The 72,089-nt window shown below is 31.9% G+C and overlaps 2 protein-coding genes and 1 long non-coding RNA gene across 3 annotated transcripts; 1 reads left to right on the forward strand and 2 right to left on the reverse strand.

The window, feature by feature from the left end:
* The first annotated feature begins 2,905 nt into the window (after positions 1–2,905).
* Positions 2,906–36,663, forward strand: LOC134707054 (bifunctional purine biosynthesis protein ATIC-like). The gene is made up of 18 exons (XM_063566538.1): positions 2,906–3,029; positions 16,119–16,245; positions 17,855–17,931; positions 18,239–18,305; positions 19,649–19,737; positions 20,440–20,518; positions 21,006–21,078; positions 21,524–21,680; positions 22,125–22,250; positions 22,953–23,060; positions 23,428–23,513; positions 24,218–24,307; positions 24,714–24,842; positions 27,227–27,393; positions 28,034–28,142; positions 28,834–28,893; positions 29,465–29,560; positions 36,262–36,663. Exons 1-18 carry the CDS (start codon positions 3,008–3,010, stop codon positions 36,379–36,381), a joined length of 1,782 nt encoding a protein of 593 aa, XP_063422608.1. The 5' UTR covers positions 2,906–3,007; the 3' UTR covers positions 36,382–36,663.
* LOC134705056 (uncharacterized) lies at positions 30,858–34,534 on the reverse strand. Its single transcript, XR_010105468.1, has 3 exons — positions 33,851–34,534; positions 32,147–32,186; positions 30,858–30,964 (listed from the first exon to the last, which is right to left on the reverse strand). It is a non-coding gene; the product is annotated as an uncharacterized LOC134705056 (long non-coding RNA).
* Positions 36,664–42,028: 5,365 nt separating the features above from the next.
* On the reverse strand, positions 42,029–52,492 carry LOC134707056 (uncharacterized). The gene is made up of 6 exons (XM_063566540.1): positions 52,372–52,492; positions 49,173–49,289; positions 47,638–48,756; positions 46,917–47,003; positions 46,051–46,145; positions 42,029–43,758 (listed from the first exon to the last, which is right to left on the reverse strand). Exons 1-6 carry the CDS (start codon positions 52,397–52,399, stop codon positions 43,462–43,464), a joined length of 1,743 nt encoding a protein of 580 aa, XP_063422610.1. The 5' UTR covers positions 52,400–52,492; the 3' UTR covers positions 42,029–43,461.
* Between the last annotated feature and the right edge of the window lie 19,597 nt (positions 52,493–72,089).

A 72,089-nucleotide genomic window follows, 5' to 3' on the forward strand; every position in this document is an offset into this window, starting at 1 on the left:
CAATATTTAAATCCTGGCACTATTGAGTTTATTTACTTTACATTAAGAAAAAGGCTTTGATTTATTGATTTCACTGTATATGTTCATCTCTGCTGCGCACCATAATTGATACGGAACTCTGTTTACAGTCTGAAAATTATCGGAAAAATACCTTTGCAGTGACTTTAATTGTGAACAATGAACCGAGGTTACGGTACGTATTGGCAAGGATTTGGCAAATGAGATCTCCAAAACTCCTTGGTATGCATGGGGAACTCGTCATAAACTGAGCTTTTTTATATAAATAAGGCCGTTAGTTTTCGCGTTTTACATTGTCATATCGGGACCTTTTATATCTGACTATGCGGTATGGGCTTTGCTCATTGTTGAAGGCCGTACGATGACCTATGGTTGTTAATGTCTGTGTCATTTTGGTCTCTTGTGGATAGTTTTCTCATTGGCAATCATACCATATCTTCTTTTTTATATTGTATATCTTACGTTGAGTACAATTAAAAAAAAGTATTAACAAACATGCCAAGCTCCAAAATAAATACGAAATTAAGAAGTCCATAACACAAGACAAAATCAAATGTTTAACTATGTCAACTAACGGAACGAATGAAATCAACTGTCATACTCGTTACTTGGCACAGGCTTGTTGTTTTTAAGTGTGGTGGATTAAAACTTCTACATGGCAGTTGTATAATTCTGTGATAATGACAAAATACAAACAATATAAAGTAAGCAACGCAAAGAGACGTAATTGGTTAACGTATGTGTTGCTTTGTCTCGCTGAGTATTACCATCAGCCCACCTTATATATTTGTGCTTGGGGAATCTGTGACATTCATAGTAAAGTATAATAGTCCCGGGAGATTTTCCTTTTTGGTAGTAGCTATTTTTTTAGAAACTTGATATGCTATGTTGCCGGCATTATTGACATATCTTAATTCAAGCCTCCAGAATAACATATTTCAATAGCAATGTATATTTTACGGGCACCGGCACTTCAGTGAATGTGTTAACAGCCTCTGGAAAAAAGAAAATATAACATTTATTTCAAAAGCAAATCTAATTTAAGCATTCAGTTTTTAATTTTTGAAGCTTTATGTGATAGATTTTGTTATATTGGATAACTATTTTATCCAATTCATGATGCAATGAGAGTTTTTTTTATTAACAAACAGTTAAAAATTTGAGATTTCAATCTCATGCACACATGCATGTAGCATTATACCTCGACTAATTTAAGACATATCTCATTGATACATGTATGATTGCAACAGCATAGCATCAAATGAATCATCGATCAATATCTTAATTTCTTGTTATAAATTCTTATTTGCACTTTGACTGATAAACGTTTTTAAACTATGAAGGTTTTAAGGGTGTGTTTCGCCATCATGGGTTGTAGATAGAAACAGAACAGAAAACATAACGGGTCTAGATTTTCAATCAAATTAGCAAAATTTGATGATGAATGACGTGTAGATTACTAATCTGAATTTTCATTATAAACAATACATTCATAGGATTTTTACTTATAAATATTAATATTTTTACAAGCGTAGATTATTTTTGCTTGAATTTTTATTGTTTTTTATTTAGCATTTTTAGGGGAGATAGCTCCGAAATAGTGCATTTCTGAAGGAATTTACATGAAATTCTGCTAAGTTATATTTTAGCCGGAAAAAAACGTACGGTGACCATTCTTTTCTTTTGATATTATTAAAGCATTTACTTCAGGCTATCTTTATTTAAACAATTAGTTAAGCTACTAATCACATAATTCTGTTTTCCTGAATAATCCATTCAAATAAGTATGAACAAATTTTATCATTTGTAATTTTAAGGGCATACGATACAGTTACAGGGAAGGTAATGACGTTGCTAACGTAATTTGTTATTTTCGCGACGTTAAACTGTGACATATCGGGAAATGATGCATTTTTCGACTGATTTTTATCATTCAAACTGATTTAATTTGAAAACGAGTTCATGGACCCCTATTTATCAAAACGGCATTTTATTTCATTTTGCAGGGAGATTATATGACCCAAATTATATAAAACTGTAAATAGAGGATTTTTTAAAATTTTGAAAAACCGTTGCAGTAAAAAATGACGTTTTTTCCTCAATTCATGAACATTTGATAAATATGAGTTATTTCTGAATAAAAAATTGCATATTTTTAAGGATAATTATAAAATACAGAAATTACCGATTATTTAACAAAAAACAATTTGTGTTTATCTTTTATAACAAAAAAGTTATGTCTTTCTTTCGAAAAAGAAATTACGGCAACAAATCTGAATTTTTAGCAAATATACATATTTCGACCTCATTTTACTCAAAAAGTAGCACATGGAGGTATATTTTTCATTACATATTTGATTTAATCAGGTAAAAAATAGCCTACATGCAAATTTTCATGAACTTGTAAATACATGATCAAAACTGTATCGTATGCCCTTAATGCCAGTAAAACTGATGTTGTCTAAAAAAATATGATATTGCTGGTATTTAATCAGGGACGTATATAGAAGTCTATATAAGTCCTTGTTTTAATTAAGATTTTTTAATCCGCAGAGCCGATAACTTTGAACAGCATATTTTCTGTTTGGCCGGCTGTTTTTTTTTTTTTTTTTAATTTTTGCCATTCCCCTTTTTTCCAAAATCCATAATACTTTTCTTTTTATTCTACATGTGTAAATAAATATAGTCTATAAACAACGTTCGTATCTACGAGTTTATTATCCCCCTTTTTTGTGGGAAAAAATGTTGCTTGTATAGGGAACCACTGAAGCATGACTGGAACAGCCCCTTGTGTTAGTTATAACATGGAAGTAATATTCAATATTACTTTCATGGTTATAACTATAAAAACCCAATGACATGTTCGAATTTACAAAGATCCAATATTAAAAAGTACTTCCCTATCCTATTTACAGTTTTGTGGTATTAGGATATACCACAATATTTCCCTCCATAAATAGAACTACACGTGGTGCTGAAGAAAGAAATTATGGCAACAACAGGACAACTTGGTATAATTTATAAATATATTTGAAAGTAGGAAATAACACACACACACATTTCTTTCTAAAACAAACCTCCATTGCCTTAGACTATTTGAAAGAAGGCGGGTCTAAAAGGTGAAAAAAAAAAATATTTTCATCTATAAAATTTATAAACATTGTTGATTATTGGGATTAAAGAATTTCCAAAAATTATAAAAATTCTGTGAACTCCAAATCCCAATAATTAAATATGTGTGTCATAAAATTTTGGGCCAACCAACCATTAATGTATGCTACGAAATTCTATCCGGAAGTGAGAAACGAACAATTAAATATAACGATGAAGTAGAGCAGAATATATTGGTACAACAGTGCCAGCGTTCTGAAGATCCATAGGTATCCATAGGTAAGTCATAAAAGCCAACAGCAGCACAGATAAAGTTGGGGACATTGACCCCCCCTTTGCATATAAAGCCATTAAATGTAAATTCTCAAATTAAAGTGTTGAAACATAGGCAAAACGGTCTCATAAACCTATTCTCATATCTAGCTGATAACCTTTTCCAAAAAACCCTTATTTAAAAAGAAATACAGAAAATGTACAAAAATATACCTGTTTGACACAACATTTGAGCCCACAGAAGAGCTTGCATTTATCATGTATATTATATGAATCATGTCTTTTAGAAACAATTGTTTTTATTGCCATTTTTTTTTTTTTTTTTTAATCTTCTTTGAACATGTTGAAGATTCATGTTTTATCTATCTGGCGTTTTGCATTTGCGCCGATCTGCATTTCATCTGCACTGATTTTTTCTTTCATTTGTGGCGATATATTTTCTTCATTTGCGCTGAATTTTTTTACAGGTAAATTACAGGTGAATAGATATAAGAAGCAGTGGACTGTGGTATGCAGAGCTCCAGATAAGAATTCACAAATTGGGGTTTTTACCCCTTCATTTTTTATTTAAATGAGTGAAATACATGAAATAGTTTTTTAAGTGCATTATTAATTCCAGTTCACCTCTAAAGAATATAACAAATTGGGTTTTTCACCACCAAGCTCCTTAATCTAATTGGCTCACCTGACTCGAAGGGCCAAGTGAGCTTCAGGGCTCACGCTACCAGGCGAAGTGGGCGAAGAAGTCGCTTTCCCGACCGTCACTTCGCTTTCTCTGACCCCCAAAAGCGAAAAGAAGTTGCCCTGTTCTTGACGATACTCGCTTTCAGTCGCTTCCGTCATTGGACATTTTCAATTTTTACCAAGTTGATGAAACATCAATTTTTTATTGATATTAAAGAAATTTAGACATAAACGATTCATTATCTTAAGAAAAGAAGTTGAAGCATTGTCTTTGAAGTCTGTAGCAGGTTATTTGATAAAAATACAACTTGTTATCACTTCATGTATTTCCGCTTGTTCCGGTGCTTGTTACTCGAAAACGTACATCAACCTATATTTCGGCGGCAAAATAAGTTTGTTTCTTCATTTAAAGGTGATACAAGTTGCCTCCAGTAAGTGTTTAATCCATTTATTGCATTGAAAACGTAATGTTCCCTTCCAAATAACTTGTCAAACATCGTTTATTTTTGTAAATTTTCTTGCATTCGTCCGCCATTGACTAATTTCTAAACTACGGATCTCAACCGGACCAGCTATGAACAAAATCCGTACTTTTACAATAATTACTACGGACGCACGGATGGAACAGCTGACAGAAGAATATTGATCCCAAAGGGGAAAATTACGTATTCCACACGAATTTAAAGACTTTTGGTTACATCTAATTGATTGGTGTATATAATTCTCTATATTTTTTATGGATTGTTTCAAACTATTGATTAAAGTTGTTTAACTCTTAGACTATCATGACTATTATACTATTATCAATATACTATGGCCAAGCTTAATAACTTTTATTTTTTTTAATGAAAAACACAAGATAGGTTTGAATTAAATTGTAATTGATATATTATAATTTCTTTACCTTTTTAAGAAAAAAAATATTTTTTTTAGTGCTAGATACTAAATATTTAATTGGTAGTTTCTCACAAGAACCTGAGTAAAACTTAACAACTTTTAATTTGAAATGTTGCTTTAATTGTATACTCAGATATGAATTGAACATTATAAAAAGAACATTATTTACATATGACCCTTTATACTATATGCTATAGTATAATCCAAACAATGTAGCGCACCGCGCGAAAGAGCACTTCTCTTTCAAATCTCACTACTTCTCCCTATCAGTTTCAAAAAGAGAAGTCACTTCTCCCTATAATTTTGAAGTAGTGTGAGCCCTGAGCTTATGCCATCACTTGGTGTCTGTCTTCTTAAACTATTTCAAGAATCTTCTCCTCTGAAACTACTAAGCCAAATACTTCCAAACTTTAACTGAATGTTCCTTAGGGTATGTAGTTTATAAATTGTATCCGAAGTTTTGATCTATCAACAAACATGGTCGCCATTGCTAAAAATAGAACATAGGGGTCAAATGCAGTTTTTGGCTTATATCTCAAAAACAAAAGCATTTAGAGCAAATCTGACATTGGATAAAAATGTTCATTCATCTATCAGCCCTGAAATTTTCAGATGAATCAAACAACCCATTGTTGGGTTGCTGCCACTTTATTGGTAATTTTAATGAAATTTTGCAGCTTTTGGTCATTATCTTGAATATTATTATTATCAAATTGGGTAACTGGTTTTTCAGGTATACATGTAATGCCCCTGAATTGATGATTTTAAGAAATTTTGCAGTTTTTAGCTCACCTGGCCTAAAAGGCCATGTGAGCTTTTCTCATCACTTGGCGTCCATCGTCGTCGTCGTTGTTAACAATTTTTCAAACATCTTCTCCTCTGAAACTACTGAATGGATTTGAATGAAACTTAGCATGATTGTTCCTTAGAGTATCCTGCTCTAAGTGTGTGCTTTGATTTTTGATCTGTCAAAAAACATGGCCGCCGTTACTTAAAATAGAACATAGGGGTCAAATACAGTTTTTGGCTTATATCTCAAAAACGAAAGCATTTAGAGCAAATCTGACATGGGTTAAAAATGTTCATTAGGTTAAGATCTATCAGCCCTGAAATTTTCAGATGAATCAAACAAACTATTGTTGGGTTGCTGCCACTTAATTGGTAATTTTAAGGAAATTTTGCAGTTTTTGGTCATTATCTTGAATATTATTATAGATAAAGATAAACTGTAAACAGCAAAAATGATCAGCAAAGTAAGATCTACAAATAAGTTGATATGACCAAAATTGTCAATTGACCCCTTAAGGGGTTATTGTCCTTTAATGACAATTTTTCACAATTTGTTCATCATATTTGCTAACTTTTAAAAATCTTCTCCTCTGAAACTACTGAATGGATTTGGATGAAACTTAGCATGATTGTTCCTTAGATTATCCTGCACTAAGTGTGTGCTTCGATTTTTGATCCGTCAAAAAACATGGCCGCCGTTACTTAAAATAGAACATAGGGGTCAAATGCAGTTTTTGGCTTAGGGTGCTATAAACAGTTTCGTATAAAAAACTAGGGGTTATTCCCCAACTAAAAATAGACTTGGAGGGAAGTCCCTTTTTATCAACATAATTGGTAAAAAAGTATCATGTTTTTTATATTTGATCGTAAAAATTAGTTAATTAGCTTCAATTAAAACAGGTTGAATGATCAAAATAATTTTTAAAAATTAGATTAAATACACATGTTTTAAGGGGAGACAAACTGTAAACATCCTGTTTTTTTGGCAGTGAAAAGTGCAAAACTTATTTGCACCCAATGTAGCTCTTTTCGGAGCAGGAGAACGTAGCCTGAAGCATAAATTTTTAGAAAGACCAGGTAAAAACCTATGAAATTCATACAGTTTTGAATATGAAAAATGTGCATGTATCATGTCTGCATGGGTGTGCACATGGCCTGATTTCATGTTTTTTATGCATAGATTAGGCAATGTTTTCCCATTTTCTCTGGATAAAACTTTTTGGTACTGTTAACCCTTAGACTGCTGCATTGATTTCTATTGTACTTTTGTGTAATGCTGAGTAAAATTTTAATCACTGATGAAATAAACATGTTCACTTACAATTGCTGTATCTTGTAAATATTGAATATTCATCAATAAAAGTTATATAAAAAAGTATTGTTAGATTCTGTATTTTTAATTTATTTTATTTTTGTGTGAGTCTCTGGTCATTTTTTACCTGTACAGGTGCGAAAATAGGTAAACAAAGGTAAACTTATTTTTTCATGTTTTATTAAACGAATCCATCAATGTAAAAGTATCCATGACTTCAGAATTGAACCATTATAGTTTAAAATCTCTTTTAAGAACTAAGTTCCATTGTGATTATCAAAAAATAAAAGTTTCTTCTCAGACCAACGGCCTTTTTTATGCAAATATTTTCCGGTATTTTCCTCCAACTTTCACTGCGCCGACTTTTACTTCCATGTACAAATATATTTACACGACAAGTTCATTGTTAAAGCTTTCATCAATATAATCTTGACAAACTTAAGTTCGGGTCTATCGATGTCAGTCAATATTGATTCACAGTTGAAAGGCGAAATGATAAACATCACAAATCCTGTTCCATCATCATCCATTTTGAACAATGTCTGGGAATCCCCGTAATTCTCGCTTTAAAAGTCTTCTGTTTGCAGTTTTGATAGGATACTTCAATTTCTGTCTATTATAGCTTCGGTTCTCGTCCAAATCCTTTTAATCGTCCGCCGCTGTTAAATTGTTATCATTGAAATACTTCTGAACGTGTTGGCCATTTCTCCAAACAATGTCCGCCATTTTGTCACTTTTTTCATCAAAAATTTTCACTTTCGGTTTATCGCTTATACCTGATTAAAAGTCAAGAGACACTCAAAGAGCGCAGATTTTAAGCCAATCAGAATCCATACAAGTCGAAACTGCTGCAATCTCATGAACTTTGACTCCGCCCATTCCATGGTAACTGTAAACAAACGAGTACGGAAAACGACTATAGTGGCGAGTAGCAGTAGCGGACTGTCTTATCGGAACGACAATAGTTGCGCGTAGCAGTCTAAGGGTTAAAAGTACAATTTATTTTTATTTCATTATAAACTAGAGAAAATTCTGATTCTAATGATATATAGTTTTATACAAGTATCTTCATTAACATTAACACCACTAAGGGTCAATTATAGATGGTCCCTCAAAATATGACGTCATAGAAAAAAACTGTTGATTGCACCCTTATATCTCAAAAACGAAAGCATTTACAGCAAATCTGACATGGGGTAAAAATGTTCATTATGTGAAGATCTATCAGACCTGAAATTTTGAGATGAATCAAACAAATTATTGTTGGGTTGCTGCCACTTAATTGGTAATTTTAAGGAAATTTTGCAGTTTTTGGTCATTATCTTGAATATTATTATAGATAAAGATAAACTGTAAACAGCAAAAATGATCAGCAAAGTAAGATCTACAAATAAGTTGATATGACCAAAATTGTCAATTGACCCCTTAAGGGGTTATTGTCCTTTAATGACAATTTTTCACAATTTGTTCATCATATTTGCTAACTTTAAAAATCTTCTCCTCTGAAACTACTGAATGGATTTGGATGAAACTTAGCATGATTGTTCCTTAGATTATCCTGCACAAAGTGTGTGCTTTGATTTTTGATCCGTCAAAAAACATGGCCGCCGTTACTTAAAATAGAACATAGGGGTCAAATGCAGTTTTTGGCTTATATCTCAAAAACGAAAGCATTTAGAGCAAATCTGACATGGGGTAAAAATGGTCATTAGGTCAAGATCTATCAGCTTTAAATTTTCAGATGAATCAAACAAACCATTGTTGGGTTGCTGCCACTTAATTGGTAATTTGAAGGAAATTTTGCAGTTTTTGGTCATTATCTTGAATATTATTATAGATACAGATAAACTGTTAATAGCAAAAATGTTAAGCAAAGTAAGATCTACAATTAAGTCAATTTGACCAAAATTGTCAATTGACCTCTTAAGGAGTTATTGCCCTTTAAAGACTTTTTTCACAATTTGTTCCTCATGTTGACTAACTTTAAAAAATCTTCTCCTTTGAAACTGCTGTATCAATTTCAGCCAAACTTAGGCTAAATGAGTTTTAGAGTTTCAGAGTATTTAGTATAAATTTTATATTTCATTTCCTTGTATGTCAAGAAACATAGCTCCTATGGCTAAAATAGAACATAGGAGAAAATGATTTTTTTTTTGGCTTTTGAAGAAAATAGGACAATTCAAAGAACATTTAAATAAATTGAAAAGCCCAAATAATCATTGATGAGAGATTAAACCAAAAAAAATCAGATTAGCAATTCAGGCCCCGTATTTACAAAACTATCGTAACTCTACGACTGTCGTAAGGTAAGGTTTACGATATAGTAAGTTGTAACTTGTATTCATGAAAGAAACTTACGATACGAGATGTTGTAAATATTGTTATAGACTTACGACTGCTCGAGGCCTGTCGTAAGTTGCAAAGTTACTATCGCAAATATGGCGGCAGCGCTAATATTGAGAGAAAATGATAGATTTTTTAGACGGGAACGAGTTTTTCTAGATAGATCTAACCCCCTAGATAGGCCTGATGACTTTTATTGAGGGCATACAGATTTCCGAGGCATAAAATAATTGAGCCGCCACTGTTCATATGAAAAAAAGGGATATGGATATGCGTCAATGAGGCAGCAATCCAACGACAAAGATAACCGTGCATCACTGGCGTCTTACAGTTGGTAACAAAAGACAGCTATCTATACTGTACAATATATAGTGCATAAATGAGTTGTACAGAACGCATTTACAGACGTGCACATTGCTGCATCACTCGTTTATGATGGCTGTTTTGTGTGGTTTCACCAAAATGCGTCTGACTAGATCATGCTTAGAAAACAACATACGGGATTTGTAGAAACTGTCATAGTAAATTAAAAAAAGAATGTATGCAATATTGTAAGCTTAAATAAAAATTTTCAAGTTTTATTTTAATGCATATTATTAGTCCCAGCGTACTTCGAAGATCTTCGAAATCACGGCATAAATGTAACTAACAATAACGCAATGTAACCGTATAGACAAAAACAAATAGTTCTTAATAGATTATGTGAAACACTTAGATTTTGTTAGAGATCTTTCATTGTAAGAATAATATGTTTAATATAGATTTAAGTAGGTTAATGAATTGGTTTTTTTAGATGTAAAACCTTACTGATACCTACACGGCCGACACTCGGCTAACCGAGAGATTGGTCGGTTAATCTATATTGAGTATGCGGCTATATCGGCGGTTGGTCTGTTTATTGGGTTGGCTAAAGTCTGTTAATCAGGCGTTATCGAGAAAATCATTGAAAGTTCAGTATGTTTCATTGTATAACTTTTTAAATATATTTTTATCATAACAATAATTCATGTCTAACAAAAAAATTCAACGTACTGAATCCAGTGGTGTAATTATTATGTTTCTAGCTTCGATGTACGATCTATAAAATGAAAAGGCGGGTTACTCATCAATAAATTTATACACATTTTACACACACAAAATGTACACAAAATGACACGTTGGTTGAATTAACTTGCATGCAATATTTTGAACATCGAACAAAGACAGGCATTATGCTTGTTAACCATATTGATATCAGTGTGTGAAAAATCTACACGAAAATCTGTATTTTGGTGACATAAATCAGTGTTTATTTAAAACCTGGTCTGTTAATGAGTCGGATGTATAAAACCCGGTCTGTTAATTGGTCTGATAGAGTTATGAATGGCAATAAAAGAATAATTTTACTGCTATCGGATCAAATGAGTATAGGCTCAAGACGAGCGGCTAAAATATACGGAAACAACACACGAGCAATGAAAGATAAAATATACGGAAACAACACACGAGCAATGAAAGATAAAATATACGGAAACAACACATGCATGAACAATGGACTATTTAGACAATGGAAATTGAAAATTATTGACAAAACTTGTTTCAAAAAGTGTATTATTAAATAAAAGTAATATTAATTCTACCAAGAATGGTCGCAGATATCATGTGGATTCTGTTTAATTGTCATGAATGACACCATCTTCATTGGTTACCAGTATATAAATCAGAATACACGTCGTAAAATTTGGATGCTAAAATATTAAGAATACAGAGAGAATAATGAGTAAGATAAATTAAAATGTAGAGAAAAGTGACATAACCATCTAAAGAATGCAAGAATAAACAACACCCCAAATCTGGACCCTCGTGGTATACCGTGACGTGATCTGGCTGGAGACGCAGAATATAGAATAATAGATAAAGACAGTAGAGAGTGATGCATTGCTAAAAAAGAGAGGGAAAAAATAATGTTTAAGAATACAGACATGAAACACCCCTAGGTGTTGAAACAGTAACGGATTGTGGTATACTCATATTGGTGACAAATGCTAGAAGTTTACATGCGGACAACTGCAGTTTTCCTCTGCACTTATGTAGAAAGGAAATAAAAGGAATACAATGAATTAAAACTTTAGATAACCAAATGTAGCTGCATTCGCTCCTTTCCATTTAGTTCTTTGGAATGATATGTAAACAACATATGATTAAGTAATAGAAGAAAAGAACCAATTGGATGATGCTGACGAAAAAGGGTTTAACGTCCAGTGACAAATATCATGTGCATATGAACACGCCAACATGTTATGTGTACCCTGTGTTGTATTATAAAGACACTCTTAGTAGGATTTGAGAACGTGCTACTTTGGACAGACACAAAAATTAAGGCTGATTGAAAACTTGAATAAAAAATTCATGCGTATTCCAGCGGTCAATCCATTTCACGCTATATTGAAGTGACACATCCTTCAATAAAATGCAGAGAAAGTCAAAATTATAATGCTCTTACTAGAAGGATACTGTTGCACCGTATGTATTGTCATTTTTTACTCAAGAACATCGCATTCTTAAATTTTTCAATGGGAAAATATAAAGGTAGCAAAACTATTGTCGTAGCTAAATAACTCTTAACTGAAACAATTTTAATTGCCTAACCCATTAACAGACTTTATTCCCATAATTTTCACTAAAACTTGGTATTATTCACGTTATACTACAATTATGAAATATTTACTAATGTCAATTTATTTTTTAGAACCAAAGTTCTATTTTGTGTCCTTTAAATGATATCTAAAATTGTTTGTTTCGCCTTTTATTGAAAAAATTGCTATGCGTATAAGCATAAATACTACATACTTGCGCGACGCCTTTTAGTTTTACCGAAAACTGCGCAGACTATGAAATGTTTTTACAGGGGGAAATGTTCTATGATAGATATCATTTTGTCAGACACTTTTCTTTTTTTTTATTTGGTTCTTATAATATGCCAAAAATCGGTATATTTAATAGAGTTTAACATTAAATTGCGTGTTTTACTCTTAACAGACATATAACCAACACGATTAACAGACCAATCGCCTATATAGCCGCATACTCAATATAGATTAACCGATCACTCTCTCGGTTAGCCGAGTGTCGGCCGTGACCTTATGTGATGTCCTATTTGTTTAAAGAAAAAGAATTTTTCCAAATATTTTTTTTTCAATTTAAAAATTGTTCTTTTTGTTCTTACTGAAGAAGAGTCATAATCAAAGTGTTCCTTTTTTATAAATAAAGTATTCAGCTTTTCAGATATATTAACTATTCTAATCATTTTTTCTCCGCTTTAATCCCCGTCTGCATTTGATTTTATATACTACATTGATTAGAAATGTTCATTTTGTTTTGTTTCGATTCGTGATATTTCGTTTTGTTTGTTTTGTTTTGTTTTCGTTTCAAGGTAGGCATATTTCGTATGGTACTATTTTGTTTTGTTTTGTTTTTGTTTTGTTTCGTTTATGGTCTTTCCGTTTTATTCCGTTTCGCACTTTTCATGCAGGTACCTCAAACGCGATATTGATACACATTTTCTCTTCTTGTCTGTTTCCTATTCTTAACATTTAAATGTAAAATTGAAGATTTTCAACCTTTAAAAAAAATATGATCAAAACTGATCGTCAAGTTTAATATTTTCAAAGTTTGGTTAAACATCTACTAAACTTGTTAATTTTGAATCGAATTTTTGAATTTTTACAAGTATTTGATGAAATATTCGAAAACTTAAAAAAAAAATCAAAAACTAAGAATACTTATATTTCAATAATTAAAATATAAAAAAAAATCCCGGTCAAAACATTTTTTATTTTGAATTGTTAAGTGTAATACGGATCGTTCGAGTGCATTTAATATGACATCATATATTGAAAGTATTTGAATTAAAATCAAAATTTGATTTCAAATCGGGCACTTGCTGAACAAAATCCTCCTCTGTTACGTAAAATGATTGTTCTGTTGATTTACGACATTAGCAACTGCGAGAAACTTACAACAGTACTAAGACAACGTTGGAGAATACAAATTACGACATATCGTATGCATGTCGTATATTTACGATAAATAATTACGATACGACATGTTGTATCGTATCTTTAGTGAATACGGGGCCAGGCTCTTGAGAGTGTCTTGTTGGTTATTAACTTGAATATTATAATAGATACAGATAAACTGTTAATAGCAAAAATTTAAGCAAAGTAAGATCTACAAATAAGTCAATTTGACCAAAATTGTCAATTGACCCCTTAAGGAGTTATTGCCCTTTAAAGACTTTTTTCACAATTTGTTCCTCATGTTGACTTACTTTAAAAAATCTTCTCCTTTGAAACTGCTGTATCAATTTCAGCCAAACTTAGGCTAAATGAGTTTTAGAGTTTCAGAGTATCTAGTATAAATTTTATATTTCATTTCCTTGTATGTCAAGAAACATAGCTCCTATGGCTAAAATAGAACATAGGAGAAAATGATTTTTTTTTGGCTTTTGAAGAAAATAGGACGATTCAAAGAACATTTAAATAAATTGAAAAGCCAAAATAATCATTGATGAGAGATCTAACCAAAAATATTAAGGTGAGCAATTCCGGCTCTTAAGAGCCTCTGTTTTTTTTTTATTAACACAATATTGAATGTGTGTGTTGCACGACCCTGTACGTTCAAGCGACGCTTCCTGACAACACTAGTTAAGTCTTGTTATTATAATAATCCTCTCAAAAAGAAACTCAAACATGCTTCTATTCAATATTTTTACCGGGAATTTACTTTCGCTTTAATTCATTGCTTAGAGTTATGATCAATCCTGAGAAGTACGAAAAGAATTATGAATCCATGGCTAACGCTAATTGGATAAAGACCGAGTAGATCGAAATGTTGTCATCACCACGGAAAGTTTTAACAGGGACCTTTCAACCCTCTATTTTTAGAATGTAAGGACATTTCCGATTTTCAATATTACATAAATACATTTACGCGACGACTTTGTAATAGATAATGGTAAATAAGGCACAGGATAGCAACTCAAAGCATTAACAACTTATGGTTTTGACAAATTATTGGGTTTTCAATTCTTTGAATTGCGTGATCACACAAATACGCAGCTTATCTGGAGCTCTTGGTATGAGTGCCAATGAAAGGACTCTCCATCCAAGGCCTAAAATAAAATATTGTTTGTTTCCCCAATCCAGACTGACCCTGCAAAAACGGTCCTACTCATAAATTTTATTGTCCAAACTTTATAGTCAAATATTATTTTATTCATTTCCTATTTTCATGGTTACCAGATCAACCGTCATTGTTCCAGCTTTTAGGAAAAAATAAAATTATTTACCTACCTACCTACCCACACCTGGCTTGGCAGGGTCAGTATTGGGTAAACAAACAATACATGTATATTAATTTAGGCCCAAGTCATGTTATTTTTCATTTAACATTATAGATCTCTTCTGTTAGTCACTTATACAAATTTAATGAATTACCAATCATAACATGTATATAACTGATGTCCCCTACTCACCAGGGAGAGGTGGAAGAAAACCTACAAGATACATCTCCAGACTTTTTCCTTGACCGTACCCGTAGTTCTTTAGCCTCTGTCTTTCAGACATCTGCCACATGGTTATGCTCCTGTGTTTTGACAATAGAATATGTGGTGACTCTGGCTTTACATGATTTTATGGTACATCAGTTAGATATGTTGTTATGTTTCAAGACACTGACCTTGCGATATGTATGGCCCTCAATGATTAAAGAATTGACTCCTCGGCTCTAATCAGTGTGCAATATGTCCATCATGTTAAGACGAAGTTCCAAAACAATATGAATAAAAATTAACATAAATAAACAACCTTTATAACCAGGTTTTACCAATGGTATAATACGGTACATGTACACAAGTATTAACTTACCTGTAAATCTAATAAGGAGCAAATATAAAATCAGCGCAAATGAAAGAATGAATATTTTCAAAATCAGTGCAAAAGTCATATCTAACATCAGTTTGGGAACAATCCCCCAAATGTCAGAGGGATGGATATCATTTTATCAAGGGACTGTACCTAAGACTAGGGATTATTTTGCTGTTGTAGAAAAGAATAAGTTAGCATTTTTATTGTAAAAAGGGGAAATTTCATTATGTTTGGAAAAATATTGTAAGAGGGGTAGGGTCCTCTTAATTTAAAAAAAAAAGAACATTGAAGTCCATGAATATTCCAATATTAGATAATCATTCCAGTCTTATTTTCTTTATTGAAGTCTGTGCAGGACGCATTGATTTCAATCTCTAATAATTTTGCCAAAATTTTCATGTCCAAGAAAGCATGCCATATTCATGATATTGTACAGGCATTCTTGTAAATTGTTGCAGCCATGTTTTGAACTCTTGATGTCTTTTTGGTTTTGTTTCTGTAGGTAACTTTCTATTTGATGTATAACCCTTCTTTTAATATCTTGAATAAACATCTAACTTGCATTCTGCTGTTGTAAAATACTGTTGGTAGGAGTGACCATTAAAATAAGATTATCTACATGTATGTAGCATTTAATAAACCTTTACTTAATGCATTTAGAATTGGCGCATACAAATCTAAAATAAAATTAAATAATCATGTTGATAATGCAAATGGGGAATATATCACAAAGGCAACACTGTAAACTCGTGTCATATAATGTTAAATGAAAATTAATATTGCAGCTTTGTTGAGTGTGTCAGATAAAACAGGCTTGGTAGATTTTGCCAAGAAGCTAACTTCCCTTGGATTAGAACTGATTGCCTCAGGTGGAACTTCTAAGGCCATAAGAGATGCTGGAATTCCTGTTAAGTAAGTACAGTACCTGTGTCAAGACTCATTTGCAGAGATTGGTGATATTTAGTGATGATCCAGGATGATTCTAGTTTGCCTTAAGACCAGCTTACATGTAGCTCATTACTCAAGTGTCATAAAAACAAAAATGTGTGATCTCTTATGAGTTGCATCAAGAATCAAAATTAAAACATGTTTAAATATTTTTTTTTGTCTCCACCAACATTCTGATCCGTGAATATGGTATCCACAATTTTTTTTCTATTTTAACTGCCAAGTACATTCCTCAGTCTAGTCTTTCCCTGTTACAGTTAACATGTGCAATGTTTTTGTGAAGTGCTAAGGGTCTGAAATAACCCATTACAGTTACATGTACCATGTGCAATGTTTCTGTGAAGTGCTAAGGGTCTGAAATAACCCGTTACAGTTACATGTACCACGTGCAATGTTTCTGTGAAGTGCTAAGGGTCTGAAATAACCCGTTACAGTTACATGTACCATGTGCAATGTTTGTGTGAAGTGCTAAGGGTCTGAAATAACCCGTTACAGTTACATGTACCATGTGCAATGTTTGTGTGAAGTGCTAAGGGTCTGAAATAACCCGTTACAGTTACATGTACCATGTGCAATGTTTCTGTGAAGTGCTAAGGGTCTGAAATAACCCGTTACAGTTACATGTACCATGTGCAATGTTTCTGTGAAGTGCTAAGGGTCTGAAATAACCCGTTACAGTTACATGTACCATGTGCAATGTTTCTGTGAAGTGCTAAGGGTCTGAAATAACCCGTTACAGTTACATGTACCATGTGCAATGTTTCTGTGAAGTGCTAAGAGTCTGAAATAACCCATTACAGTTACATGTTCCATGTGCAATGTTTCTGTGAAGTGCTAAGGGTCTGAAATAAAATATAAAGGAGTTGATTTCACAAAATCACCTCCCAAAAACCTCTTTGTTTTATGATTATAAAATGTAACTTGAAATATTTGATATGTACTTATATGTCCAATATAAAACTAAGAGATGTGGTATGATTGTCAATGGTAAGGTGCAAAAAATTTTACACCCTGTCATAGCATTGGGCATTAAGTTTTACCCTGATCCATCTGTATGTCCCAAAATTGGTTTCCTCCGTAATGATGCCGTTTGACATGACCCCCTTTACACCATAATGACGCCTGTATAGAGCCTCAGTTGAAATGTCCTACCTACAAAATATCTGTATCAGACATAATCAAATCTGTGTTTAATATAAAAAGGATATTCATGAGTATATCTGACTGGAATTTCATTGATGAAATATTTGTTTTTTCGCAATGCATTTTTACTTTAATCCATATATTTTTTTTTTAATTGAAAAAATCCTATGCGAATGAAGTATGTAAAAAAAAATCCATGGAGTAAAGGGTTATTTTAAGTTTGACTTGCCCAAATGATATGAAACATGTTTATACACAATGCTTATTACCACAAACACAGTTCAATATAAAATTTTAGTGTCATCACTTTTACCTTCCTAGAGTTATGCCCCTTAATAAATGAAAAGAATGCTGGATTCTGTTTCCATTTTCTAAGTTTGACACATTCCCCATTTATTTAATGTTAATTTTCTTCATTCAAATTTTCCAGGGATGTATCAGAAATTACAGGAGCTCCAGAAATGTTGGGTGGACGTGTCAAAACTCTTCATCCAGCTGTACATGCTGGTGAGTAGAAACAGACTGCTTAGGTCATCAGAATTCAACAATCAGGTTTGCCTATAAGTGTCATATTTTAATGTCATTGTTTTAACATGTATTTACCAGCATTATTTTAACATACATGTACCAACAGAAATTTTACCAACAATTTTTAATAGCAAAGATGAGATGAAATGAAGACTATTGTCTGCTAGCAATGGCTAACAGAAAAGTGGAATTTCAAAGCTTGGTATTGACAGTTGATTGCATTTTTTCTTTTTAAATGACACTAAACACATAAATTTTTGTTTATTGCCATTTCCTATTCTTACAGGAATATTGTCAAGAATAACAGATTCTGATCAGGAGGATATGAAAAAACAGAATTATAAAATGATCAGGTAATGGCTTCTATCAGGTCTATTGAATATTTTGTTGGAAGGCTATAATTATAATAAAGATAACCTTATATTTTAAACTTGTGATCTGAGACAGTCATTTAGTTCACATAAACCACCCCTGGACTAGCTGTACTGTACATATGGACAAAAAGTTGTTTCTGCTCTATAAACTATAATATGATGCAATAGAATGTGTGAGACAGCAACATCTTATGTCTGTACTTCAGTCAACTAAGTAAGCAATTAGGATGTACTTAGGTGATCTAAGATCAAATTAGATAAATCAAGAATTCAAAATCGATACTTTAAGCTGGAAGAGTATTAATTAAGGATCAGTGAAAATAAGCTTAAAATATTGATAGGTCATGGAGCTCCTTTTCGAGATAATTGATTTATAAAATATGGCGGGAAAAGGCTGACTCGGACTTTTACCCTATATTTGCAGTGGTATTATTTTGGTCTCAAATCAAAAGAAACAAAATCAAGAATCTGCTTAAATTTTGTTGAATGACCTTTTATAAGCTATTAAGTCTTATGTTGAAAGATAAATAGGTGTTATGGGGGAAAATATTTTACCTTGTATCATATTGAAAAACACCAAGGAGTCCGACCATTTGACATTTATTCCAAAACCTCACCTAAGTACATCCTTAAATGCAAAAACTAAAGTTTCTTTGTATTATTGTGATTCTAAAAATGATGACAATCTAAGATTGATTTATGAACAAATTCCTAATCAGCAGTCATTCAGGGGTACTACTTGTACAAGTGTATTTTATTTACTTGAAGAAGGCCTTCAAAAATTGCTCCTTTGGGACTTGTAAATGAGCAGTGTTATGAAGATAACAGACATATGGGACTTTCATTGTCCATGAAATTGCACTGAAATGATTTTGAAAGACATCTGTAAAGGGTACACAATTTAAAATTCTATTAGAGCCAAGAAATCTTAAGAATTCAAGAAAAGAAGAAAGGATGAATTTTTTACTTATACAAGTAAAAAAATCTGAATGCCTAAGGGACATAACTAAGCCAATTTTTTGTTTTACCTATACAAGTAAATAAAATTCACTTGTATAAGTATCCTACAAATTTACTCATATGTGTATATATTTTTTTCTTCTTCAAGTAAACAAAATACACTTGTACAAGTAGTACCCCTGACTGGCAGTAGAATATGCTGGTTATGGTCATTGGCCATTCTATCATTATTTGAATTAAAAATTAAAGAAAAAATTCTGAATCAAAAGTATATTGTATTGTGAATGAAAACACTTCTCTTTTTTTTATCTATCATGAAAGTATCAAATGGCTTTTATTATATTTTTTTTTATATTTTTCAGGATAGTGGTCAATAATTTATATCCCTTTGTGAAAACTGTAGCTGATCCAAGTGTACTTGTAGAAAAAGCTGTGGAACAAATTGACATTGGTATGTATCTATTATAATATTAGTAGTTATCGTTAATGATTCTTAGGAGTGATTTGGATTCTTATATTAAAAGATTATTATAATGAATTGTCATTTCTATGTCAGAGAAGTGTACAGGCTATTGTGCTTACGCACAATGAATATATGGAATAAATATCATGTCATAGACTTTGAATGACGTGTTTGGTTATTACTTTCATACAAAGAATGTTAATTTTTTTTTCTTTCTATTAATTCTATCTGATTAAAAACAAACTTTGAAACTTAAACAAACAAATGGATTAAATAATTGATAAAAGGAAACAAGGAATATTATTAGAATAAAAGTTTGAACAAATTAAGATCATGTGTACAATGTATCCATACCAGTATTTTTGATTGAATTTAGGGGTATCCTATACAAGAGGTAGATTAGTTGTAATGTGTATGTACTTTAGGATCTGTTGGATTCCTGTTTGCAAACAATTTGATTTTTTTCAATACTTCAAATGATTTTGTTTCACTTCTCTCAATGACATTGGAACAGGATGACATTATTTTTTTCAGCAGGTTGACATTTCAGACACCTACTTCCTATGTTTGAGATATTGTTTGCAAAGGATATCTTCTCAGAAGTCAACTTCTGATCCTTTCACAAAGGTCAGCATGAATACACCATATCTTTTATGTTTGTTTTTAAGTAATTAAATGTTTCACTTAAAGGTGGTGTAACACTATTGAGAGCAGCTGCTAAGAACCATGCTAGAGTGACTGTAGTTTGTGATCCTGAAGATTACAATAGGTAAGGTTATTGTGACTAGTTCTTATTCCTACTCTTTATGATCCTGACACAGCAAAGGGGTAAGTGTTATCCTTGTCTACATTCCAAAATTAGTTTCTGTTCTGTAACTTGATATAAAAAAGAAGGTGTGGTATGATTGCAAATGAGACAACTCTTCACAAGAGACCAAATGACACAGAAATTAACAACTATAGGTCACCAAGTTTCATATGAATTGGTTTTGTAGTATTGTCTAATTGGTTTCAGAGACTCATGTCTTTTCATAAAACATATATCAAAACAAATGGAAAGTTTTTAACGACCTTGAAGGACTGTATAGCCAGTTAAAGTTGTTAAAAACTTTTTGTTGTGATATATGTTTTATGAAAAAGACATGAGTCTCTGAAACCAATATGTTTTTTACTATATTTTAAGCCGACAGTATGTTTGAAGAGATAATATAATATTGAATGATAATCAATTCATTGTTATTTCTATTCTCTTCAAGGGTAATTGATGAAATGACGAGTTCTAGTGACAAGGACACATCTTTGGAGTTGAGGAGAAAGTTGGCTGTGAAGGTATATTATGTAGATTGATGAGGTCTGGTCAATTTTGAGCTGCTATGCTTCATTATAATTTTTATTATAATGATTTAAACAAACCTGGTGTGCTTATTATAAAATCTCCCTTCTTTTAAATTTGAAAACTGGTGATGTCTATAAAGTGCCAGAAAGATTGGGGAGTTGCAATATAATTTATAACAGCATACATAGGATATTATATTCCTACACAGTTAATTTAATGAATTTAAAACCAGGCTATAGAGCTTTTGCTTTTAAAATTAAAATCTCTTTTAGTCCAGATACTGGTATATAATTGATGCTATTCTTGTCTACATTATTTAAATTGGAGAAGTGGTGACATCTCTCTCCTAAGGAAACATGTATTTATTTTGATTCTTAAAAATAAACATATAATTAGTATGCCTACCTGTAATTGTAAAATATATATATAATTTATAAGGCATTCAACCACACAGCAGAGTACGACAGAGCTATATCAGATTACTTCAGAAGACAATATAGTGCAGGTGACTCTCAGCTTACATTAAGATATGGTATGAACCCTCACCAGAAACCTGCTCAGTTGTTCACTAATATGGCACAGCTACCTATGAAAGGTAAGTAAACCTTAATTTATCACAGTAGTATTCTATCTGTTAAATCATTTATAACTGAGTAAATTGTGTTTTTGTCTTTTTTAATTGTGTTCTTTTAACAATCAGGTTTCATAGATTTTGATTTAAATTTAGCAAATGTTAGGTCAAGTTAAGTTGACTTGCCTCCACAAAATTCAATGTACTTGCAGTACTTTCAATTCATAATTTTTGCCATCTTTTACTATATTAAACAAGATCTTTTTGACCTATATATTATCTGTATATCTACTTTATCCATAACAATTCAATAATTGTTGTATTTTCTTAATCTTCAACTTAATCAATTAAAATATTCTGTACAGAAAGATAGAACTTTTTAATTGTAATGTGTATATGCTTTATTTTCGTAAATATGTTTATCACATATTGAGCATGTTTATTCAAACATATTTTTCTTAAATTTAGTTGTAAATGGATCTCCAGGATTTGTTAACCTATGTGATGCCCTGAATGGTTGGCAGCTGGTGAAAGAATTACGAAAAGCCTGTAACAGACCTGCAGCTACATCATTTAAACATGTCAGTCCAGCAGGTAAGGTTAACAGACTGGCTTTTATATAGATTACACTGTTGGTTTTCCCGTTTGAATGGTTTTACACTAGTCAATTTTGGGGCCCTTTATAGCTTGCTGTGTCGTGTCAGCCAAGGTTCCGTGTTGAAGGCCATACCTTGACCTATAATGGTTTACTTTTATAAACTGTGACTTGGATGGAGAGCAAATGGAACCAAAATTAATTTCTCTTCTTAAATTTTATTAAATTTTGCCTCAACCAAATGTTATGAAACTTATACAAGACACATAAATTACCACCAAACATTGTTACTCTGACTAAATTGGAATTTTAGGTGTTTTTCACTTTTATTTTTCTCAAAGATATATTCTTTTATTAATTGAAAAATTGCTTAATTTTCTGTATCCTCACACAATACCTTACTTTGCCTCAACTAGCTATTATGCCTATTATAACCAAAATGAATCATGATTAAAATTTTGGTAATGTTACTTACTGTCATTATTTTCCATTTATGTTCCTTTATAAATGGAAAAATTTCTGTATTTGCCTTATATTTACTAGCCTTGGCATCTGCCTCCATTGGACACATTTTCTTTTAATTGTGTTTTTTGTTATTATCTTGAAAACTATGAAAGAAAGATAGAAATTTAAAAAGCAGAATCTTGATCAACAGGATAAAATCTACTAATAAATCAAAATGGCTGATATCAATTTTACAGGTGCTGCTGTAGGAGGTCAGGGACTATCAGAGGCCGACAGGAAAGTCTGTATGGTAGAGGACATGGACAATTTGTCTCCCCTGGCAGAGGCCTATGCAAGAGCCAGAGGTAAACAAATATTGCATGTTATGTTGCATGTTTAGATGTGAAAATTGCCACTGTTAAGTGACAATTTTTATGCACAAGACATGATTTAGTATGGTACTACAAGAGTATTGAATTAATGGTATAAGGGTTGTAAGGCAGAAATATCCATGTTCAATCAGTAATTGGCTATGTATCCAATATTTGTATGTTATTTCTCCAGTTTTCTATATTCCATCTTTATTAAATGGGAATTTTTAAAGGAATTTACAGAACTGGTTTATTTGTATAATACAGAGTATAAAATTTGAGCTTGAAATTGAATATTGGCCTAATGAATATTGTGAAATTGTACAGATGTGTTGATACATATCTCTGTTTATATTAATAGGAGCAGATAGAATGTCATCATTTGGAGATTTTATAGCCTTGTCTGATACGTGTGATGTTCAAACAGCTAAAATTATATCCAGAGAGGTAACATTTTCAAGCTATTTTTTTATGAAGTAAGAAATTGATAATTTAATGTTTTCTGATTAGTAGGCAAAAGGATATAGTCTTTGATTAGTAGGCAAAAGGATATAGTCTCTGTTTAGTAGGCAAAAGAATATATTATAAGTATTTCTGTAGATCTAAATTGATTATAAATCAATCTGGCAAATGATAATTTATAAAAAAAGTTTCAGAGACTTGAGGTGTTAAATGCTTTTCTGTTCAGATGCTAGTATATATAATGCACAGCACAGAGGTAATGATAGCCATTATTTCACTTCCAACATTATGCTGAGTTTTTTTACTAAAATAGATAGGATGTCAGGTATATTCTTGAAACTTAAGTATAGTTTTATTGTAACTGTGAAGTAGGAAACATGTTGAAATTGGCATATTTGACCAAATATAGTTTAAACTTGCTGCCCTGACCTATACATGGTATATGAAAGGCATACTTAAAAAGTTATTGAACTCGCATTGTCTGCGATGACGATATGTGTGTGAAGAAAGTCAACAGTAACATGTGTGGTTTCCTTCATTAGTTTACTGAAAATTTTCAACAGTTGTGAAAGTGAGGGTTTCCTTAAACTAAAAGGTATTGGCAATCATACCACATCTTCTTTTTATATAAAAGAAGTGTAACTTTTCAGTGAAACAGAATGAAAATAACAACTTCTATTACATTGTAGGTATCTGATGGGATTATAGCTCCAGGATATCTACCAGAAGCTCTAGATATCCTCAAGAAAAAGAAAGGAGGGAACTATTGTGTTCTACAGGTAACATCACAGTACAAAAATTGCACCTATTTAAAAACAAATTAACTCAGTTTTTAAAGGGTACACAATAATTTCATTTGTGAATTTTTAGAAAGACTAGGAATACCAAATAATCAGATATAGGATAAATAAAAAAGTAAATTAGTAAAAAACTTGACCTAAAGTTAATAAAAAAAAAAGGAGGCTGGAAAACTTTGATTAAACAAATGTCCTTATAGTCCAAATTTTGTACAAATCTTAGTTTGTACTAAGGTATGAATAGGGGTTAAACTTGTACTCCAGCTCATAAATTATATAAGGAAGTTAATTTTAATGTGATCTTTCTCTCTTTTTTGGAGGATATAAAAAAAAAAAAACTTATAGTAGATATTCTAAAATAGAGAATATTATTTTATTTGATTTACAGATGGACAGTGAATATGAACCTTCTGAAATGGAGACTAGGACACTATTTGGTTTACAAATGGAACAGAAGAGAAATGATGCAGTAATCAACTCAGATCTCATGAAGAATGTTGTCTCTAACAGAAAGGAGGTTAGTGGCTTGTATTCTTTTAAATCATGTTTTCTTATTAAGACCATGAAGTTTTAAGAATAAGTTGGTAGACAATATTTGATCATATCCAGCTCCTAACAAGGCATGCTGTAAACTCCTGTAATTGTTATTCTTTTGAAGACATAGTTGGGACAACATCCCTAATGCGCCTCGAAATGAGGAACTCAAAAGTCATGTGTAAAGAAAAAATCTCTGTGTAGTGATATTGGACGTGTTCTATTTTTAGCTCACCTGGCCTAAAAGGCCAAGTGAGCTTTTCCCATCACTTGGCGTCCGTCGTCTGGCGTCCGTCGTCCTGCGTCCGTCGTCGTTAACTTTTACAAAAATCTTCTCCTCTGAAACTAACGGGCCAAATTATTCCAAACTTGGCCACAATCATTATTGATATATCTAGTTTAAAGTTTGTGTTTTATTACCCGACCAACCATCCAAGATGGCCACCATGGCTAAAAATAGAACATAGGGGTAAAATGCAGTTTTTGGCTTATAACTCAAAAACAAAAGCATTTAGAGCAAATCTGACATGGGGTAAAATTGTTTATAAGGTCAAGATCTATCTGCCCTGAAATTTTCAGATAAATCAGACAACCCATTGTTGGGTTGCTGCCCCTAAATTGGTAATTTTAAGGAAATTTTACTGTTTTTGGTTATTATCTTGAATATTATTATAGATGGAGATAAACTGTAAACAGCAATAATGTTCAGCAAAGTAAGATTTACAAATAAGTCAACATGACCAAAATGGTCAGTTGACCCCTTTAGGAGTTATTGCTCTTTATAGTCAATTTTTAACCATTTTTCGTAAATATCCATGATCTTTTACAAAAATCTTCTCCTCTGAAACTACCGGGCCAAATTAATCCAAACTTGGCCACAATCATCATTGATGTATCTAGTTTAAAAATTGTGTTTTTTGGCCCAGCAAACCATCCAAGATGGCCGCCATGGCTTAAAATAGAACATAGGGGTAAAATGCAGTTTTTGGCTTATTACTCAAAAACCAAAGCATTTAGAGCAAATCCGACAAAGGGTAATATTGTTTATCTGGTCAAGATCTATCTGCCCTGAAATTTTAAGAAATGGGACTACCCGTTGTTAGGGTGCTGCGCCTAAATTGGTAATTTTAAGGAAATTTTGCTGTTTTGGGTTATTATCTTGAATATTATTATAGATAGAGATAAACTGTAAACAGCAATAATGTACAGCAATACTCAAAAATAAGTCAAAATGACTAAAATGGTCAATTGACCCCCTAAGAAGTTATTGTCCTTTATAATCAATTTTTAACAATTTTCATAAAATTTGTAAATTTTTACTAACATTTTCCACTGAAACTACATGGACAAGTTCATTATAGATAGAGATGATTGTAAGCAGCAAGAATGTTCAGAAAAGTAAGATGTACAAACACATCACAATCACCTAAACACAATTTTGTCATGAACTGTCTGCTTCCTTTGTTTAATTCACATATACCAAGGTGAGCGACACAGGCTCTTTAGAGCCTCTAGTTATTATACAAATTACTGAACTTAATTATTTGTGGTGATTAGGAAAGAAGAGGAACATAGAATAAATGTGTTAAAACTATGGAGCTATTGAATGTGTTCAATGTATTAAATTTTCAAAGAACTTATTGTGTTAAAAAGGGGATATTTTACCACAAGGAGCTGCATCACATAAGGATGTTCAGGGTTTGCTAGTTTACGGAAAAAGTAATCTCACTTCGTACCCTGAAAAATTAACCACATGTGAAATTGTCACAGCTTCGAAACGAGCTATCATACATATCCAAGTTTACGATATGGACTGAGCTACAGGAAAAAACATTACCATTACCGCCTATGTAAAAACAATTTAAGATTTTGACCCAGTTGATACACTAAGGCCATACATAAAAAAATACAGACATTTAAAATATATCTGATGAGAAGCCAACTGGTGCACAAGAAACTTGTTGGCAAACACACACTGTGATACCCTCTGGGCTAATAAATAATAAACTGCCTAATAATATTGGATATGGGAATATAATAGTTGCAAACTATCTACAAAAATGTTTTACTGACCAAGACCTGATATGTCATATTATAACATAATAGGTAAAAAAAAAAAAAAAAATTAATGTGCATACTTAGGAAAAAGAAAAAGCTCAAACCAATGGACAGTGTAATGCTCAGGAGAAATTTATTATTACTTTGGCCTAGTAATTAATAAAGTTGATTGAACATGACATCCTACTAATAAACCCATGCTCTTTTATGTTTTATTCATATCACCTATAAAAAATGTGTCAAAAAATAATTTACTGTTCCATTTTTCTGAGAAATAAACTATTTAATGTGATGTTTTTTTTACTGTAGCTTACAAAGGAAGCTGTTCAGGACTTGATTGTAGCCAGTATCACACTGAAGTATACCCAGTCCAACTCTGTTTGTTATGCTAAAGGTGGACAAGTAATTGGAATAGGTGCAGGTCAGCAGTCCAGGATTCATTGTACAAGACTGGCTGGGGACAAGGCTAACAACTGGTTTGTTTCTTTAAGAAAATATTTATGTCTTTGTTTTCTGCAATAATATATTTATTTCAAGGTGTTTTGCTGCCTCTGTGGTCTCATAAATGCATGTTGACCGTAAGAATGAGAGATCATTGGTTTAATCTCAGGTATTTGTTGTTTCTCAGATTTAATACCACCCAGAAAACATTTAGGAATTTTAAAAGTGCAACGACTGATTGGCCCAGGATTATAAGAATAATGAGGGGGATAATCTTCTCATACTAATGCCACTGCCTTAATCTGTTCTCTGAACTTATTAACCATTGCCATTAAAACCTGGGCATTTGTGTCTTTGATTGATTTCAAATGTCAAACTGCCAAATAGAAAATGTAGATCAAATATATAGAGGTGGTTAATTGTCTGGCAAGTATTTGTCAAATAGTTTAGATTTCATATTTTCATATCTATTTGTTCTTTAAGAATTATCTGACTTATAAACATGTAAAAAAAAAATAGAAGATCTTTATGAGCAGTACATAAACTGAAATTTTTGTTGTTGTATTTTTCTCAATAAGCAAGGGGAACTCAGGGTTCTTTTTACACTATGAAAGTTTTAGAAGTTATGCAATGAATAAAATTTAATCAATCATATTGCAACTTGCCCTTACACAGGTGGCTAAGACAACATCCTAAAGTGATGAACATGAAATTCCGAGATGGAGTGAAGAGAGCGGAGAGGAACAATGCTATTGATCAGTTTGTTTTAGGAACAGTAGGGACTGTAAGTATAAGTTTAGTTTGAGTGAAGAGAGCAGAGAGGAAGTAAGTATAATTGTAGTATGTGAATCCAATTTTTGTTATATCCCACCCAATGTAATTTCGTAATGTTTTTTTAAAATTGGAAAATCTTTATTTTTTATGCTCCATCTAGGATATATAGTAAAGGGGCATTATGTTTTCTTGTCTGTTTATCTCGTTCGTCCAGCTGTCACACTTCAGGTTAAAGTTTTTGATGAAGTTGGAGTCCAATCAACTTGAAACTTAGTACACATGTTCCCTATGATATGATCTTTTTAATCTAAAGCCAAATTAGAGTGTTTGTATCAATTTCACGGTCCACTGAACATAGATAATGATAGTGTACTACATGTACTATGGACACATTTTTGTTTTTTAATAAATTTTTTTAGAAAAACTGTTTTGAATATACATGATTCTATATACTGTTAACTCATTGGTATTAAAATGATGAATTTGAATACTTTGATATAATTAAACATAAATGGATTAACATCTGTAGTTTAAAGAAATGGCTTTTTCTTGTTCTTCTAAGGGATCACCCAAAAATGAATTCAATTGTTTCAATATATATATATGACATAAGAGATGGCATTTAGTTTTGATAGCACTAAACATAAAAGTCATATTCTGTAGCTTTATTAATCTTAGCACTTGCTTGTTTCTTGTTGCAGGACCAAGATAAAGAATCATGGGATACTATGTTTGAAAGTCCTCCTTCTCCTTTGACAGAGGTACGAATATCTTTCTTTCTCTTATATATGTCACAAATGTTCATATGGCAAGACATGCATTTCTTTTAGCTCACCTGACCTTAAAGGCTATGTGAGCTTTTCTCATCACTTGACGCCTGTCATCTGTTGTTGATAACTTTAAAAAAAATCTTCACCTGAAACGACTAGGCTAAATTTAACCAAACTTGGTCATAATCATCATTAAAGTATCTAGATTAGAAACATGCCCAAATTTAAATATAAACATTAGGGTAAAATGCAAGTTTTGTCTTTTATCTTGTTATCAAATTGAAACTTAGTACACATGTTCACTATGATAATCTTTCTTATTGAAATGTTAAATTAGATTTTTACCCCATTTTCACTGTCCACTGAACATAGAAATTGATAGGACCAGTAGGGCATCTGTGTACTATGGACACACTCTTGTTATCTCTTATTTGACATTTAGAAGTTTTTGAACTTAACTCTTAAAAAAAAGATTAAATAGATATATAAAACATGTGCAATGCAGGGACATTTGTGCTCTTTTTTTTATACAATTTAAAACATTTTAGTGTTTTATTTGCAGGAGGAAAGGAAAAACTGGATTTTACAACTGAAAGGAGTTTCTCTGAGTTCAGATGCTTTCTTTCCATTCCGAGATAACATTGACAGAGCAGCTTTGGTAAGCATTATTGTGATACTCCACTCTTGGAAAAGAGGCAAAATTTTATTTATTTGTTAAAAAATATTTCCATCACACTTGCATCAGATACTTCTGTACGCCTTCATCACAACTTAAAATTAGTGTTTTAGCTAGTGAGCACTTTTCCAATCTGCTTAATACTTGCTTACTGTTTGCAGGTACTGCAGATCCTTAAATGTCTTTCTTAATTCATTTTAACTTTTCTCAAGTGCTACTGAACAGAATGCCTCCACTGCTGTTCTTCATCAGAAAGTCATATTGGAGCCTTCCACATATAGCTACAACTCAACTGCCTTTTAATAAGTTCAAATTATCAGTAATAGCAGTTTGAGCAGACATTTTGGCTTAATGTCTAATATGTTTCACCTGACTCTTGAGTACACAGCTTTGAAGTACAATGAATAAATTATATTAGGCAAAGAAATTCATCAAATACTTTCATAAATTGCACAAACATCTCTATACAAATCTGAAACAGTATAATTATTTAAAAGATCATGGGACAATTATCTTTGCAGGAATCTAACATTTGAATAAAGCACCCAAATTATTTCAATATTGTACAAACATTAGAATTAACAAATTGACAAAAGCCAAAAGAAATTTGAAGAGCAATTTGTATCTACTTGTTAACTGCAAAAATGAGAATAATGAAAAAGAATGGACCATCATCCAAACATCCATAGGATGTGATGGATGATGGACATTCTGTAAGGAAGCCGAAGGCTTCGCGGGTTAAAGATGAATATCTTATTCTACAGGCTAGTAACGACCTTGTTTTACAGTTGAGTGATTTTAAATCATAATCACCTGTACAAATCCACTCATGCGTGCATATATAAACCCGTACACACCTGTATTCTGTCTCATTTTAAAGTATCCCGAAAAAGGATGTGAGCGAAAAAACTCATTTAATTTTATATAAATTGGGTGGGCCATAAATCAAGGGCGGGTCTTTAACCCGCGAAGCCTTCGGTTTCCTTACAGAATGTCCATCATCCATCACATCCTATGGATGTTTGGATGATGGTCCATTCTATTACAGAAGCCTACAGCTTCTTGGTTAAAGATGAATCTTTAAAGCAAAGAGATCAATTAAATGAGAAAAAAATGGCCACAAATATAAGATTTGAAACATCCACATGTAATGCTGTCATAAATTATTACAATAATACAAAACTTTCTATAATTGTCTTTATCATAATCACTAAAATGAAAGTCCAACTTTCCATCAACATTATCAAATTTTTCACATTTCCATCATGACACAAAGTCCATAAAGTTCATTTATATATCCAACACAACACCATGAACACAATCCTGGAAAAATCGACAGCTCTGGTCAATCCACAATGTTATCGGTTTCTGTAAAGAATGGAACTCCTGTAAAATATTATTTAGGTTGTCATTAAACAGACAAAACAGCATTAATAAATTTCTTTTTACCTGTCTTTACACCTCTTTTAGCTTCAACCTCTCTTAGATAAAATTTCTTAAATGTTTTTGCAGATTTCCAATTTGCTGTTTTCATAATTGTATCTAGAGTGATACCAGCACTAAAAGCTGCAGATGTAGAGGCGCCTCTGAAAGAATGCGCCTGAAATTTTGTAACATCAATACCAGATGAAGTTGAGACAATTTTTAACCATCGAGCTAAAGTTGAGGTTGATATTTTACGCCATGTTCTAAAAGACACAAGGAGATAATCATCTTTGCGCAATTTTTTGGTAGCCTTCAAATAATATTTTAATGTGTATACTGGGTAAAGTTCTTTTTTCTTGTATGCATCTAGAGTTATGTTCGGGTTAATCCTACCAATTCTGTCTGTTTTTTGTAAACAGTTCATAGTAAAAACAACAGTTTTACTAGATGTTTCCATGTAATTCAAATTCAAATTTGTCAATGTTTGAGCTCTTTGAGCAGTAGTTAAAGCTAATAAGGTTGCAAATTTTAAAGTTAACATCTTGAGACTTAAACTTTCCAGTGGAAATAAAGTTTCTAAATAACGAACAACTTTACCAACATCCCATGTGATGGAATATTTAGGCAAAGGTGGTCTTGCATTAAAAATTCCTTTCATAAATCTGGAAATGAGATTACTATTGATTACTGTATTACAGCCAATTGATGCCAGAGTCTGGCCAATAGAACATTTGTTCATATTAATGCAACTATAAGATTTGCCATCATCATAGAGTCTAGCGAGAAAATTCAATACTTGTACTTCATTTGGTGAAGTGGTATTGATTTTTTGTGTATTACACCAAAGATACCATTTCCGCCAACTATATTCATATTGTCGCGAGGTAGAGACTCTCCATGACTGAGTGATGATGTTTCTAGCTGATTTTGAAATTCACTTCTTTTGGAGGGAATGCCTGATACTACACAAGCAACTAGGAATAACTTTCTCATGTTTAGCGGGTGCTTTTGATTGTTGTGTACAAGTCTTAAAAGATCTTGTCAAAAAGGGAGAATAACAGGATAATCGACCAAACAATTCAATAATCTTGGAAACCAAGGTTGGGATGGCCATGTTGGAACTATCATTAAAACCATTCTCACCTGTTCCTCTTCTACCTTGTTCAAAATTCTTGCTATGATACTGAAAGGAGGAAAAACATATGGTAAATATTTTTTCCAAGAAAAAGAAAAAGCATCAGAAGCCATAGCATCTGGATCTGGAAACCATGAGACATATTTACTTAACTGTTTATTAAGTCTAGAAGCAAATAGATCAATATTTGGTTGAAAGAAATGCCCACAAATATTTCTAAATATATTTTCTTTCAACTTCCATTCAGAAGAGTCACTAAAATTTCTTGACAATTGATCAGGAGTAATATTATCTTTCCCTGCAATATGGACTGCTGTTATAAAATTGTTTTTATCAGCAGCCCAGAACCATATTTCTCTTACTACTTCCAACAGTGCTACAACACTACCTCCCATGTTATTTATATATTGAACTGCTGTACAGCTATCAGATTTAATGCAAATATGAGAATTTGAAATGTTTTTTCCTAATGAAAAAAATGCATATTTTATAGCTAAAAGTTCTAATATATTAATGTGTGAAATGCTTTCAGATTTCATCCATCTTCCTTGAGTCTTATTTTTACCATAAACCGCTCCCCATCCAATTTTAGAAGCGTCAGTTTCAATATACTCAGTAGGAGTACCAAAGCTTATACTTTTCCCTTCATTCCTATCTACATTTTTAATCCACCATAAAATTTCATTTCTTGAATTCTCGGAGAGACTCATGATACCATCATAATTGTCATTGTTTTTGCTCAAAGCTAAAGTTTTCTCAATATCTAATTATCTATGAAAAATTGGTGCTAATAAAACTGCACATGAAGCTTAAGTAAATAAACCTATTAAAGAACTTACTTCCCTGATAACAGGATTGTATAAACTATAGATTTTGTTTGCACTTTTCAAAATCTTTTGTATTTTTTCTTCTGTCAGAAACACTTTAAATTGCACAGAATCAATCAAATATCCTAGAAAAATTATTCTCTGTGTTGGAATGAATACAGATTTTTCTTTATTTACTAAGAACCCTAGAGAGTGTAACAGATTTCTCAACATGACAGTATTTTCATAACAAATGTTCTCATAGGGACTATGTAATAATGAATCATCTATGTAGAAAAAAGACCCTACTCCTTGGTTCCTTATATGAGAAAAAACTACTTTCATAAGTTTTGTAAAAATTCTAGGTGCACTTGCTAACCCAAAACAAAGACAAGTAAATTCATAAATCTGATCTTTCCAAACAAATTTCAAATATTTTCTACATTTTTTGTTCATTGAAATTGAAAAATATGCATCGCATAAATCTATTGATGTAAAATAATCATTCTTGCTAATATTCAACAGAACAGACTGTAAATTTTCCTGTTTGGAATGAAAATATTTCACATATTGATTCAGACCTTTCAAATTTATTACAGGCCTATATTTCCCATTCTTCTTCTGAACAAGAAAAATATTTGATATAAATTCATCTTTCTCATGGTTTGAAATTTGTATTGCACTTTTTGACAATAAAATTTGAATTTCATTATCAATTAGTTCTATTTCAGTTTTGTCAAAATTCATAATTTTTGGCATAAAAAAATGAACCGGTTTATTTTCAAATTCAATTTCATAACCGTTTTGAACTAGACTAAGAATCCAAGGATCGTATGATATTTTTTCCCAATTATGTAAACCAAAACGAATAGACCCAGCTATAAAAGTGGGAGATAGATTTTTTACCTCTAATATCTCCTGCCTCTTTGGTTTCTGTAACCAGCTCTCCCTCTAGCGGGAGTTTCTCATGCCTCTTTGGCCATAATTGTTGTTTTGGTATCTTCCTCTGCCCCTGTTTATACCTGGGGGGCAACCATAGCTGCAACCCCCTTGTCTCCAGTTTTTTGAAGTAGCTGTATTTACAACTCCCTTCATCTTCTGGGCATCATTAATATCTTTAACTTTCTTGGACACATCATCTCCGAACAAATATTCAGTAACGTCTAAATGTCTCGTACACAGTTGATGGTACTTCTGATCCATATTGTTTTTCAGTGTCATGCGTCTAACATATGATATTTCAAAAAATGCTGCACAAAGCATTGACAGGGCATTATTAATGTTGACCCTCATTTTAGCCACCGTTTTTACTGCATCTGGTTTCGTCAGTGCTTCTGCAGTACGTATTACTGGTACAATGCCAAAACCCAGGATCCTTTGTATGGTCTGAAAGGACAGTTCATCACTTCTGGCTTGGCGATTCAATAGATGCCAAATCTCAGGATTAACTTTAGGAGGTGCCAAAGACTTGCTATTTGAAGGAACTTTATAATCCTTAGCTATTTCTGTAATAACAGACTTACGATTTGTCACAGCGTTTACAAGAGCAGCGATACTCTTATGTGTTTCGTCACCAAACTTGTCATCATCTTCAAAAATATTTGGTATAGCATAAGCGAACTCTTCCTCGCTGTTAACCTCTGACTATGACAGACAAACTCATCATCTGCATTGTTTCCAAAAATGTCATATTGACTAAAGTCAACTTCACCTTCACCTTCGTCTTCTTCCGGTGCAGCCGGGTGTTTCGGTGCACTCGCTAATTCATATCTGTCGGCATTACTATTTTGCTTGTCTAACAAGAGTTCTAGTTTAGAATAAATTCTTCTGAATTCATCTTCTCTTTCTTTATCTTTATCTGAAGGTTTTGCAATGTTTCCCGTTTTACGGGAGCCTTTCCTTTCTTGTTCTTGCCAGGTCCCTTACCCGGGCCTCTTTCATTGTTTTGTTTACTTGCGCTAGTTTTCTTTAATTTCTTAACACTTTCTGGGGGAACCACGACCGACTTTAATTGTCTCTTTTTGGGTGGTGAGAAGTGTACTGACTCGTCAGCCACTGCAGAAAACCCAGAGTAACTAGCTTCGTCCCCCGAAGCCAGAATGGACATAATGTCCGCCGCCACTTTTTTTTTTTAACTTTTGATTTTTTTATTTCCAACAATTACAACATATACATGATATACATACAATATAATACATATAAGATAAATACAATGTCATTTTTATAAATAAATCTTAATTGGAAATATTTTACATTTTCTATAGAAAAGATAAAAAAAAAAAAAAAAAAAAAAAAAGATAAAAAAAAATTAAAAAAAAATAAAAAAAAAATAAAGAAATAAAGAAGGAAAAATAAAAAAAAGCAAAAAACAAAAACAAAACTCAAAAGGATTATCCAGTTACATCCCTATCTTTATTTTTAATATCACATAATTATGTTGAAATTATTTTTTTTTATATTTACGAGACATATTTCTTTCGTAACAGCCATCAACACTGATCAAGTACATAACATGGCAATAATATTTTCTTTAAAAAAGATTATAATTAAGTAGTCCCAAGTAATAGACCACTTTCGAGTTCATCCGTCACCGGAAAAAACTCGTCAATCATACGCGCCCCTACCACCGTCATTTGTGCGTTTAGGGGCGTCGTCACTTCCTTCCAATGTTTGAGCGCCGCCGCCACTTGGCTGGACTGGGAAAGACCCGAGTCGGAGTCTTCAGTACTAGACATTATAAAGTATAGACACGAGTCGTGTCTGCTGATTCAGCAATTTTATTTTTACTTTACTTTACTCGTTCTAGCCTTAGAATAAAATGAGACAGAATACAGGTGTGCACGGGTTTATATATGCACGTATGAGTGGATTTGTACAGGTGATTATGATTTAAAATCACTCAACTGTAAAACAAGGTCGTTACTAGCCTGTAGAATAAGATATTCATCTTTAACCAAGAAGCTGTAGGCTTCTGTAATAGAATGGAAGTTTTTGATTTTTCTCTCAATACTGTGTTTTTATCATAAAACATCTATTCAACTTCTAAAACAATCCATGGAGGTTTGACTTAAGTTATTGATGACTGAAAGGTTTAATTGTATGTACTATAGTTTTATTTGGTTGAAAGCTACACAATGTAAGACCATAGAGGATGTCACAAAATACATGAAGACAACTCTTCAAACCTTTCATCAGTTTAATGTAGCCTTGTAAATTGTACATAACTACAAAAATGTAAGTAATTGAACGTGTCTCAATACTAACTTAATTTTTTGGATTTTTTTGATAATTTTAAATTATCAATGTTTTCTTTTCAGAGTGGAGTGGAGTACATGGTCTCACCTGCTGGATCAACCAATGACGGTGGAGTCATCCAAGCATGCAATGACCACAACATGGTGTTTGTCCATACCAATTTGAGACTTTTCCACCATTGAGATTTAAAATATTCATTTTTGTTTCAGTTTGGGACCAGTCTTATTTTCTTTGTTAATGATCTCAGTTTACAAATGCATGATACTATTATCTATGTTAAAATAATTATAATACTCCAATGTCTAGCACTATAACTTCTGTATTATAGATCAAAGTGTAAAATTTGATACTTTTTTTACATAATCAGGTTGTTTAGGGAACAACCATTTAACTTCAAGAGGGGTTATGCTTTTCTCCTTAAAAATTATTGATATGGAAAAAAATATTGTTGTCAAGCAGATAACCCCAAAAATTTCTGAATCCAGATTTTCCTCATACCTTATAGTGTTGAGTTTTGGAAAAATATAGTATGAATGTTAAGTGCCGGTCTGCCTAAGAATCAGACAGTGATGAAAACATGACAAAAAAACCCACTCAATTTGACATTGATTTCAGTTCAAAACATGTAGTTATGCACAAAATTAACATTTATTTCTGTTTTCTGTTCTGGTAATAGACGATACAATTTGGTTAAATGCACTAAGAATTAGCGAATAAGGGGAGATAACTCTGTAATTTGCTATCATTCTAACCAATATTCTAACCGAGTTATTTGATATTACCAGACACACACAAAAAAAAGACTAATAATTTTTAGCTCAGGATGATGGTTATTATTAAATAGAATGATTATCTCGGTGGGTTTTTTCTGATCATGTTTTAATTTTTACCTTAATTGCCTGATTCTTACAAAGACTGGCACTTAAGCATCGAAAAACTGAAGAATTATTTTTTTACCAAGACAAATCACCATCCATACTTTTGAAGTTAAATGGTCGTTCCCTTAAAATATGAATATCAGAGCCCCTACAAGGCATTGTATATTCTGAATTAAGGTTGTTTGGTTAAAAATGATTTGTATATATTTTAGAGGCAATATTATTTATGTAAGAACTACATTTCTATTATTTGAGGAAGTTTTTGTCTAAATGAACTAATTACTTCTATTCCATTTGACGTCCAATAGCTAGCATGCTCAAATAACTATGCATCTGATCTTCTGTATGTGCCATATTTCAGAAATTTACTAGATATTTTTTTATGAATTTTTGTATACAAGAATCTCATTTTGTGTATTTTGGTGCTCAATTGTAATTTTTTGATTTCATATTTTTATATTTAGGAAGTGCTAAATCGATTATACAATAAAAAGTTAAATTAATATTCACTTTCTTATTTATATGCTTTATATTTGAGTGAATGGATTAGTTTGTGCTAGTTTTTGGTTGAAGACTTGCAGCTTCTGAAATCCAATAAACTGTATCCTAAGAGTAGTGCAGTCAGCCCCAGTAATTTAAAATTTTATAACTTTCCATGCCATCTCTTGACACTGATGTGTAAACATGATTCAGATTGATTATCAGATGGTAGAATAGGATCTGAATAATTTATGAAACAAAACTGAGAAACAAATGTATACAGTTTGGTTTAAAAAAAATTGTAAGGGTTCTGCGGAACCCAGTGTCTCGCCTACTTTTGCTGAAAATCACAGGCTCAACAAAAATGAGGAAAAAAATCAATAAAAAATGTTCCTTTTGATACTATCTTTTGATTGTAAGAAGCTTCTGAAGTTCTGTCCAAGTTTGGTTAAAATCCAGGATAGTTTATGAATCTAATAAATGTTTAAAAACTTTAACTGCAGACTGTATGCTATGTTAACTGGAAGAAAAACTTATGTTAACTGGAAGAAAAACTAAGTCCATTTATAAGTAAAATACAGATACACAGGTACAAAATATTAACAAAATTTCCTTCTAAATTCTAGCTTTTGATCATAAATAAGCTTCTGTCTAAGTTTGGTACAAAGTAAAAGGAGTATAAGAAAGTTATTAAATTTTAAAAAAATTTAACCACAGAGCAAATGTGTTGTTTCCTGGCAGAAAATTTAAGTCCATTTAAAAGTAAAATATGGAAAAAACAGATTTATTTTTTTACAAAATTTACTTCTGTATATTATCTTTAGATCATAAACAAGCTTCTGTCCATGTTTGGTACAAACCCAGGATAGTTTAAGAAAGTTATTAAAATTTTAAAAACTTTAACCACAGAGTGAATGTAATGTTTCCACCATAAAAACTAAGTCCATTTATAAGTAAAATACGGAAAAAATAGAATTTTATTTTTACCAAATTTACTTCTGGATACTATCTTATGATCATAAACAAGCTTCTGTCCACGTTTGGAAGTAATCCAGTATAGTTTAAGAAAGTTATCAAAATTTCAAAAACTTTAACCACAGAGTGAATATTTGTGGACGCCGCCGACGACGACGGAATGTAGGATCGCTTAGTCTCGCTTTTTCAACAAAAGTCGAAGGCTCGACAAAAATTAATCACTAGTGTTCCTCTAGAATTTATAAACAAAAATAATTTAAAGTTCGTCCATCTTCACTCAACAGCCCTCTTCCATTTGTTTTATAGAAATGGCATGAATGGCAATCAAAACCTTATGATGGTACTCACTTGATATCTATAATGTTCAAAACTTCCTGAAAATTTACAGACAGATGTGTATATAGAAGTATAAGAAGATGGGGTATGATTGCCAGTGAGACAACTCTCCATCCAAGTAACCATTGATAAAAGTAAACCATTGTACTATAGGTCATTGTTTGGTATTCAAAACAAACATCAAGCTATAAAGGATTGCAAAAAAGACTAATGTAAAACTATGGAAAACCAAGCAAGTCTAATCTATATAAAAAAACAAACGAGGAAAGAAACCCTAATGAACCACATCTCTCACACTTCAGGACAGGTGCAAACAAATGCAGCAGGTTTAAACATTTTCATGGGACCAAACTTCACCCTTACCTAAAACAAGTGTCAACATTGGTCAACGTTAAGTTTTCATGGTTTGGTCTGTTTCATGTACTAGTATACAACAAGCAGTATGATAAATATATTTGGTTTATAGAATGAATAAATCATACACACAAGAAACAAATAAAATCTGGAAAACTGATAAGAAATACATGATAAAAAGTACCCTAAAGTAATAGGGTTAGTCATACATGCATGGCTAAAGGGGTTATAGTTAGCTCATATTGAAATATCAGTTCAAAAAAATCAACTTTATACTACTGTATGTAGTTGTTAGTTTTCATCATACTTTTCATATAAATTTTCCAGAATTCTAAATTTTTCCTCATTTACATAGATCATTGTGATACTTGTATTAAAACCTCTAATTTATCTCGGACTTTAAATATACTGAGCATTCTGTGAGTATTGCATGGCAATACATAGTCCCCAACTGTTAAAAAATTCATTGTTTCTAACTTTGATCTATAAATTGTCATTGTGTAAACTATATATGCCAATTTTCAAATCAATATCTTCAAGCATGACCAAAACAAGTGTAGAAAACTGATTATTTGAGTGTATTTTTTATTAAAGTCCTTAAACCATAACACTGCACAAAATAATCAAACCAGAACAAAATTCAAACATGATATGTAACTCATCATGATAACACCATACATCAAATATTAAATCAATATCTTCAGACATGAAACAAAGTATGATAAACTGATTTGCCCGACTGGTGGACAGACAGATGGACATGGTGCAAATCTTAAGTCCCCTACTACTTCATCTGTAAGGGACTAAAAACAATTATGATCAATAAAACAGGAGACAAATTTTCACTTTAGTCGACATACACCATGTACACCAAAGATTAACATCAGAGTAACAAGATTTTAAAATTACTTACAACCTTAATTGTTCAACAGATACAAAGACTGGTAGAAACATTTTTAACAATAGGATATCACATCTTTATCTTTTTCACTGATGCTGTTTATAGAACCTGTAAGTTAAGACCAGTTTAGATTGCCTCCATGTAATCTTTTCTAACTTATTTGTATGGTTTGTTCTTGTTTCTGTTTATGCACCAGCCCACTGTCTATGTTTAAAGGGGAGGATTCAGCATCCCCAGACATGTTTAAACCCTGTAACATTCTTTATATGCCTATCCCAAGTTAGGAGCATGTAATTCAATGGTGAATGTTGGTTGTTGTCTACCATATTAGTTTTTCATCAAAAAAGGATTCTTTTAAGTTATTTGACATTTTTGTAATGAATGCATGGGTCTTTATAGCTTGCTATTCATTACAGGTTTTGATCTCTTTTTGACAGTTATTAAAATGATCACTTCATCACAACAAGAGTGCACACACTGAAATGGCTCGCCTTCTTTACTAATCATTGATATTATGTTGATAGTCCTAAGTATAAAGCTTTAATACAACTGTCACATAAACTTAACATTAACCAAGATAACTAAACAAAGACCAATGAACCATGAAAATGAGGTCAAAGTCAGATGAACCATGCCAGGTAGACATGTACAGCTAACAATGCTTCCATACAACAAATAAATTTGACCTATTACTTAACATGCTTAAAGTTTAAGAAAAATAGACCAAAACACAAAAAGTTAACACTGTGCAATGAACCTTGAAATTGAGGTCATGGTCAAATATAACCTTTGGGAAAGACATTTAGATCATAATATATTTCAGTACACCAAATATAGTTGACCATTGGCATATAATATTAGATAAAAAGACCAAAACTTGAAAAATTAACTTTGACCACTGAACCATGAAAATGAGGTCAAGGTCAGATGACATCTACCCGATAGACATGTACACCTTACAATCATTCCATACAACAAATATAGAAGACCTATTGCAAAAGGTATGAGAAAAACAGGCCAAAACACAAAAACTTAACTATAACCATTGAACCATGAAAATGAGGTCAAGGTCAGGTGACACCTGCCAGTTGGACATGTACACCTTACAGTCCTTCCATACACCAAATATACTAGCCCTATTGCTTATAGTATCTGAGATATGGACTTGACCACCAAAACTTAACCTTGTTCACTGATCCATGAAATGAGGTCAAGGTCACGTGAAAACTGTCTGACGGGCATGAGGACCTTGCAAGGTATGCACATACCAAATATAGTTATCCTATTACTTATAATAAGAGAGAAATCAACAGTACAAAAATTCTGAACTTTTTTTCAAGTGGTCACTGAACCATGAAAATGAGGTCAAGGACATTGGACATGTGACTGACGGAAACTTCATAACATGAGGCATCTATATACAAAGTATGAAGCATTCAGGTCTTTCACCTTCTAAAATATAAACCTTTTAAGAAGTGAGCTAACATTGCCGCCGCCGGATCACTATCCCTATGTTGAGCTTTCTGCAACAAAAGTTGCAGGCTCGACAAAAACTGATTTATGTCGTTTATTACCTTTAAATATAAGTTGCCAAGGATTGTCCAGTTCTTCTTCCCTTTCTAATATTTAAACAGCTTATACAAACTGATTATGCAGCTTCCACTTTATAATTAGATTCTATATACAGCTCGATTAAAATTTTGTTTGTTGCAGACTAAACAAGAATGACATGAAACCACCTTTAACTTACACAGGACAATGTTTTTATAATAAGATAATATAAAATAAGACTGATTGGTAAACCAATGCCTGTGTGAATACTTTTGATAGATAAGATGTCACATGTCAACATCCTACTCAGGATACTGCCACAATGAAACTATATTTAAAGACATAACTGCAGCATTTGAGGAATCATTTATTAAAGTTCATCCATCATGTTTACATTCGTATGCTCCAACCTGTTGAAACTATTTCAAAACAATTTTTATCACACAAAGATAGTTCCATGTATCACACAATCTTTAAACATGAATATAATGTCATTTTTATTTCCTTTATGTATAAGGAAGAAAATGTGTCTATTGTTGTACAATATTACAAGTATGGTTTCATAAACATTTTACATTATATTTTTATTTTTTACATGAATAACATAATAACTTTACATACTTTTGACAGTAACATATTTATTTTTTTTAATAATTCTTTACATAAGAACATATGATTGTTTTGTACAGACTTAAACTTTAGAACTTATAGCTCTTTTTAAATTTACATTTACATAATATTTTTTTGTGTTTGATCACATTAATCATAATACGATGAATTTAATTCAAAGCTTACACATGTCTCACATATTATTAACACATTTATCCCATACGACATCATGAGTTCCTCATTTATTTTGCTATTTTTTTATCATTTTATTTATATTTTTCTTCTTTTTTTTTACACACACATTCTACATTTAAAATGTCAAAGTAATTTATTTCCAAGATTATTTATTTAAAATATCTTTATTAGCAAGAAAAATGGACTGTTTTTTTTTTATTTTGACTTAAAAAAATACTAAGAACTTAATTAATCTTAGAATTGAGTTGTAAATATTATTAATTTTTTTTTTAATTTTTATTGCTGAAATCTAACAAGTCCAGATCAAAATAACCAGCCTTGTTAGTATTTCGATTTTTTGTTAATATCATTTTCTGTTGGTCCACATAAGTTATATAAATATGGGTGTGTATGTGGAATGTGTGTTTTTTCTTTATAATTTTTTTGAAGTCTTAGTGCTTGTTTTTCTTAATCTTTCTGTTTGTTTTTATGGTGTGTGTTCATAAGGCTGGGCTTTTTTTGTTTATTTTATTTAGTTGAATTTTTTAAAAGTGCTTATATTCTTCTTTTCTTTTTTTTTCTCTGTTTTTTTTTCAGTTAGTATATATGCATATTTATTATTGGATTTTTTTTTTTTGTAATTTTCTAGAAGGTTAAGAGATTCTAAATCTGTGCCAGTTGTTTTTCCTTAAAATGCAACCTCTTTTGGACAAATATGGAGATAACAAAAGATGTGTCTTTTCTTATCTTCCTAAAATTTCAAACCCCTACATGACATTTTAAACTAAATTTTCTATTAATCATAGAAATTTCTATAAAAAATAAGAGTGAAATTTTAAATCCATTTGTGTTGAAAAGTTCAATTACTCTGCTAAATAGAGACACATATTTCTTACAACAGTTAAAGTTAATGTTTACAGCACTTACTCTACCAATTTGCATTTTAGTTGAAGAATTTTTACTACAAGATTTTGAAGACAAGAGGATAGCAATATTTGTGTTAACTATTCATTTGGTGGAATACTTGAGTGTGATGTTGAGCTTTCATGCATGACCTTTTTGCTGGAAATGGAAGATGCCAATTGTGTAGGTTTATCACCTTTCATGCTAAGAATGTTAATCTTCTGTTGTTTTAAATTAGTATTTTGATGTTTTATATTTTGAACCATCTCTTCTCTTTTCTCCTTAGAAAGTGAACTAAATGTATTGATAATGTTGGTTTGTTGCAGTTTCATCAATTTCCTCTGTAGATTGTACTGTTCAATCATACATTCTGAGTACTCTAACTGTGTGTTGAACTCCTAAAAAAAGTATGAATTTTTATTAAAATAAGATACAGTTTTATCACTTTCGTACACATGATTCCAGTTCAAACTTTCCAAGGCAAATGTGTACGATGTTCATCATATTCTACAGAATAAATATTTCTTTAGATATGGAAGTGATAACATGATTGTTTAGGTTTAGTTAGAATTAATGAATCAAATGTCATTGAATAGTTGACAGATAAATCAGTTTTTCACAAGCTTTTTTGAACAGGTACCCCCTCCCTATCTGATTGTTTTGAATTGAGAGAAAGTCCTTGCAGGATCATAACCAGCCCTAAATAGTAGCTACATTATTAGGAATCAGTTTCACAAAGCTTTACCTCTCAGTAGAACATAGAATATAATGAAAACAAGCATTCTGTGAGTATTGCATAGCAATACATAGTACTTGTCATGGTGTAAACTATATATTAACAAAAATCAAGTCAATATCTTCAACTTGTTTAAGCATGACGAAAAAAAGTGCTCAAAACTATTTATTTCAGTGAATGTTCTAAGCCCAAAGAACAAAACTTCACACAAAATCAACAGAGTAAAACAAAATTCCAACTTGATCTGTAACTTGTCTCAATGTCTTGCCTTCCTACTAATCATTGATATAATGTTGATAGTCTTAAGTATAAAGCTTTATTAAAAACTGTCACATAAACTTAACATAAACCAAGATAAATAAACAAAGACCAATGAACCATGAAAATGAGGTCAGATGAACCATGCCAGGCAGACATGTACAGCTAACAATGCTTCCATACAACAAATATAGTTGACCTAATACTTACAATTTAAGAAAAATAGACCAAAACACAAAAACTTAACACTGAGCAGTGAACAGTGAAAATGAGGTTGAGGTCAAACAAAACCTGCGAGACTGACATATAGATCATAAAATATTTCCATACACCAAATATAGTTGACCTATGGCATATAGTATGAGATAAAAAGACTAAAACTCAAAAACTTAACTATGACCACTCAACCATGAAAATAAGGTCAAGGTCAGATGACATAGGCACGCTAGAAATGTACACCTTACAATCATTCCATACAAGAAATATAGTAGATCTATTGCATAAAGTATGAGAAAAACAGACCAAAACACAAAATCTTAACTATAACCACTGAACCATGAAAATGAGGTCAAGGTCAGATGACCCCTGCCAGTTGGACATGTACACCTTACAGTCCTTCCATACACCAAATATACTAGCCCTATTGCTTATAGTATCTGAGATATGGACTTGACCACCAAAACTTAACCTTGTTCACTGATCCATGAAATGAGGTCGAGGTCAAGTGAAAACTGTCTGAAGGGCATAGGGATCTTGCAAGGTACGCACATACCAAATATAGTTATCCTATTACTTACAATAAGAGAGAATTCAACATTACAAAAAATCTGAACTTTTTTTCAAGTGGTCACTGAACCATGAAAATGAGGCAAGGATATTTGACATGACTGATGGAAACTTTGTAACATGAGGCATCCATATACAAAGTATGAAGCATCCAGGTCTGCTGTAGCCGCCGCTGCTGGATCACTGTCCCTATGTCGAGCTTACTGCAACAAAAGTTGCAGGCTCGACAAGAAAACTGTAAATGAACTTTCAAAATAAATTCTTCAAGCATGACGAAAAAAAGTGTGGAAAACTGATTATTTGAGAGAATTTCTAAGTTTAAGGACCATAACTCTACACAAATCATCAGACCAGAACAAAATTCTAACTTGATCTGTAACTTGTCATGATAAAACAATGCACCAACTATCAAATTAATATTGTTAAGCATTAAGAAAAAAGTGTGGAAAACTGATTTGCTAGACTGACCGTTGGACAGACAGAAGGACATAGTTCACACCTAAATTCCCCTTCAGTGGCTAATAATAAAAATTTGACCTGTTCTGGTTTATTTCATGCATACTACTGTATCACATTTTTGTTCTTTTTCATCCAGACTTAACTCTTCAAGTCTTTTTATGTATTAGGTTTATGAAATTGTATATTTTTGTAGATATTGTAGGTTCATTTATTTTCTTGGGTTCCAATTTCAGTTGCTTTAGGAAACTAATATTTTTTGTGGAAATTTATATTCACCAAAAAATTTGGCATATTCTACATATATTCCTGTATAATTTAGTAATGTGTTGAACTCTTAAATTTGTGGTTCCCCTGTTACCATGAAATGGGCGAAAATTGATATCCAACAATTAATAATAAATCTCAGAGTAGCACATATTTTCATTTTGTGAAAATATTACTATTAAGTTACCTGAACTAATTCTTTTCTTCTTGGAATCGCAGATGAATTCATGTCAATATCCTGCACACTTTCTGCCTTTGATTTCTCTCTTTCTTTAATATAACCTTAAATTAAAATATAAAGGGTTGTTTTTATCTCAAAAATCTAAAACTGTTGTTATTTGCAGAAAAAAGATGAAATTTTAATTACCCATAGGCCTTCCTTTCAAGTGTAAACTTAACATGAGTCCATGCTTCTCTTTTTTTTAGTTTAGTCTACACATGTGGATAAAGAGACTTTAAATAAATTTTTTAAAACCATAAAATGGACACTGGTCAACTTTAATTTCCTTGACTCTTTTGAAGAGTTAAAAAAATATGACTTTAAAATCATCATTCTACATCAGAACTTCTTCACAAAGATAAGACAGGAAAGAGCGTTAAGGTAAACAAATACAGTTATCCCTCCTTGTGCTGGCTCTCTCCCCTCATGTTTACATAGTTCTTAATCATTTTTCTATAATGATTATTCTTATCATTTTTTATAATGATTATTCTTATCATTTTTTATAATGATTATTCTTATCATTTTTTATAATGATTATTCTTATCATTTTTCTATAATGATTATTCTTATCATTATTTAAATGTTTAATAAAATCAGTATGTTAGATTACATGTGTTTTTGTGTAGATATTGTAAGCATTTTGTGAATTGTATTGATTTATAAACACTTAATTGGTCCTTAAATTGGGAATACAGAAATTTAATTTGATTTGACTTCTGGAATTATTTCCTATTTTACTCCTTAAACCTCCATAGAATTTTATCCAAGTATTCAACGTTCTAAATTATAATCCTGGTACTTTTGATAACTATTTAACATGAATTACTTACGATAAATTTCACTGTCTGTCTCTCCACCTTCTGCTCCATACACCTGTGTACCATTTTTCCTCATACATCCAAGTTGGTTTGATATATCTATAATTGACAGGAAAATAATAAAGAAACATGCATTACTGGTAGTAAATAAATATTAACTCAAATCAATTTTATAATATAATTCACAATATTCCTTGAATTTTAAAACTTATCAATGTAATTAATCTCTGTAACTAGCTTCTGACTTCGTAAATATAATTTTCTCAAAATAAATAAGCTTCCAAAGGGTATAGCATACATGCAATATAATTTCCCCTACCTGATGCAATAATTACATTGGATGAGTTTACATGTATATGGGACAAGTGTTTAAAATTAGTTACTGATGTAGTTGGAAATTTCCATCTGAAATCCCAATCCATTAGAGTGCCTTTATATCAATTTAAAGAGTGCTCTTAAAGTGTAATCCTTTCGCGCAAAGGGTGTACTTTTAAAGTGTAGCCAACTACCCTTAGAGTAGAGTGCCTTAGATTAAAAATTGCCCTGCTCTATTCAAAAGCTGCATCTTCTTCTCATATTTACCCTAATAACTGAACATCTTTAGATTTAAAACTAACAATCACAGTAAAGACCATGGCATATCAGCAAAGGGACCATCACAATTTAGAGTGGCCGTCTCAATTCATTGCCTGAGTCACAAGTTTGCTAAACAAAATGATATTGACTATCTTACCCTTTTCTAGACATTGTTTAATATCAAGTAAGGTCATTCTTTCATCAGGATCATGGTTCAGCAATTTTAAGATGATATGCCTTGTGCTACCTTGGACCACTTCTGGAATCTCAATTTCTTTTAGACGCAAGCCCTTTATAATTGGTTCTTTCTGTTGCTCTGTTGTGTTTTGTGGAAATGGATGTATAAGCTCATACAAGATGAATCCTAAGCTGTAAAGATCCACTCTCTTGTCATATCTGCGACTGATTAATTCTGGTGCACTGTATGGTAATGTGCCTATGTAATCTGTCATTACATCCTCCATTACTTTACCGCCATTCATATTTCTACACAGTCCATCTTGGTACTGAACTACATTTCTAGCACTCCCAAAATCACCAATCTTGATAATTCCATTCTTCAGGAAAATGTTTTTAGGATTTAAATCTCTATGCATTACTCCTGCCTTGTGAATATATTCCACTCCTTCTAATATTTCATTGAAAAATTTCCGTTTTAATTCTTTTGACAAATCTGCATTGTCAATTCTGTGTCTTAAGGTTATATTACAAAATTCCATTTGGATGACTAAGAGTTGATTTCCATCTGTTGAATGGCTTTCTTCATCTTGCTGTTCACATTGAACATGTTGACCATCCTCATCTTGTTCAAACTGGATTCCATCATCTTCCTCTTCTTGTGAGTTGTCATCCTCTTCTTGTGAGTTGTCATCCTCTTCTTGTGAGTTGTCATCCTCTTCTTGTGAGTTGTCATTATCTACATCAGCTGAAGAAACTTCCTCTGTTAATAGCCAGCTGGCATTATAACGTACTATATTTGGATGGTTGAACTGGCAAAAGACTTTAGCTTCTTTTGATATCAATTCTCGATCTTTGCTATGATGGGGGATTACTTTGAGAGCATAAAAGTTGTTATCAACCTTATGTTTGCATTTAAAGACTGCTCCAAATCCTCCTTGGCCAAGTTCTGAAAGCACATCAAAATCTTTTTGAATCCTTGCATTATTGGCAAATTCTTCAAGTGTTGGCAAATCCAAGCTCTGACAGCTACTTTGGGAATCAGTATTGTTAGAGTTATAAGTTCCGTTGTTAGAACTGTCACCATTGGACATTGACTCTACAAAGAAAACCATATATATACAATGTACATGTAAAGTTGAAAATATGTCTTAATAAGAAAAGGAATAAGAATAGTTTTATTTGTCAATCTAGACAGGCATGAAAAGCAGAATACATGTAGTTAAATTATGATATATACATTGTACATATGACATTGATGTTATTGATTACAGTGAGGAAAAAAAATATAACAAAAAGGAACAAAATTTATTATTGTCTAAATGCCTTAAAATCATATAAAATGTCCAGTGTCCATGACCTAATTTTTGGATACAATCTGCTTTGTTATTTTAAAAACTTAATAATTTATATCTTATAAATATAACATACATCAGTACATGAATGATTTATATATATGTTAATATTCATCAATGTTCATTTCTTCATGTAAATATGTACAATTTATACACTTGCCTGAAGAATCATTGTCTAGGTGACAATTCCTGCCAAACTCCACATCAAGAGAGAGAGGAATCTCATTTCTTGATGTGGAGTTTGATAATCTTGTGTCTTCTGTGTGTTCTTTTAAACCTATAAGAAGATTGGTTCAATCAATACATAATATATATATGTCATGTACTCCTTATCCAACTAAAAAGGGACATGTCCGTAGTGCAAATTTTATTTGTGAGGCACAGATAGTATTAATTAGTAGTTGGGTGTAAGTTAGGGCCAATAAACATTTTGGAAATTCCGATTTGAGATAATTTTGGACGATAGAAATCATTTTAGAATGGTTATCATATTCTTCCTCAGTACACAATGGGTCTCATTGGGGTCTAAGCTTGTCTATGAATTGGCTGATTTTTTTGTAAGCATGACACAAAGTCAAACTATTTCAAACAAAGTGAAAACAGGAAACGATTATGAAAGCAAAATATTGTTCTATGAAATATTGAACCACATGACAATATTTCATAACTATGTATCATGATATATTGTCCTGGTCTATGGAAAAATGTCCTGATCAGCACAAATTTGCAAAATGAAATTGTGTCTGTATATAGACAATATTTCACAGATGAATAGTATGGAATTTTGCCTTGTTAAAGGGAGTTATATTTAGTGTGAATTAAGACAATATTTTATGGATAAATACTATAAAATTGTGTCCTGTTAAAGGGAGGTTATATTTAGGTTATATTTCGTGAGTATTGAGACAATATTTCATAGACAGATTGTCATGGAATTTTGTCTCATGAAGGGGAGGTTATCAATACATGTATATATTCATGTATAATAGAAAAAATTTCTGCAACATGTGCCTGTGTATACATTTAGAAAATAAGCAATTGTCAGTACATAACTTATATTTGTACAGTATAATGTAATAAATTGAAACCTACTTTAGACAATTCTTTAATCTATCATATGCATTAACCGTTTGTAATGTTTCTAAGTATGCAAATTTGAAACCCACTATTATTTTTTTAGTTTTTTAAAATTGTTACACGATGATGACTGCTGTTCTCATATTCTGACTATTTCATTTATTGTGTCTGTTCAGTTATCGCATCATTGTAAATATAACGGAATTTGATGAGACTGTCATCAAAGTGAGAGGGTTGGCGCTATAGAACCAGGTTTAATCCACCGTTTTCTACATTTGAAAATGCCAGTACAAAGTCAGGAATATGGCAGCTCTTGTCCATTCATTTTTGATGCGTTTTGTATTTTAATTTTGCCATGTCATTATGGACATTCCGAATTGATTTTCCTCTTAGTTCAGTATTTTTGTGATTTTACTTTTTAGTTATAACATTATAAATTCTCTACTATACAAAACAATTTCCGTTATAAATCTAAAGATGTGCATGCTCGTGTTCTATTTTCAATTGTGAAATAATTCAATTAAAAAATATTTTCAAGCCAGTATTCTATAGTGAAGTATTGTCATGAACAGAATTTCATAGTGAAATATTGTCCAGAAAGAGGTGACAAAATCTCATAGATGAGGACACTATTTCATAATGAAATATTGGTCAAGACAAAATTTTAATGATGAAATACTGTCAGTAGACAATATTTTATATGATTTGTCCCGACAGACAATATTTCATGGAGGACAATATTTTATGTTACAAATGATTTGCAGGATACAGGATTCTAATAAAAAAATTGTTACATTGTAAGCTACAAATGTTTTTTTAATTCATTACTAGCCTCCCCATGCACTCCAAAATGAACCCCTACAAATGTAAATGTACATGTATAATGGTTAACTTTTATAAATTGTTATTTGGATGGAGAGTTGTTTCATTGGCACTCATACCACATCTTCCTATATGACCCCCTTCCTACATCTATGTACATATATATACTACATATCAGATTTAATTGATATCTAGCTGCTTTTAGAGGCCATCTTGAAAATCAAAATTTAAGTTGCACATAAATAATCATAAAATTGTTCATTTCCAAAAAAAAAAAACAATATATAAGTAATTTCAAGAGAAGCTCTACTGTGATAGTCGAGTTTGGTATATTATAACCCCGTTATAATTGATAGAATTTCAAACTCCTGTGGTTTTCCTAAACTTGCTCAAGCCACAAACGTGACAAAGTGATCACAGTCTCAACAGGTCAGGAATAACCACCAATTGGTGGATTATACCTCAATTGACGTATAATCCACCAATTGAGGTATATTGGTATAGACCAATTGACGTATAATGCAACTTTTTTGTAATAAAATGCTAGTGTGAGATAGGAGCATGATTTTGCAACTTGCAACCTATTTTATGACCCTTATTGAGTCTTCCAAAAGTTTCAGTTTTGTCAAAGCCTGCTGCATCTCTTGAGAATGCATGAGTTCAACAACTCTTTTGTTGAAACATTTGTACATTTGACCATGATTGACTCTTGATAATGAAAGTCAAGTATTAACAAAGAGCTCCATTCACCTGTTGAGTTGTACTCATGATCACATGACTGCAGACAGTAAGGATGTCTATTGACAGGTGATTACAGGTAAATTTGGCAATCAAGGATTGACAAGATAACAATACACCTTATCGCTATTTCCGCTTGACCTGAGAATCTGTTCCGCTTGCACTATTGGCATCATACAACAATCACTTTTCCATTGTGGCGTCAGACATTTTGAATTATGACGTCAAAATTTTACGGGACCCTGTGTGATGTCCAGTAATGGCGGACAAATAGCGATAAGGTGTATAGAAGAAACTGCAAATACAATTATTGATTAAATGCAATATGTTATGTCACTATACCAAACTAGGAATGTTTGACAAGTTTTCATACCATAATATGGTTTTAAGAAAACGATGCTCCATTTTGGTAGAATAATTTGATTTGAAAAACAAAGAAGTATACACAGTACACCAATTGGTCTATACCATTATATCTCAATTGGTGGATTACACGTCAATTGAGGTATAATCCACCTATTGGTGGTTATTCCTGACCTGCTCAAGTGCCTGTGAAAGTGATCTAATGTGAAAGTAGAAATATTTGTACATGCATTTTTCTAAATAAACTCTACAGTTAGTTATAAATAAGATGAAAAAACATTTAACATGGAACTTCAAAGTATCAGCTTGATAAACATGATAAGCTAAGATAGAAATGTTATCCTGTGTGATCGTTTTACCTTCTCTGTCTCTATCGCCTTGTTCCATATTCAGACTTCATGTTGATACTAAATATTGAGAATGAGAACGAACGAAACGAAACATGGACAAATTAAAACGAAACGAAATGAAAAATAAAATGACAACAACAAAAAAAGTTCATATAATAACAACCATACACATAGTGTGCTGTACACAGTTGTAAAGAAGAAAAAAAAGTTATCCACAAAATTTCCCACGTAAATACTCTAATATCGTTATCTCCACACTTGAAAAAGACAGTTTGGCTCTGATAGAATGGTTTTCTTCCAATCAAATGAAGGCAAACCCTGAAAAATTTCAAGCTTTGGCAATTGGCAAAAAAACAATGGGCAAAAACATTACATTTGATCTAGCAGGTAACAAAATAAAATGTGAAAAAGAGGTCAAACTATTAGGCATCACCATTGACTTTGAACTAAATTTCAACACGCATATATCAAACATCTGCAAAAAAGCATCCAGACAACTAAATGTATTAAAAAGACTTGGCAAATACTTAAACAAACTTGGAAAATTAACAATATATCACTCCTTTATCATGTCAAACTTTAATTTCTGTTCATTGTCCTGGCATTTCTGCAGCGAGGCCAACACTAAAAAAATTGAAAAAGTACAAGAAAGAGCACTTCGCTTCATTTACCAGGATCACAATAGCACATATGAAGACTTACTTTTAAAATCAAAAATGCCATCACTTAAAGTAAGACGCCTAAGAACCATGGCAATAGAGGTCTTTAGAACACTCAATCATGAAAATCCAGTATACCTCCATGACCTTATAAATATTAAAAAAACAAAATATTCTTTCAGATACCAAAATTTAGCTGAAATACCAGATGTAAGAACTACAAGGTATGGCTTGAAATCTTTCAGATATTCTGCTGCCAAACTATGGAATGAGTTGCCAAACCACTTTAGAACTGAAACATCGTTTACCCAATTCAAGAGTCTAATAAACTCATGGAATGGCAACTCATGCCATTGCAATGCATGTGCATAGTTTTATTTATTTAATGTTATAGCTTGAAATATAATAGTGCTGCTTCTTGTGAATGTTTGCAAAGCTTTTTATAATTTGTGAATGCTGTGCTTTAGTTTTTATGTTTGCTTTTAGTGCTTATGCATGTGTATAATATAGTATTTAATAGTGCAGCCTAAATGTGCATGAAATGTATGTTCTATGTCTTTTATGTTTTAATATTTGTATTGTGTATGATTGTTATGTAAATGTATGCGTTTGTCGGTTATAAAAGCTCAGAGAGCTTATGTTTATTTGTTATATGACATGCCGACTATAAATAAAGCTTTGAATTGAATTGAATTGAATTAGGGACGGCTAACGTGTCGGTACCCAAATTGCACCTATTTTGACAGTTTTTCCACCTACGTATTTTTATGATCAAGAAAAAAATGTTCATACTGTGTTTATTTTGTAGCCCTATCCTTCTTTATTTTATAGGTACACCAAGGAGTACTCAAATTGCATCCATGCTTAAATTCACATCGTCAAAAGTCTAATAAACGAGCGTTTGTTTAATTTCTTCAAATATTTTGAACAATTGGATATTAGTCCATGCTTACTCTTCATATTTTACTAAATGGATACTTATAATATATTGTATTTGCTAATTTTAAAAAGATGACGTTTTGATGAGGTCGCATGGTGACGTTTTCGTACATTTAGCTTTTTCAGTAAACATTACAAGACAAGACAAGACAAGACAAGACAATATTTTATTTGAGTCTCACCTCTTCTAAAACATTTACATAATATTACAATTTAAATATTACAATATAAAACAAGAGCCACTCTAAAAAGAGTTATGAGAGACTATAAAAAAAAGGTATATACATTTACATATATATATGTACATACATAAAACATAAAACAAATTAAAAGTATACAAATGTTAAGAATAACATAAAACAGTTTAAAAGTAAACAAATTTTAAGAATATAATAAACATTTTCTTTTCAGTAAAATATCATAGCAGATTTTGGCAGTGTAAAAATAAACATTTTCATCACTAAATAAAAATACAAATTTATCATCATCTGACATACTATTAAAATCATGACAAAAAGAATTAGCATGACTAAACAACACAGCACGAAAATCTGCATATAGTGGACATTTCAAAATTACATGTTTCTCATCTTCTATGGTTTCATTACAACTAAAACATATTCGTTCATTAATAGGTAAGTTCTGATACCGGCCCGTTTCAATTTTTAGGGGCGCAACACCACAACGAAATTTTGCAAAAGCACTTCTATATTTCCCTGCAATAGTTTTACAAATGTAATTTTCTACCTTAAATTCTGTTTTAAATAATTTATAAGTACGAAGTTTGGCATATTCATTCGAAACCAACTTATTATGCCATTCAGTTTTATATAAATCAATAGCTAAGCATTCTATATCCTTAATTACATTTTTAGTTAACAATATATCACAGTTACAATATGGTTCAAGATTATACTCTTTAAACTTAGTCATCACTCTGAAGCACCAGTTTTTAACTGGCTTATTTCCATACTTATATGACCATATAAATACTCTTTTGTTCAATCTATCATTGTCCATTTTACATAATCTGGACCATAATCTAAAAACAGCTGTCCATTGCTTTACATTGCATGGAATCCAGCCCATATCACCATACAGAGATAAGTTTGGTGTATACTTTCCTACACCCATAAAAAATCTCATCGCTCTGTTTTTAACAGCATTTATGCAAGAGAATTCTCTTGTTCCCCATATTGAAGCACCATAATCGATGACTGACCATACAAGTGTGTCAAAAAGATTTGTATAAGTACATCTGTTGATAAATACTGTGAACGTTTTGTGTATATCTAAATATGTTTACCTATGTTGAAAGACGTGTATAGTATCTTATCATAAAAATACAACTTGTTTAGTCAGAGACTCTGGTTTAGTCTCTTGGAAATCTTGTAAGATTGTCGTTGCTATCTTTTCAATATAGGTGCAATTTGGGTACCCTTACGTTACCATTTGATTTTTATGGGGGGCTAGGATGAAATTTAAAAAAAATAGGCAGGACCAGAGTTTAGAGTTAAAAAAAAGGCAGGATGAAACACTTGCAAAAAAAAAAGTTAGGACGACAAGTTATGTAAAAAAAAGTCAGGGTAAACTAAAAAAAAAAGCAGGACCGGATAGAGTGAAAAATAAAAAGGCAGGACAGAGATTACAACTAAAAAAAAATGCAGGACAAAAATTTTCATCCTAGCCCCCCCCCCCCCCCCCCCCCCCCCCCCCCCCCTAAAAATCAAATGGTAGCTTCCTTAGAGGTGTTCCTGTTATAGTTTATTTGGCAATAAAATCAAACTCCGATGCATTAACATTACAAAAAGATCTAGACAAACTGGCATCGTGGGAAACTACTTGGAAAATGGCATTCCACCCAGATAAGTGTAATGTAATTTCATTCACCAGAAATAAACAAAAACAATCACATTTAACTACACATTACACAATCATTCATTAGAACATGTAACAACAGCAAAATATCTGGGGGTCACCATCAGTTCCAACCTTAAATGGGATGTGTATATTAACAACATATGCAAGAAAGCTAATAGCACACTAGGCTATCTAAGGAGGAACCTGAACATAAGTTCAACATCCATTAAAGAGCAAGCATATAAGTCCCTAGTAAGACCATCACTAGAATATGCTTGCTCTGTTTGGGATCCATACTTACAACAAGACATAGATAGCATTGAAAAAGTTGAAAGGAGGGCTGCGCGTTTTGTTACCAACAAATACAGAAATGCCTCAAGCGTTGGTAACATGTTACAACATCTTGAATGGCGCAGTCTCTCTGACAGAAGAAAAGACTCCAGATTGGTAATGCTTTACAAAATTGAACACGAAAAGGTTGCAAAATAATAAATTAATTCCTCAAAAAAAGACAAAAAAAGACATTCTAATTCGAACAGCTTCCAAATTCCATCCTGCAAAACACAGTACAGAAAAGAATCATATTTTGCCAAGAACTATTACCGACTGGAACAAACTACCGGATAACATTGTAAATTGCACTAAAGTAGACTCTTTCAAATCTTCAATTTCAAAACATCAATATTAATTACAACATCTTACTCTATTATACAAATCATTTTATATTTTTAATTTTTCGTATTTTTAGCTCACCTGGCCTAAAAGGCCATGTGAGCTTTTCTCATCACTTGGCGTCCGTCGTCGTCGTCGACGTCGTCGTCGTCGTCTGTCGTCGTCAACAATTTTTCAAACATCTTCTCCTCTGAAACGACTGAATGGATTTGAATGAAACTTAGCATGATTGTTCCTTAGTATATCCTGCACAAAATGTGCGCTTCGATTTTTGATCCGTCAAAAAACATGGCCGCCGTTACTTAAAATAGAACATAGGGGTCAAATGCAGTTTTTGGCTTATATCTCAAAAACGAAAGCATTTAGAGCAAATCTGACATGGGTAAAAATGTTCATTAGGTCAATATCTATCAGCCCTGAAATTTTCAGAGGAATCCAACAACCAATTGTTGGGTTGCTGCCACGTAATTGGTAATTTTAAGGAAATTTTGCAGTTTTTGGTCATTATCTTGAATATTATTATAGATCAAGATAAACTGTAAACAGCAAAAATGATCAGCAAAGTAAGATCTACAAATAAGTTAATATGACAAAAATTGTCAATTGACCCCTTAAGGGGTTATTGTCCTTTAAAAACAATTTTTCACAATTTGTTCATCATATTTGCTAACTTTAAAAAATCTTCTCCTCTGAAACTACTAAATGGATTTGGTTAAAACTTAGCATGATTGTTCCTTAGATTATCCTGCACAAAGTGTGTGCTTTGATTTTTGATCCGTCAAAAAACATGGCCGCCGTTACTTAAAATAGAACATAGGGGGCAAATGCAGTTTTTGGCTTATATCTAAAAAACAAAGCATTTAGAGCAAATCTGACATGGGGTAAAAATGTTCATTAGGTCAATATCTATCAGCCCTGAAATTTTCAGAGGAATCCAACAACCAATTGTTGGGTTGCTGCCACGTAATTGGTAATTTTAAGGAAATTTTGCAGTTTTTGGTCATTATTTTGAATATTATTATAGATAAAGATAAACTGTAAACAGCAAAAATGATCAGCAAAGTAAGATCTACAAATAAGTTAATATGACCAAAATTGTCAATTGACCCCTTAATGGGTTATTGTCCTTTAATGACATTTTTTCACAATTTGTTCATCATATTTGCTAACTTAAAAAAATCTTCTTCTCTAAAACTACTCAACTAAATTCAACCAAACTTCAACTGAATGATCAGTAGGGTGTATAAAATAAAGTTTGTGCTTTATTTTTTATTTCGTCAAAATCACGGGGTAAAATGCAGTTTTTGGCTTATATCTCAAAAACTCCAGCATTTAGAGCAAATAAGACAAGATGTTAAAGTATTTATTAGCTCAAGGTCTACCTGTCCTGTAATTTTCAGCCGAATTGGGTAACTGGTTTTACAGGTATAATGCCCCTGAATTGATGATTTTAAAGAAATTTTGCAGTTTTTGGTTATTATCTTGAATACTATTATAGATACAGATAAACTGTTTATAGCAAAAATGTTAAGCAAAGTAAGATCTACAAATAAGTCAATTTGACCAAAATTGTCAATTGACCCCTTAAGGAGTTATTGCCCTTTAAAGACTTTTTTTCACAATTTGTTCATCATGTTGACTTACTTTAAAAAATCTTCTCCTTTGAAACTGCTGTATCAATTTCAGCCAAACTTAGACTAATTGAGTTTCAGAGTATCTAGTATAAATTTTATATTTCATTTCCTTGTATGTCAAGAAACATAGCTCCTATGGCTAAAATAGAACATAGGAGAAAATGTTTAAAAACTTGGTCACGTTACGCGCGATGTTCGTACATGTAAGCGTAACATAACGTCGCGAATATTTCGTAACGTTTAAACCAAAACTTCGACTGAAACGTTGGTTTTAAGCATGTGCGACATTCTTGTAAGACTCCGCAAAATCGACGGTGCGTTTTAACTACTTATCGAAAATTGATGTACTTAAGATTTTTGAAAAATTAAGAAAAACAACATTTTAAAAAATAATAAAATTTTACCATTATAAGAGCTCTGACAAGCAAACAATTGATGTAAATTTGAGTTGAGTTCGTTTTTACGTAAAAAAATGGCGGTGCGACAACCTTGTAAGCTTTTGAAAAATCGCTCATAAATTGCCATATATATATTTTTCAGGATATTTGTTTTTAAATTCATAAATTTAAGCAAAATAACATTGATGTAGTAAATACAAATACTAACCTTTTTCCTTTTAGATAAATGTTTTTGATTCTCAAATTTGGAATACCTTTTTTTTTCTCCCGTGGGACAGATTTGCCCTTGTAGTATAGAACACTTTATTTTTTCTATGACGTCATCAAAACGTCATAAAAAATGCATAAAAAATGAAGGAACCTTTTTGTTAAATAATGGAAAAAAAAACGTTTTTCAAAATATTAAATAGTTTAGACGAAAATCACAATTTATTGGTTACATTAAATGAAATATGTTACGCGGGACAGCCTAAAAATAGCAGTTTTTCAAAACTGAAGCTTGTCGCATGCAGTATAAAACATAGTTTCAACAAATATTTTTCTTTTTTATTTAAAAAAAAAAATATTTTTGTTCAAAATGCGTACACTAGCATTGAATATGATATCACAAAATAAAAATATTTTGGACTTGCATCATGTCAACTACACCGATTTTCCAATGAGGTACAAACATCGCGCGTAACGTCGTACATTTTTTCAATCTATGTCTTGTTGTAAGTTTCCTCCTGTGACATAATCTTCAATTTGTTGAAGGCGGTCACTATATGGTAGAAGTAGAAGTAGAAGAAGTCTATAGGAAGCTTATACAAAGAAGAAGACAAAACGAAACGAAAAATGCTTAATGATATTTGCAGTCGGTTTTTGTGTAGGTGACACCAATTAATGTGAATAAAGAACAGAGTTCCAATGTACCCCAAAAAGTACGGTATATATAATAAATGTTATACTGAATATCCTCCACCAATATTTACAGTAGATCCATAAGAATTATTTACACTGATAAAAGTTCTTTATGGAATATTCACACATAAAACACATATGTATGATTTAAAATCTAAAATTTATAATGTAAAATTGAATTTTAGATATTTATATATTGCATATATAGAGGTGATCTGACAACACTATTGAAATGACTTATGTTTAATGCCGCCTTTTCGATTCTTCTTCTTAGGCATAATGTTCAGTAATTCATATCGCTTATCATAATGGTGCAATTTGTTTCATTCTTTTAAAACTTTTTACAAATATTAAGTTTATAAAAGTGGACACTTAATCATCATGTTGAAGGCCGTTCGGCGACCTATAGTTGTTTTAAAACCAGGCACTTGTCTCAGATTTTTTCCCTATATACCTGATTCATTTGATAAGGTATATAGTGCCTATATAGGGAGAATCTGATACAATTAAGTACCTGTGTTGTTAAAGGGGCACTAGCTGTCGAATTCATGTTCACCAATTTGACTCAAATCTTCATATTTGACCTATAAATATCGTTAAACGTATATCCAAATAAAAAGTATAAAATAAACAATTTACGATGCATAAACCGAGTCGAAATTATGTATTAGCATTTCGTGTTTATTTCAGTCTAGACACAATCTAATTACCTCATCGTTCGAGGTGACCTTCCGAAGAATGCCGACGATTATATAACCTGTTGTTAACTTAATATATTTTAACCCCGCCACATTATGTATGGCCGATGTGCCTGTCCCAAGTCAGGAGCCTGAAATTCAGAGGTTGTCGTTTGTTTATGTGTTACATATTTGTTTTTCGTTAATTTTTTAAAATAAAAATAAGGCCGTTAGTTTTCTCGTTTAAATTGTTTTACATTGTCATATCGGGGCCTTTTATAGCTGACTATGCGGTATGGGCATTGCTCGGCATTGTTGAAGGCCGTACGGTGACCTATAGTTGTTAATGTTTGTGTCATTTTGGTCTTTTGTGGATAGTTGTCTCATTGGCAATCATACCACATCTTCTTTCTTCTTTTTTTTTTTTTTATATAATATAGATTTTTAAAATAGATAGAATAGTATGGCAAGCCGTTTTACTTTTTATTCAAATTTCAAGATATCTCCTATTATATGTAAGATATCTTATATAATATATAAGATATCTCCTTTAATATATAAGATATCTTATATAGTTTATGAGATATCTTATAAAGACAATCATATAAGATATCTGATAAACTATATACGATATCTTATAAACTATATAAGATATCTGATAAACTATATAAGATGTCTTATAAACTATATAAGATATCTTATTACTATACTATATATAAAAATATTAATTTTCGCGAACCATTTAGGTCACGGAAATTCCAAAATATGGCATCAGTAAGGAGAGTTGTGCAAATAATGTGAATACACAGAACCCCCATCCAAATTATCTTTAGCTAAAAGTATTCATCATTTTCTATTTTATATGTACCAGCAACATTCCATTTTTCTATAATTTCGATTGAAATATTCCAAAATCTGAGTAAAAATCGATCGAATGCCCCAAATAAACATTGTCTGATTGGTTGAAGTACTGTGGCGTCAATGATTAGCATAATAAGCCTCGATGTAAAGAATAAGCCTCGATGTAAAATCACACGCTTCACATGAATAAGGAGAGTTTTACAAATAATGTGAATACACAGATCCTCCATCCTATTTATATTTTGCTGGAAATGTTGCAGTGTTCATCATTTCTGTTTTGATTCTGCTCACAACATTCCATTTTTTCTATAATTCCGATTTAAATATGTGGAACCCGCAATAAAAATAGATGGCCTCAATCATCTAATAGCAACGCAAAAAATTCCGTTACCTTGAGTTCTACGATGTTACATTAGCCTGGGATCCGGCCCAATCTAGCTGCGCGTCGTAAGATCAAGATTAGCCAGGATCCCAGTCTAAATTATGTTACATAAACCAACCAAATCTATCACACATACAGAACTTTGCGCTCAAATGTAATTCTTGGTGAAGTATACGGGTAACTTCGTTTACGAAAATTTATACACACTTTATCATTAACATATTACCTGGCTTTTGCATATGCACGTTTTTTTTATTCTGAACTGTAGTCGAATTCAATTCTATACATTTTTTTTACATGAAGCAATAGGAGTAAGAATATTTATTTAGCGCCAATTTACCAGCATCACAACAAAATTATTTACCGGTATTTTTGTGAAATTTCAGTTCTATATGTTATCAATTAGAGAAATGTTGGTAAGTATTACTTATTTATGTTAAGGTTCTACTGATGTGCTTCTCTAGACCTTTTTGACGGTCCGTTTTATCCCATTTATCTCAATACTATCTCCGATGACAGGAATGTCAACTCGACCTATTCGTGTCGAAAGTGAAAATCCAATCTATTTGATGAAATAATTTCTTCTTCAACGGTTTATGCATTATTTTTGTATTATTTGATAACCAATCACATTCACGTTGCATGTTTGCATGAAAATGGTTATGTACATGTATTAGTGAATTGTAAGGGCGATGCATCATGCGAGGTCAGTGCGCGATCATGTGACATTATTATTTGTAAACAAACATGCTCCCCGTGTAACACGTCACGAGTCTGAATTATCCTTTCAAAGTGTTATGAATCTTTCAATCACTATGTTTTTGTTTTTAGATTTGCATATCAGTAGTCCAAGTGAATTAGAAATAGTTCCGAGTTGTGTGTGGTTTTTTTTTAATAGTCTATAGAATTAGAAGGTAAGTCTACATAAGTTATATTTACAGGTAACTAAAGTAAAAAAAGATGACTCCACTTTCCCTCTATATTTAAAACCGGCTTACCAATTTAAACAGCATTTGCTCCCCTGGAGAGCTAATTTGCCCCTTCCCCGTCATTTCCCATTAAATTTGCTCCAAAGTCATACTTAAAGTCCATTTACATTAACGGCTGATTTGTGATTTTACCATCTTAACTGAAATTTTTATATTGCACACATTTGACCATTCAGTATGAGTTCACATGTTTTTTGTCTTATATGAAGGAGGATTTACGATATGTTTTCCTAAACACCTTATTGCTATTTGTCAGTCTGGATTGTTAAAACCACAAAATCAGATAGGGATGAAAATGCAAGTTTTAAACAATCCCGGAAATTACACTTTATTTAATTATCGCTATTTAGTCCAATCTGGGAAAAACAGTCATACACTGTATGTACAACTTTCTGTTTGGGTCATGCGACTGAAAATAAAGGTTTTTTTACTAGAGAGCTGAGGGAGGAAAAACTTTAGAAAGCGATCATCAAGAAACTTTAATAGAGTATGATCCACTATTTTTCGAAATTGAAAATTGAAGTAAAAAATTATTTTGTTTAAAGTATTTACAATAATACTCATTAAAAAGTATTGTGCATGGTGAATTGTTTCAACGGCCCACAAATAGCTTCAACTGGATGAAAAAGTTGTGTAATTTTAGAATTTATCCGGTATGGAATATATAGCGATTAGGTGTATTGACATCCACGAAAAAATAAGATACATGTAACTCCCCTTTAGGTTTTGATAAATATTGGATATGACATTAAGAAGTTATAAAACTTTATTCTTTGAATATGTTTCTAGCGTAACATGCACGCTTAGTACTGCTTTTTATACGTCCGTCAAAGACGGGACGTATTATGGTATACAAATGTCAGGTGTCCGTCTGTCTGTCCAGCGTAAACATGTGGCACCATAACTTGAGAACGACTTATCCAAATTTCATGAAACTTAATATAGTTGTTTCTTATGATGGTCACATGATCTGTATACTTTTTGGTGAAAATAAGATTAAAACTTTTTGAGTTACGGCACATTGGAACTTAAACAGGGGGGTGTTTTTTTCACATGTCACACCGTATCTCAAAAACAATTCTTGATAATGGCTTAAAACTTTAAACACTTCTTAGTTACATTAATCTTAATATCTGTATACTTTTTGGTGATGATTCAAAATTTCATATTTGAGTTATTGAGTATTTATCATGTTTTTTTCCAAGTCCGGATCCATAATTAGTTTCAAAAACGGGAAGTGTGCCATTTGGCCACAGACCACAATTAATTTCTCTATCATTTCTTTAGAACATTTTGTATCATTAAAAAAATTGCACCATGCACTTTTGTCAAATTTTTTGTGTGTCTTATGTATAGCACTAGTCCAAAAATATATCCAATATTCAGAAAGATTGAAGCAATCACTTTTACAAATTTAGCCAATATACATCCATACCCCTATGGACAAGTCAAGAGATGTTCCGAAAACTGTAAATATGAACTTTTTGCACTTGGCCTAATCACTCATTCCATATTAAAATGAGTTTAAATACAACATCCAAAAAATTATTTTACCTCTCATCTTTCATTTCCACGGAATAAAATCTTAAGAAATGAGTGGGGAAGGGAAAGAAAAAAAATTAAGGAAAAATACACTCTAATTAAAAGGAACTACATTCGTGAACAACGAAAAGCGGGGTCATTAATTGTGGTCTTGGGCCATTTGCAATGTTTTTGAAGCACCTGCTGTGCAAATTTCTTGGATTTTAACCTATTTGGAATACCTTTTGACATTAATAAAATGTTTTACTGGCTTTCTATGCAAGAGGAAGCAAGAGAGAAAAAATATTATGTCATTTATCAGAAGCCTGTGTCAAAAACAGGGTCGGTTGATAATTATTATTTTTTTTTTTTTTGAAAGATCCAATAAAAAAGTTAGGGTCGGGGCTAAAACACAGGGTTGGTCAGGTTACCTGAAACACAGATCTTTTTTTTCTCGGCCCAAGGAGAGTTGTTCAAATAATGTGAATACACAGAACCCTCATCCAATTACGGTTATTTTTGGAAAACAAATAGTGTGATTTGTCAAATTCAGCTGATTTTTTAATCGTCTTGAAAAAAGTGTACATTTTATGAGGGGGGATAATCCCGAGCTTAAAAACACCCGATCCCGGAGTCCCGATAAAGGTCCTATCCCCCTCTTTTATGGTCATGTCTAAGAATTACTGTTTAATCTTCACTTGGCAAGAATACTTCAATAAGATACCCCCATTTCTACCCTCATACATGTATATGGACAGATCATATGTTATCCTATGTCATTTGAAATTGTGACGCAAGAATGCATCCCCCCCCCCCCCTTTCTTCATAACCACCATCTTGACCATCTTAAATGAAAAAGTTGAGACGTAAAACTTGCTTGAAACACACGTGTTACTCAAACGACTTTATAGTAGTCTCCCTGATCAATTACTTACATCAAAGTCAAAGGATAATTCAAGTTTTAAATCGTAGATTTTTCTTGCCCTTTAACATTTATTGTCACAACAACAGCTTTCTTTTCTAAACTATCTTTACATGGAGAGGAGACGTCAAAAGAGTTCTTCAAACACGCGAGTCGAAAAGTGGTAAATAACTCCTGTATGTGACATTTAGTGGAAGCCATTCAACCATATCATTTTGTCAAACAATTCAATCAACACCTTTATTAATTAGTCCTTGGTTGTCGATAGCTGTAAATTGCAATCAGCTGATAATTGATTTTCTGTCAAAATCTTAATGACGTCAAGGTGAATTCCGAGTATTGTCTGATAAGTTAAATCAGAGAAACTCGAAAAAAGTAAATAAACAAGAAGGAGGAAAATAAATCTTTCTATATATTTCTTTCGCCAAATTCTTCAGCAAATGACGAATTTTTATCGCCACAAGTATTATTTTTTCGCAAATTGGGAAAATGGGGACCGCCAGCGGAAACCCTGTGTGAGGACACCCTATCAAGCTTGTGCTCGTGTTGTGTTAAAACATTTTTAGTATGCTGAAAAATACCAACATTAGAAAAATAAACAAATAATCGATATTGTAAAATATCATTGGTTGAAGAGCCAATGATTTACATACATGTATATACATAAATATATCATCCATAAAATACAACTAATTTAATTTACACCACAACTGTTGGAAAAAACCTTTATGTCTATCATGTATATAACTTATCTCATTCTAGTCCATTCAACTGACAGAATCAGTGTAAATTTCATGAATTCTTTAATATCATGTACATGTATAATCAAGGACTATTCTTTTATATAGCAATATCTGTTAGCCATTTAGAGGTCTTTTGCATTTAAAGTTCAGTTTAAGTGGGCTTATTTTGGGAAAACGAAGTCAATTTCCAGATCATAGTTTACATTTTCTTTATATTTTGCTGTGTCAAAATAACCTCAATATCAAGGACAATATATAGACCCAAAAACCGTTTATCACATTCTACACATGAGATTTTAGCAGGAAAGACCGTGATTGGAGTATTTAACCATTGCAACTTTTTAATTTGATCTCCTCCACTAATTGAATTAGAATATTTAATGAAGGTGTGTCCACAATTTAGAATATGTTTATATATGTATAGAAATGATGTTGAACCTGTTTTATAAATTGAAAAGGTTACATTTTCCGCCTTATTTCAAAATCTTAAGCTTGAACCTCTGCGGTCTTACAAAGTTGCCCCCTGCCGGGAATCTGGTTGTAACATGTACAACAATCAAAGATCAACCCACACTAAACTGAATGTAATTGAAAGACATCTAGAGGTTGATATCAGAGGCGGATTTAGGGGGGGGGGGCTGCTTTTTGAGAAAAAATTTGGTTGCTTATATAGGGAATCACTGAATCATGACTTGAGCGAGCCCCCTCTTAGGTCGTTCAGTGGGCCCCCACTTAAGAAAATTTCTGGATCCGCCACTGGATATACAGTATCTAACAGAAGATGAAAAAGAGAACAATATGGTGAATTTTAGAGATTTATATTATTTCATGTACATGCATTTGAAATATATCAGATATATTGTTTGATTTTTTTTAGTTCTAAGTTCCATGGTGACCTAGCTTCCATTTTAGAAATCGGATTTAAATGCTAGTCTATCAGAGGGATTTTTCCTTTTAATTGGTTGTAGATATGGAATCTTATTTTACCATGAAGTCAGATTTGAAAATGACTTTGGGAATGAAGATGTTGTAAAGACTGAATGTCAGTTTTAGTCTTATATACAAACATGTATGTACTTAATAATTTTAGTCTTGCATGTATATAATTATGTGTACAATACATATATCACTGATTCAGTGGCAATGGTAAATAGACACTGACAAGTCTTAGATCTATAATATTTTATAGTTTTGAATGTTTTGTCCATTGACTAAAACTAGGTGGAGGTTTGTGTGTTCTTATTTCCAACAGAGGTACACTCAACATATATATCAATATGTGCATTAAGCAAATTGATAGTTGCTAGATACGGAATGATTATACAACAAGAAAGTTTTAACTTGTGTATATATATACTTAAAATATGTTAAAAAAAATCATGTCTTTTTCAGGACTTCCGAATCCAACCATGTAGTATGGAATGTCGTTGAGATATGGTTTTGGTCAATGGATGTTAATGAAGGACCTGTAGTACAAAGTATATCACTGGATTTAGCTCTTTGTCTAAGTGTATTATTAAAGTACTTTGCTTTGAGCTCAGTTCATTGTTATGCAATTCATTCTTTGTGAAATAAAGATTTGACAGAAAACTCTCATGTACAAGGATTTGTCAAAGAAGTACCATCTCTATTTACAATGTAAGTATTGGGGAGATAAAAGCATTCTATTTTGATTTGAACCAAACATATTAGAAAAAAAAAAAGAACAAATTTACCCGAGAATGCTACTCCCACTACTAGCAATATGATGCTAGGTTGTTTTAATACATCTGTAGACTGTACTGCCTACTTATGACTCAGTCCTGAGTGTAAATGGTCCTTCAACTATGTGGGAAAAAAATTATAAGGCCTATCTAGGCTTATCAATTTTGAAACTATATTTCATTGTACATATTTGAAATTTTTATACAACCACAGAAATTTTTGCAGTTGAAATACATGTAGGTATCCTGTCGTCGTCTTCCCAAGACGGATGGTTTCCAGATAATAACTTCAGTATAAGTAAAAAGGAAGCCATTAAATTGTAACATAATATTTATAATCATAAAAGGAAGCTTGGGATTGTTTTGGGGCGGTTATATATATATAGTCCTTAAGGTTTATGAATAAGGGTTCTAAAGGTGCCCAAAACAAGCATTAATCTTGTGTCAGTACAAAAAGTTGTGTATAAGTATTTCAATTGTTCTGAAACTGTACCATAATATTTAATACCATAAGTAGAAGTTTGGGGTCTATTTTGTGGGTTATGGGGCAAACAGTCGAGGAATTGAGGGCCAAAAACAAACATTTTTGTAGATTCAAGACAATAAATTGGAGTTATCTTTCTTTGTCCAGAATGGTTGTTGAATTAATATTACCTAAAACCATTGCTTTATGAAATCTTCTTTGAAAATTGGAATTATCTTTCTCTGTCCAGAATAGTAGTTGAATCGACTTAAAATAATGCTATATATACAATATACAATGCAAAATTCACTTTACTACCAACTGATAAATTTAAGCAGTCTTTAATAGCCATTCAGTGATTACAAGCACTTTGATTATCATTCTAGGGTTATCCCCTTTCACAAATGGAAAAATTTCTCAAGTTTGTCTCAACTAAATTTAGTGAAATGTGTATACAATGCTTATTACCGGTACCTCTAAACTTGGTTTAAGTTCAATTTTTAGCAGCTTCACTTTTACAGTTCTTGATTTATGTACCTTTATACATTATATGCTAGCGGAGGCATCATCACTATGACTGTATGACATTTACACTTTAATACTTTATGATGTATTAAAATGAGTAGTTGAATAATTACTGTTGCAAACCCCATTAAAAATTTGATTTGACATCATTTTTATACAACCGCAAAAGTTGAAAACTTTTTGGCTGTACATTGGTATCATCCAAAGATATTCGGTTTTTGCACTCTAACTTCAGTAAAAGTAAAATGGAAATATATGAAATTTAGACAAAAGATTTATGACCATGAAAGGAAGGGTGGGATTGATTTGGGGTATTTTGGTCTCAACAGTTTAGGAATAAGGGGCCAAATTAGCATTGTTTTTGGTTTTTGCTCTATAACTTAAGTATTGGTAAACAGAAATCTATGATATTTTCACATAAGGTCTATGGCCACATAAGGAGGGATGGGATAGATTTTGGTAATTTTAGTTCCAACAGTGTAGGATTTAGGGGCCAAAAACAGGCCCCAAATAAGCATTTTCTTGGTTTTTGAACAATAACTTTAGTGTAAGTTAATAGAAATCTATAAAGGTTTATGACCACAAAAGGTAGGTTTGGATTAATTTTGGAGTTTTGGTCCCAAGGAATAAGGGGCCAAAATTAAACTATGTTTGATTTCATTAAAAAAATGAATTACGGTATTGTGCTTCTTTGATATGCCAAATCTAACCATGTCCAAATTCTTAATTTTAGGTCCTGTTTTCTAATTGGTCTACATTAAAGTCCAAAGGGTCCAAAATTAAAATAAGCTTGATTTTATTAAAAATTGAATTTTGGGGTTCTTTGATATGGTGAGTCTTAACATGTACTTAGATTTTGATAATGGGCCCAGTTTTCAAGTTGGTCCAAATCGGGGTCAAAAATTATTATACTAAGTATTGTGCAATAGCAAGAAATTTTCAATTGTGCAGTATTCTGCAATAGCAAGAAATCTTCAATTGCACAGTATTGTTCAATAGCAAGAAATGTTCAATTGCACAGTATTGCACAATAGCAAGAAATCTCCAATTGCACAGTATTGTGCAATAGCAAGAAATTTTTAATTGCACAGTATTGCACAATAGCAAGAAATATTCAATTGCACAGGATTGTCCCTTTTTCAAATTGGTCTACATTAAGATCCAAAGGGTCAAAAATTGAACTTTGTTTCATTTCAACAAAAATTGAATTCTTCGGATTCAAACGCATTGATCTCAGGAATTTCTTCACTGTTGTTCCCTCAATAACTGCATTAAACAGTTTCTAATCATTATTCATTCGAAACCATTTTATTATACCAATGTCTCACACACAACATAATATAGTATACTGTTGTCTATCAGTCCATCATCCACACTTCAGACAATTACTAGAAAACACTTCCCCCTACTTTCAAAAACATTTGTTGAAATGTTTATATCTATTGACATAAGCTCCACATCGATTTAATAAATTTTAGAATTTTCATTTCCATGTTATGAAGAGAGATTTTATCCTTAAAAAAGAGACAATTTTCCAATTTTGAACAATAACACAAAAATGTATCCATCACCTTTAATTAAACTTTGGTGAATTGTTTACACTATTGACCTTAGGTCCCTTTTGATTGTAATAAATTTCAGATTATACATTTTTATACGACCGCAAATTTTGAAAAAAATTTCGTCGTATATTGCTATCACGTTGGCGTCGTCGTCGTCCGAATACTTTTAGTTTTTCGCACTCTAACTTTAGTAAAAGTGAATAAAAATCTATGAAATTTTAACACAAGGTTTATGACCATAAAAGGAAGGCTGGTATTGATTTTGGGAGTTTTGGTCCCAACATTTTAGAAATTAGGGGCCAAAAAGGGCCCAAATAAGCATTTTCTTGGTTTTCGCACTATAACTTTAGTTTAAGTTAATAGAAATCTATGAAATTTTGATACAAGGTTTATGACCACAAAAGAAAGGTTGGGATTGATTTTGGGAGTTTTGGTTTCAACAGTTTAGGAATTAGGGGCCAAAAAAGGGCCCAAATAAGCATTATTCTTGGTTTTCGCACAATAACTTTAGTTTAAGTAAATAGAAATCAATGAAATTTAAACACAATGTTTATGACCACAAAAGGAAGGTTGGTATTGATTTTGGGAGTTTCGGTCCCAACAGTTTAGGAATTAGGGGCCAAAAAGGGACCCAAATAAGCATTTTTCTTGGTTTTCGCACCATAGCGTTAGTATAAGTAAATAGAAATCTATGAAATTTAAACACAAGGTTTATGACTATTAAAGGAAGGTTGGTATTGATTTTGGGAGTTTTGGTCCCAACAGTTAAGGAAAAAGGGGCCCAAAGGGTCCAAAATTAAATTTTGTTTGATTTCATCAAAATTGAATAATTGGGGTTCTTTAATATGCCGAATCTAACTGTGTATGTAGATTCTTAATTTACGGTCCAGTTTTCAAATTGGTCTACATTAAGGTCCAAAGGGTCCAAAATTAAACTTAGTTTGATTTTAACAAAAATTGAAACCTTTGGGTTCTTTGATATGCTGAATCTAAAAATGTACTTAGATTTTTGATTATTGGCCCAGTTTTCAAGTTGGCCCAAATCGAGGTCCAAAATTAAACATTGTTTGATTTCATCAAAAATTGAATAATTGGGGTTCTTTGATATGCCAAATCTAACTGTGTATGTAGATTCTTAATTTTTGGTCCAGTTTTAAAATTGGTCTAAATTAAAGTGCAAAGGGTCCAAAATTAAACTAAGTTTGATTTTAACAAAAATTAAATTCTTGGGCCTCTTTGATATGCTGAATCTAAACATGTACTTAGATTTTCGATTATGGGCCCAGTTTTCAAGTTGGTCCAAATCAGGATCTAAAATTATTATATTAAGTATTGTGCAATAGCAAGTCTTTTCAATTGCACAGTATTGTGCAATGGCAAGAAATATCTAATTTCACAATATTGTGAAATAGCAATTTTTTTTTTAATTAAGAGTTATCTTTCTTTGTCCAGTATAGTAAGCAAGAAATATCTGCAAGAATTTTTTTTAATTGGAGTTATCTTTCTTTGTCCAGAATCAACTTAAATCTTTGTTATATACAATATACAATGTATATTCACTTTTTACTACCAACTGATAAATTTAAATAATCTTTACCATTCAGTGATAACAAGCAGTTTTTTTACATCTTAATATTTTATGATGTATTTAAATGAGTAGTAATTGTTGCAAACTCCATTAGAATATTTTAATTGAAATTAGTTTTGGAATAAGGGAAAGGGGGATGTGATTAAAAAATTGGGTTCAATTTTTCTCATTTGAAATTTCATAAATAAAAAGAAAATTTCTTCAAACATTTTTTTGAGAGGATTAATATTCAACAGCATAGTGAATTGCTCTAAGAGAAAACAAAAATTTTAAGTTCATTTGAATAGATTCATTCTGTGTCAGAAACCTATGCTGTGTCAACTATTTAATCACAATCCAAATTTAGAGCGGAATCCAGCTTGAATGTTGTGTCCATACTTGCCCCAACCGTTCAGGGTTCAACCTCTGCGGTCGTATAAAGCTACGCCCTGCGGAGCATCTGGTTGTGTTATGAATTTTTATATATGCTAAAAAAAAGAAGGGATTTTATAGTTTTTGGACACCTATAAGTGCAGGAGTTTCTGGCTACATTGAAAACCCATTGGAGGCCTTCAGCTGTTGTCTACTCTATGGTTGGGTTGTTGTCACTTTGACACTTTCCTCATTTCCCATCTCAATTATTCACATAAACACTTCCACATCATTTTATAAAACTTGGGTGAATTGTCTAAGTCTGTTGACTTCAGCTACATTCCAAAATTTAAAACAAGATTAACAACTACAGGTCCC

The sequence above is a fragment of the Mytilus trossulus genome, chromosome 2 (genome assembly GCF_036588685.1).
Source record: "Mytilus trossulus isolate FHL-02 chromosome 2, PNRI_Mtr1.1.1.hap1, whole genome shotgun sequence".
Taxonomy (NCBI): domain Eukaryota; kingdom Metazoa; phylum Mollusca; class Bivalvia; order Mytilida; family Mytilidae; genus Mytilus; species Mytilus trossulus.

Coding starts and splice junctions, on each gene's coding strand:
- LOC134707054 (XM_063566538.1), top strand. CDS start 3,008: ATGGCAACAACAGGACAACTTG. Junction 28,894..29,464: donor CTCCTTCTCCTTTGACAGAG/GTACGAATATCT, acceptor TTTTATTTGCAG/GAGGAAAGGAAAAACTGGAT. Junction 29,561..36,261: donor ACATTGACAGAGCAGCTTTG/GTAAGCATTATT, acceptor TTTTCTTTTCAG/AGTGGAGTGGAGTACATGGT.
- LOC134707056 (XM_063566540.1), bottom strand. CDS start 52,399: ATGGAACAAGGCGATAGAGACAGAGAAG. Junction 49,290..52,371: donor AGGCGATAGAGACAGAGAAG/GTAAAACGATCA, acceptor ATCTTCTTATAG/GTTTAAAAGAACACACAGAA. Junction 43,759..46,050: donor GAAGAAAAGAATTAGTTCAG/GTAACTTAATAG, acceptor TACTTTTTTTAG/GAGTTCAACACACAGTTAGA.